The 72,089-nt window shown below is 41.7% G+C and overlaps 2 protein-coding genes and 1 long non-coding RNA gene across 8 annotated transcripts; 1 reads left to right on the top strand and 2 right to left on the bottom strand.

Moving 5' to 3' along the window:
* Positions 1–3,625: 3,625 nt before the first annotated feature.
* Positions 3,626–14,593, bottom strand: LOC124273257. Of its 2 annotated transcripts, none has more exons than XM_046708471.1 (6): positions 13,522–14,593; positions 12,933–13,020; positions 5,878–5,917; positions 5,304–5,437; positions 4,209–4,372; positions 3,626–3,711 (listed from the first exon to the last, which is right to left on the bottom strand). In XM_046708471.1, the coding sequence occupies exons 1-5, from the start codon at positions 14,583–14,585 to the stop codon at positions 4,265–4,267; spliced, it is 1,434 nt and encodes a 477-aa protein (XP_046564427.1). In that variant the 5' UTR covers positions 14,586–14,593; the 3' UTR covers positions 3,626–3,711; positions 4,209–4,264. The 2 variants fall into 2 exon arrangements, with proteins under 2 accessions (XP_046564427.1, XP_046564425.1); XM_046708469.1 differs by having other exon boundaries at positions 3,627–3,714.
* A 4,472-nt stretch (positions 14,594–19,065) lies between these two features.
* On the bottom strand, positions 19,066–59,671 carry LOC124273280. Its single transcript, XM_046708517.1, has 12 exons — positions 59,591–59,671; positions 58,777–58,811; positions 57,496–57,556; positions 56,814–56,958; positions 56,224–56,327; positions 50,896–50,933; positions 24,550–24,632; positions 23,594–23,633; positions 22,188–22,285; positions 21,273–21,285; positions 20,246–20,484; positions 19,066–19,725 (listed from the first exon to the last, which is right to left on the bottom strand). The coding sequence occupies exons 4-12, from the start codon at positions 56,946–56,948 to the stop codon at positions 19,066–19,068; spliced, it is 1,410 nt and encodes a 469-aa protein (XP_046564473.1). The 5' UTR covers positions 56,949–56,958; positions 57,496–57,556; positions 58,777–58,811; positions 59,591–59,671.
* On the top strand, positions 31,633–46,952 carry LOC124273256. Of its 5 annotated transcripts, none has more exons than XR_006897594.1 (2): positions 31,633–31,752; positions 43,322–46,952. It is a non-coding gene; the product is annotated as an uncharacterized LOC124273256 (long non-coding RNA). The 5 variants fall into 5 exon arrangements; XR_006897597.1 differs by having other exon boundaries at positions 31,732–31,849; XR_006897598.1 differs by lacking the exon at positions 31,633–31,752 and adding an exon at positions 31,759–31,943.
* Positions 59,672–72,089: the final 12,418 nt, after the last annotated feature.

Genomic DNA, 72,089 nt, shown 5'->3' with positions numbered 1-72,089 from the left:
ATCCAATTTGTATAGATTCATGGTCATGATGTCAATCACTGGATCGTCAAGTTCATAGTAGATTATTCAAACACTAACATCATAAGGAAGGATAACAATATATAGATGAACAGCTTCTTTGTTACAATGATAGTGATGTTTTGGTGTAGGTGAGGTGAGGTGAGGTGAAATTGGGTTTAACGTCATGCTGGAGAATATTTCGCTCATATGACGACGTGCATGCATGTGTATGTGTATGTGCGGCTGTTTGTACTAGCCCAGACTTAAGCTGGTTTTATAGTGCTAGCCCACTGAGATACCATGTCGCAGTGAAGCATGAATACCCCACTCAGACACATTATACTGACTCCGAGCCGACCAGTCCTTGTTGTACCCATTAATGCCGAGCGCCAGACAGGGACCAACAAGTACCATATTTTAACGTCTTTTGGTATGACGCAGTCGCGGATTTTTGGTGTAGGATTTAACACTGTTATCAAGCAAGTGATCAAGCAAGTCAATGTGCAGTCATCACTTGTATAATAACGGTGTTAGAACCTACACTCACATCTCACTGTAATAAAGACGTTGTTCATCCATATATTGTTATCCTTCCTTGCTACTCTAACTTATAAATGCCTCTCAAAGAAGTTGCTGACATCATAAGGCTGGAATATTGAAGGGATAAACAAACAGATAAATGTTACGGACAGCTGATACTGGGGACAATTCTATCCCTGAATTATCAAAGAGCCTATTTATCAGTCCCTGCAATATCTGTCCCCTCTGAATCACTCACCTGCCCCTCCTCGGAGAGAGAGCGGCCACACCCCAACAACAGCCAGCACAGGCTCCACGTAGCTCAGATAGCCGTTGGTCAGCAGCTTGAAGATGAAGACTCTCACCTGCTCAAGGTCTCCTGAAGGTGGACATACATTGTAGCATTTTTCAGAAAAAAATCTTGCTTGACAATGACATCAGAATCTATGTCAAAACGTCGCCTATACAGAATAAAAGTTGTATATCCATAAAAATAGTCGTCATTCTCTAAAAATCTAGTAATCTGATTAGCCAGTCGGCTTGTCAGTGTGTATAGACATTGTTGCATCATAGTTTTCACATGGAGTTGGAGGTGAGGTGAAATTGGATTTAACGTCGTACTTGAGAATATTTTGCTCATATGACGACGTACATGCATGCATGTGTATGTGTATGTGCGGCTGCTTGTACTAGCCCAGTCTTAAGCTGGTTTTATAGTGCTAGCCCACTCAGATACCATGCCACAGTGAAGCATGAATACCCCACTCAGACACAGTATACTGACTCTGAGCCTACCAGTCCTTGCTGTACCCATTAATGCCGAGCGCCAGGCAGGGACCAACAAGTACCATATTTTAACGTCTCTTGGTATGAGACGCGGATTGAACCCGCAACCTTCCGCTCTCTGGGCGGACACGAGTTGGATCATCATTGCTGTCACCAGTGTGCAAGCATCCAATAATGTTGTAAACATTCACTCAAACCCTAAATATGATGACATTAAAGTTTGCCCTTGTGTTTCCGGAAAGCCATTTACTTCGGAAATGTTTAGGTTTATGGATATTGTTACATCAGATTACATCAAGAATGGGTGAGTACCGGAAAATCACCAAACTTCACCCAGCATTTTCACAACACTAATTTACATATCTGAACTGAAATGGAAATTTAAAAACAGAATGGTCAGTCTGTTGTGATTTCAACTCCATGCAGGGCTGTGGCCACTTTGTCCAGTCGGGACCTGTGACTGTTGCCATCAATAGCTAAGAGAGTTCTGTGAATAGGCTATCACTGAGAGGAGCTTGCAATTCAATATATTTTTTTTTAAAAATCAAAGGATTATCTCTCCTTGATCAGGCTGATTGTGAGTGAGTGAGTATGGTCTTACATCGCTTTTAGCAATATTCCAGCAATATCCTGGCCAAAGAAACCAAAAATGGACTTCACACATTGTACCCAGGTCGAAAATCAAAACCAGGTTTATGGCATGACCAGCAAACGCTCTCACCACTAGGCCACCCTACTGCCCCTGAGCAGGTTGACATTGCACCTGTCTTGCAGGACACAGCTGTTCTTTGTTTCCTGTTAACTCGACAACTCAATAATTGTTGAGTCAGCTTATTTTGGTTTGGCCACTTTGACTGATACAACCTGACTGTTTATAGGTGGATGAAAGCCAAAAGTGATGCATTTCACATTGATTAAAATCAAAGAATTATAACCAGACAAAAACCAATTTTGAATCCAGAACCTGGATGGTGCGCAGGTAAGGGATATGAGTTACCGGGTCAAAATTTCTAGAATATGGCCTGCAAAAAGTTAATAAATATAATACTTTCAAATTGTGAGCCCATTTTTTTACGAGAGTGAACATGCCAAGGCTATTATGATGAACATCAGGTGTAAATGTTCTAAGTTATGTTCCTACCTTCATATCGGCAGAGAGCTGTGAACATCCGACTGAAACAGAGAGATCACATTCATAGGTAATCTTATTAAAACAGATCATATATTCACTATTTATACCTCCCTCCATTAAGACTTAACCACATATGTACCTTGAGAATACTGAGCTAACGCTGAGAGTAATGGATGCATGTGCTCTTGATCCAAGTTTCACTGTCAACTTCACTGTCAACTGTCAGCCTTGGACAATACTCTTTGGGCAGTTTTACAGATGTTTGGTTTGGAGAAATATTATGTCAGATGTTGGAGAAGGCACAGAAGTTGACTCAGTGAGACTGAAACAGGTTGTTTAATGCCATACTTAGCAATATTCCAGCTATATGGTGGTGGTCTATAAATAATCAAATCTGGACCAGACAATCCAGTGACTGACATCATGAGCATCAATCTGCGCAACTGGGATACGATGACATACATCAACCAAGCCAGTGCGTCTGACCACCCTGGCAACTAAACATATAAAATACAACCAAGCCAGTGCGGCTGACCACCCTGGCAACTAAACATATAAAATACAACCAAGCCAGTGCGGCTGACCACCCTGGCAACTAAACATATAAAATACAACCAAGCCAGTGCGGCTGACCACCCTGGCAACTAAACATATAAAATACAACCAAGCCAGTGCGCGCTGACCACCCTGGCAACTAAACATATAAAATACAACCAAGCCAGTGCGGCTGACCACCCTGGCAACTAAACATATAAAATACAACCAAGCCAGTGCGTCTGACCACCCTGGCAACTAAACATATAAAATACAACCAAGCCAGTGCGGCTGACCACCCTGGCAACTAAACATATAAAATACAACCAAGCCAGTGCGTCTGACCACCCTGGCAACTAAACATATAAAATACAACCAAGCCAGTGCGGCTGACCACCCTGGCAACTAAACATATAAAATACAACCAAGATCAGTTCTCACACCTAACGACTGATCTAACAATGGCCGGATGTTGCCTACAACATTTAACTGCAGATTCTGGTCCTGGACTATCAAAATAAACATATCTAGTGGTGAACATATAACAAAATACGATATCTACAGATAAGCCTAGGTTTCATTTCAGTAAGAGATCTTAGTGCTGTGGTTCTTCTACTTCAAACCCGACTTTGAGGAAGTACATAGAGGACTGACCAGAGAGCCAGACGTCCGGGGAGTGTGACACACGGCAGGAAGATGGAGTTCCACAGCAGCTCCATCAGCTGGTAGCGTGGGCACTCCTGCTGCAGGGAGAGACATCATCATCATCATCATCATCATCATCAATAATCCCTAAGTTTAGACACATAGTTTCTTTGAGTGGCATTATTTAGAAGATGGAGAGTAATATACAGACAAACTTTATGGATAAACAACTTCTTTATTCGGTAGATGCAACGGTTCGATACAGATTCTTGTATCGTGGTCAGCAACTTGCTGGACAATGATACAAGAATCTGTATCGAAATGTCGCATCTACTGAATAAAGAAGTTGTTTATCCATAAAGTTTGTCTGTATATTTAGACACATAGACTACACACCTAAAGCAGTCCAACTAGGGCAGTAGAATGTTATTGTGACTGTGATACCTTTCAACAGTTACCAATTGCACTGATAAGCATGTAGAGATCAATCAGGGAAAACTTCATGTAAGGATTTTGTCTGACAGATTCATCTCAGCATCATGAATTGCTGCAAAACACAAACAAACAAGCAAAAATAATGAACACAAGTTACCGTATACTTCTCCAGTACAGCTGTGATGAGCTCAAGTATGCGTGTCTCTGTGTCTGTCATGAACGGCCCCTGTACGTCAGAGCCTGCGATGCATGCTGCGTACACCAGAGGGAGCTGGTCACTCGCCTGCAGCTCGTCTGAGCAGACATAACTATTAACCAGGTCTAGATTTTGAAGCTCTCTTAGCTAAGACAGTCGTGAAGTTAATGTTATTGTATGGACATAACGAAAATCTAACCAGAAGTATATGTACATATCCAGTAGGGGTGACTATTGAGGGAGAAACAACTGTTGCGATAGCGATAGCCTATTGCGACCAGCTATTGCAATACAATTGCAATAGTTTTTTCTCTCCTTCAATTGTCTCATTTGAAGTCATTTTCCAAATGAATGTATAGTTTATATGAAATACTAACAAGTTGAAGTAGTTTCAGTCTCTTTTAATAACTAAGATCCAAGAAACCAAGATCCAGTTTGTTTAGGAGGTAACAGGGGCAGATGACTCTAAATCAAAGTGAACGAATCTGGTACTTCCTGTATTTTGCGCTGCGCATTTATCAATGGAAGTCAATTACTAAACTATCGTTAGTCACACATACTATCGATGCATCGATAGTTTTTCGTTTCTACCATCGATTAATTGCTATCAGAGACTCAACAATTACAATCCATCGATAGTTCGATGCACTGTTACGGCCCTAATAACCACTCCACTCCGCCTAATGGTTAAAGCATTCACTCGTCACAAGACCCAAGTTCATTCCCCACATGGATTCTATGTGCAAGGCCCACCTTTTAGCTTTTAGCTTCATATTCCTGGGTACACCAGAAATGAGTTTCACATATTGTATCCATGTGGGGAATCAAACCTGGGCCTTTGGCATGACAAGTAAACCACTATGCTATCCCAGCAACCCCTGAACCAATAAAGATCAAGTCTGGCAATAAATGGCAAGAAGAGACCCATCCAAACATAGCATGTCAACAACACACCAACAGATACAGAATTCAGGTGCAAAAATAACTAAAGCTAAAATATAATAATTAAAATTATTACATGTTAACGTAAAATATTTTTTTCCAATTTGAACTCACCTTGACAACAGCCCTGAAGATCTCCATGGCAACATCTGTCGTGAACTGTTTGCCGATGACACTTTCGCAGAAGGAAGCTGGTGTGGCATCTGTTGACTGGAGATAGTTCTCTAGGGCCCTTTCTGCCCCTGTAACTGTGGTAACAAGCCAATGTTACAGCAAGAATAACATGGTACACAATGAAATAAAATAAAATAAATTAAGAAAAATAATTAAAATAAATAAATAAATAAATAAATAAATAAATAAATAAATAAATAAATAAATAAAAAAAAAATAAAAAAAAATAAATAATAATAAATAAATAATCACTTATTCAATCAATCAATAAACATAATTTATTCTCAATGTCAAAATACACATGAATTATTAATAATGAATTTAAGACAAGTGGTACACCCACATCTCTCATGATAAAGTCATCTTCCCAGGTGACACCATATCTCATGCCTGTTGGCACGGTGCTGACTAACTAAACACCATTACAGTTTGTGTGGTATCTGTCTGATGGTTAACAATGTTGTAGCAATAGAATTAATGCAGCATGAATCTAAAGTGTTGAATATGAACTCACCTGAAGCTGGTGGAAGGTTCTGGGTCTGGGTCTTCATTACCTGGAACCAACATAACTAACATGTAATTTAAATTACTTGTGGAAAACAATCAGTCTATATTCTCAGCAAATCAGGATTACCATGGTTACTGGAAGAAATAATTTTCCTCAGATTGAACCAACTAGGGGCATGCTCAAAGCATATAATACACAGTCAATGGATTTTTTAAAAAACATTTTGGTAGAATACAATCCCATCTCATCCTACCAGGTACCCAGTTACTGCTGGGTGAACATTTTGATCAAAGCCAGCAACAATTGTGACTGCTCAATCTGATTTCCCCCAAAATGAAATTTTTAGAGTAAAATCAATATTTTATACTTATCCTGACTCATGCTTATTGCTTGTCTTCTTCTTCTTGCGAACATAGTGGAACACGTGTATCTCCCAATTGAAGTTCCCTTCAATAAAAAATCGCTAATTAGTACTCACCACGAGTTACCTCCCTTCCACAAGCGCGTGAACGAGGGCGCCACCTCAACCCATGTGCCTCACTCTCTCCTTTTGTTTCGAGCCCGACACTTTATTTTTCCGAAGAAATCCAAAGTGTTAAGTGGGGAGGACGGAGGGAGATTCACCTCATGAGTCAGGATAAGTATAAAATATTAATTTTACTCTAAAAATTTCATATTTTTCCTTATCCTGACTCATGCTTATTGCTTGTAGAATCCGACGGAAAAGGAGGTGGGAATATATATACTTTGGATTTTAATAATTAGTGATTTGAACTGTGATGATTGTAATAACCCTATGGGAACTTCATAAAGGCACTGAACTGATGAATTCCTGCTGCTTAACTTATCAGCTGCCATATAAAGGTTATTACAATTTACTGAATATGATAAAAGTATATACAACATTAATGTAAGCTGAAGCTATTAATGTGATAGTATAAACTTCTGTGAGTTTATAGTGGATACTTTTATAAATGAACCCAAAGTATTAAGCTTAAGATATGCATATATTTAAGCTATAATAGTATAGTACTGTGCTTAAGATATAATTATAACTTAAGCTGTATAATAGTAAACAACTCCTTAGAGTTTGTTAGCTAATACATTTATGAATATGACCATATGACTGAGCTTAAGGATTGATGAAACTTAAGCTGAACATATATATAATAGCAAAACTCCTAGGAGTTGTAAGCTTATATATATAGTATGATATAAAAAACCATAGTACTGAGCTTAAGATAATAAATTAAACTTAAGCAAAATATATAGATAGCATGTAGCTATTAGTACTGTTATCAGATAAGTATAAAATCTGTAAGATAGACTTATCTTCTCCATGGAACTGTCAACTGTTGAGCGAGGACCATTGGACCGAAATGGTGGATACCTGAGACGTCCTCGGTGGTGATATCTCTCAGATAGTGGTTGGCAAACACCATATCGGATCTCCAGAAACATCCCTCCATTATGGTATTCAACGAGCAATTCCCATGTAGAGCGAGAGTTGAGGCTAGCGCTCTAATTTCGTGAGGATTAGAAGCTCTTGGGGGTCGAGTCCTGCAGCCTTGTAGGCACGTAGTATGACAGTTCTGATCCAGATAGAGATAGTAGTACGTGAGACTTCTGTCTGCGTAGCTGTAGATATAGGGATAAATAATCTCTTGAATTTCCACCGTGTTCTCTCGTAATCCAGTGCGTGAATCTCTGACATCATGGCGGCCGTAGCTAGTGCTAACAGGAACAAGGTTTTGTGGGTCAGTGATTCAAACGATGTAGATAGCAATGGTTCATAAGCCTCACTAGTGAGGTGTTGGAGCACTATATTTAGATTCCAGGCTGGAGCGTGAAACTTCCGTTTCTGATCCTCCAATCGGAACGCTCGTAACAAAGCGAGTAACTCTGGTGTTTTTGTTAACTTGACGCCCGTTCTCATAGTTATGACAGAACTTATAGCTGCAAGATAAGTGGACAAGGTTGAGCCTTTTAGATTCTTAGTTTGACGTAGATAACATAAGAAATCTGCCACTTGAGGATGTGTAGCATATCTGGCTGTAAATCCTTTCTTAGCAGCGTAATTGACAAAACTGTGCCATTTGTCATCGTATAAGTTACGAGTTGAGTTACGTAGTGCAAGCGTGACCGCTTTAGCCGCTCTGGCAGAATAACCTCTCTTATTCAGACATGCCTTGATACAATCCATACGTGAAGTTGGAATGCTTCTGGTGTTTCGTGCACTTGTTTGGTGTGCGGATGTATCAATAGATTGGCGCGTTGTGGGAGCTGAAGAATTGGTTTTCCGATTTCTTGAATGAGATCTGGAAACCAAGTTCTTGCTGGCCAGTAGGGCGCGACCAAAATCAGATGGAGGCTCTGCGTTTGACTGATTTTCTGTAAGACTTGTGGGATTAACGCTGGAGGCGGGAAAGCGTACGCGTTGAGTCCCTCCCACGATATGCTTAGTGCGTCCGTTGCCCATGCTAGTGGGTCTGGAACTGGCGATACGAATGTTGTCAGTTGCTTGTTGAATCGAGTGGCGAATAGGTCTATTAGAGGAGATCCTATTTCCATGATTATTTGATTGAATATCTCTGTGTGGAGCATCCATTCTGTCGGCGACGGTTGGTGTGGCGGAGAGAGAGCGTCTGCTTTTACATTCTTTGCTCCTGGAATGTGGCAAGCTCTGACGTGTATGTTTAGATTGTCGATTAGATCGAACAGTCTGAAACATCGAGTCAGTAGGTTCTGTGACCTTGTTGAACCTTGTTTGTTCACATAAAACGCCACTGTTGAATTGTCTGTGTGAACCATCAACTGAGCCGCTCTGTAGTAGGTTGCTCCAGTGACTTATATGGCGTTTATGACTGCTTGCATCTCTAGCAGATTTATGTGACATTTGCTCTCTTGATTGCTCCATAGGCCTGACGCTGTCCTGCCGCAAGGTGGGCTCCCCAACCTTGTAGTGACGCCGCCTACGAGAGATGTGTTTTCGATTCGCTCTACTAAGGAGACGCCTCAGCAAACATTCAATCTCTTGGTCCACCAGAGTAGATGTGGTTTGACATAATCTGGTAGACTGAATGGTAGAGGGTCCTCGGAGATGAGCATTGACGAGGACTTGTAATGGACGAATTGAAGCCTGCCTCTGACTGTCAAGTCTTGAGCTGATGTGAGTAGTCCCAATAGGCTCTGCCACTGTCGTGAGTGGTAACGGAGAGAGTAGGGCTTGAGGAATAGGTTGTTGGATCTTGATCCATCTGTCCTCCGACTCGGCAATAACGATTCTTAGCTGTTAGAAATCGTGACACCTAGAAATTGCAGATCCTGTTGGTTCTAGGTCCGACTTGAGTAGATTTACTAACCATCCTAATTGAGTTAGTAGCTTGATTATAAAGTTCAGCTGTAGTCTGAGACGCTGTGGATCTGGATCCACTTGTATACCGTAAAGCGCTGCGAAGACCTTGACGATGTAGGTATGAGACAATAGGCTTGGTCACTCTTGTGAATACCCAAGGGGTCGATGTGTTTTCTCAAGGGAAGAACCTTCCATTGGTAATGTTTCCCGCCTAGGATAAATCTTAGATATTTCCTTGAGTTGGGATGAATCGGAATGTGTAGATATGCGCCTTGCAAATCTATGCTGGCCATGTAATCTGTGGGACCTTAATTAAATGCCGGTTGCGTGTAAGTGTATCATGCTAAACGCTGGTGGTTTGCATAGATATTCTCTGTTGCAGATGCTCATGTTGTATATGAGACCTAAACTTCTCCTTGGAATTTTTCTTCGGCACTAGGAAAACTAGTAGAAACCCTGTTTGTTTAGCAGAGTAGCTACTGCTCTTTAATACAGGTAGCTTTGATCCAGAACTTCTAAGGCCTGTTTGTTTAGCAGAGTAGCTACTGTTTCTCTTAACATAGGTAGTTGAGCCGGTTGAACGTTGAACCCTGTGGGGGGTGACTGTTAACGGAGGCTTGGCCTTGAGTTGTATTAGATATCTGTGCTGTAGGATGTTGGATACATATGGATCTTGTAGTATTCCCCAGTTTTCCCAGTGCAGCTGAAGGCGTCCACCCACTTGAGAAGGTTGTACTGGAACGGCTGGGGGTGGAAGACTCCAGTCGTTCCGAACCTGAATTTCATCGTCTAAATCCACGGCCACCTCTGGATGATCTGCCTCTAGCTGATCCTCCCCTAAATTTGCTGTATGGGCGACGATAAGAATCTTTGGGATCTTTAGCTGCAGCTAATTTCTTGTCCCGTGCTTTCTGTAGCCCCGAAAACTTAGACTTGCCCGAGTATCTCTGTGCTGACTGTTTAATGACGTTCGCTAAGGTATCCATGGATCTGATCATAAGTACCTCTCTCGAGTCTTTAGATACTTCTTTGGAGACCTTGTCTATGTTGCCACCAAACAGTAAGGGCGATGACCATGGAGCTGTGTATAGAGATTCTGTGAATTGCTTATCCCAAGAGCAGGAGGCTAGTAAGCCTTGCCCGCCGAGCCATGGTAGTAGTTTCAGTAAGCGCTGACAGGTGCTCTGTAAGAAATTGGTGGTCTCTTTTCTGCATGAGTAGAGCTGAGTAGATCATTCTATCTTCCTCCTCTGTAGAATTCTTGAACTTGGTGATGAGAGTTTCATTAATAGTTCTAGATCTATTCAATCCAAAGAACATTCTCCTGGAGATGGTATCTAATTGGGCCAATTTTGCATCGTCTAATCTGTAACTTCTGGACTTGGCATCACTGATTAATTTAAAGTTGTCATCAATATCCTGGGCCATGAAAAAGGGGTCCATATTGTGTCCAGCAAATCTCTTGGCATTGAAGACCGGGAAATGTGTAGATTGGACTTTCGAAGATTTGGAACAGGCTGTATCCAGATTAGCTGGTACCGCTGCAATCGGGTCAATAGGAGGTAAGGTGATATTGTCTACATCATCATCCTTCATCAGGTAAGTCTGAGTTGAATTTTCGTTCTTCGATGGGGAAGCAAGTTGTAACTCATTCACCATCCAGTATCTAATCTAAGCATCTGAGAAAATGATACCTTCTTCCTCTTCTGACGTAGGGTCGCATGTCGGAGTCCTAGATCTGTAGGAAGATCTATGAGAGGACTGTGGTGAACGGACTGACGAGTGGCTAGTGTAAGGAGACCTTGGAGGAGACATCCTCGGCGAACGCTGGGGACTTCGCGAAGCTCTTCTAGATCTTCTGGGCGAGGTAGATTTGAGCCACTTAGCCTTCGCGACCTTCGCTCGAATGTATCGAAGTCAGTGTCCCAATCGACATATGAGCTTTGCTTCGCGAATCCACCTCTGTGTTCTACAGGGTGTGGGCTCGGCTAAGTGCGCCTTCTCCGCCGATGTCCTCGCAACTGGAGAGGCTCTAGCTCTTGCTGAGAGGCTGCCTGGGACTTCCTTTGCTAAGTGATCGCTACGGGCTGGGTTGTTCTTCGCGGAGGCTGGGGCTTGTGGGCTCTGGGGCCCTACGCTGGCCAAGGGCGGGCTCTGTGGCCCTGTATGACTTATTATGGGTTGGGCTCTGGGGCCCGTGGCTCTGGGGGCCTCTGTAAACCATAACGGTCCTCCATCAGTCAATGATTTGGTTGACCAGGTCGCCTGGGGACGGTCTCGCGCTGGACGCTGAGGGTGGCCTCTGTGAAAGTGGACGGACCCTCAATCATAAACTCCAGGCGTCAGCGAGGCATCTCTGGTTGTGTGTTGATCTGTGCTGTAGTGACGGGTAGCAGATACTGGACGCTTCTTATGACGTACATCTGGAATGATAATCGGAATGTCATCATCATATAAACATAATTCTGAGACAGGTAGAATATCGGAGGCAAAATTATTTGTAGCTTTGTAGATTTCCCTTTGACGGCTGTGGACCTGGGGGTTTGAAGCGACGCGTTGAGATGATGTGGACGCTTTCTTAGTCTTAGACTGTGAAGACGGAATGTCTTGAGATGCAGGTCGCTTGATATAGCGGACTGGGCGCCCGACGCATTTATCCCCCGAGGGAAAACTCAGGCAGGCCACCAGCCGGGTGGCGGGTTGCCAGTCAACAGTTGATAGGGTATATTAGCTTCCGATCTATTAGCCATGACTGAAGATTGTTTTGCGAGATTTATCTGCCTTCCGCCTCAAAAACGGAACATAAATATTTATCAAAGGCAGAATTTGGCAAATTAATACATAATTTTTACAACGAGAAACAATAGAACATGGAGTAATGCAACTAGGGCATTTTAAATGTGGATCGGTAAAGGAATAACGTGAAGTTTACAACCTGTGCAGATTCTCATTAACGTAAACTGCTGAACAAACACGCGAACCGCAGGAATAAAACAGCAGAAACACACTAATAATCAATGCAAGTTGAATTAGGATACTAGTTACACCTCTATAACTGAATATAAGAGGTACTAAACTAAATATAAATAAAGGATATAGTGTGTCGGGAGACACAGGCGCTCTCACGTCCAGCTCACTGGGTGAAGAAGGAGAGAGTGAGGCACATGGGTTGAGGTGGCGCCCTCGTTCCCGCGCTTGTGGAAGGGAGGTAACTCGTGGTGAGTACTAATTAGTGATTTTTTATTGAAGGGAACTTCAATTGGGAGATACATGTGTTCCACTATGTTCGCAAGAAGAAGAAGACAAGCAATAAGCATGAGTCAGGATAAGGAAAAATTATTACTCATATCAAGGTCATACTATTCATGTTATATATTTATGCTATAACAAGGTGGTTGCAATCCATGAAGGTATGGGTTAGAATTGGTCTTCAGTATCCCATGCTTGAGGTGACTAACAGGATCGGGTGGTCAGACTTGATGACTTTTTCCACATAATCGTACCCCAGTTGCATAGATCGATGGTGTTGCTGTTGATCACTGGTTTGTCTGGTCCAGACTCGACTATTTACAGACACTGCTGAGTGCTGCGACAAACAACAAATAAACAAATCCTGACCCGTGTAGTCACCTCCCCCTACAGGTCCAGGATAGGCTACAGGTGAAACAGGTCAACACACACATCTCATGACCTTACTCACACCTACCTGTTTTTTCTCAGGAGCAGCATCCGATTCCAGACTTTTCCGTTTTCTTGTTTTCTTCTCTTGCTCCTTCTTCTCCTTGTTTTCCTGCCTGTAAGAGTGAGTGAGTGAGTGAGTTTGTGTGTTTAGTCCATTCTACAAGGTTTTCATTTACAGGTAATTGCCAGCAATTTACTGTAATTACCTATGTTCCAGGAAAATTTACCATACTGGTATAAACTTTTGAATGTATTGGATGTTTAAGGTGCTGCATGCATGTGAACTGGTACAGATATAAGTGAACGGAAACTTTGTGTTACCTTGAATGGTTATAGTGGGTAAGAACCAAATGTGTGGCAGGAGGTTCGATATGAAACATGGTGCTTGCCATCATGAGAGACAGAGACATTGAGAGAGAGAGAGAGAGAGAGAGAGAGAGAGAGAGAGAGAGAGAGAGAGAGAGAGAGAGAGAGAGAGAGAGAGAGAGAGAGAGAGAGAGAGAGAGAGAGAGAGAGAGAGAGAGAGAGAGAGAGAGAGAAGGGGGAAATGAGTGTCTGAGTGAGACCAATTCTGACTTTATTAATATCTAAAAAGAACTCAAGCGTACACTCACCTTTTGGCCAATTGCTGTTTAGCTAAAGATATCTCTGCAGATCTCACTGCTGGGAAGAAAGAGGCATCGACCTGACCAGCAGTTCCAGGCTTGGAGTACACAGCCTTTGGCCTCACAGTTGTCGAAGATAGATCAGCACCGAAGTTTGGCAAGTCTGCTTGAGGCCGAGCTAGCCGTGCTACCCGTCTATGCGTCCCTGAAGTCATGGAAGACACTGCTTCATCCAATGGCGTTATTTTGGTAAACCTGGCACCATCAGGAGTAGGTGGGGTCTCAGGTCTATTTTTGGTTTTCCTTAAAGTCTTTCTTTTTGATTTTCCTATTTTAACAGGAGGGGGGTCGTCCAGAAGCCCTGTTGGGGATGGAGGTAGCGGTGAAACAGGATCCCGAATACGCAGAAAGTTCATTGGCGATGGTGGAGGTGTTGCGGTGGATACAGACGCCAAAGAGAACTCACTTCGTAGTAAGGCACTAATGGAGGAAAAACTTCCCTGCGTAAGCGCAACAATTTCAGGGGAGGCGACTCTTTCAGGAGTCTGTGAACCAGGCCCTGTCATGATGGACTTGGGCTCCTTCACGTCCTCAGCAAATGTGTCCTCATCCAGTTCCTGCAGTTCTGGGATCAGACTCAAGGCATCCAGGAGACCAGGACCTTCTGTGGAGATGGTGGTCTCAGTATTGCTGACGGTAAAACCAAATGAATTTTGGGACTCAACACGTTTCCTCTTGCTTCCATCATCAGAATCTTCCTCAGAATCAAACATCTGGTCAGTATCTTGGGTCTTTTCACACCGATCTCTTGTGTCAACTTCTTCCTGTACACTCTCCTGACTGACAACCGACACCTCTTTCAAAGTCACAGATTCTTCATTTTGGTCCATTTGCTCAACATTATGTCCAACGTCAGATGAAATTTCTCCTTGTTCAACTTTTCCTTTAGCAGTTTCCTCAACCTGTTTGTTCATAACAACAGAATCATCTTCAGCATTCACTTCCTCTTGAGATGCCTTCATCATAGTGTCCCCACTTTTTTCTGCCACTCCAGCTTCTTTAACCTGCTCCATCCCAACTTTCCCAACTCGTTCTTGTTTCTTCGTCTTTCAGTCCCTTCCTAAAACTGTCAAGTTCTTTTGATTCCTTCTTGGTCTTCTTCTCTGCAGTTGAAGGGTCCTCCTCATCTACTGTCTTAGCCTCCTCCTGATCAAAACTCATCTGCCTCTTCATGTTGGCTCTCTTCAACTGATTTGCCCTGGTGGTTCTCCTGGTGTCCTCAGTGCCAGCACACTCAGGCTGAGGTACCTGCTCATCACTAGCGCTCACCCTCTGCAGCTTCCTCCGAGTCTTCCTGTGGATGCCCTGACCTTCACCATCCTTGTACCTTTTGTTGTCCTCACTGGCCACATCTGCTTTGCTGGCCTCATTGTCCTTGCTGATAACACCCTTTAACAGGGTAACATCCTTGTCCTTTGTAACATCAACAGTCATATCCTTGATGATGACACCCTTATCATTTGTCACATCCTGATGTTCACTCATTACATCCTCTTCTGCTGTCATACCCTTGACCTTGGTCAGATTCCTGTCCTTGAAGATGAAAGTACCCTCCTTGGCCACGTTGTTACCTACTTCCTCACCCACATCTTTGCTAGTGACATCCTTAGTCACATCCTTGTCCTTATTCACATCCTTGTCCTTAGTCAGATCTTTGTCTTTGCTAGTCACATCCTTGTCTTCAGCTAAATGTTTTTCCTTGCTAGTCACAGCATTCTCTTTAATTAAATCTTTATCCCTGCTTGTCAAATCTGTCTCTTTAGTTAAATGTATGTCCTTTGTCATCCCGTCCTTGTCCCTGATCACACCCGTGGCTACTTCCTCCACTACATCACTCACATCATTGTCCTTGGACATATCTTTGACCTCACTAGTCATTCCCAAGGCTACATCTTTGATCACATCCTTTGCCTTGCATATCACACCCTTGGGTACATCCTTGGCTACACTTTGGCTGGTCACATCCTTACCATTGGATACAGCACTTTTGACAATGCTGGTTTCAATGTTGTTCTTGCTGGCTACACCTGTCCTTAGTAACCTTTTACTTCTGACACTTTGTCCTTCATCCTTTTCAGGTTTTGGTGATGTCTGACCAGTAATGGCTGACGGAGCTTGACCTTTGTCTTGGACCTTTCCAATCACTATATGGACATTTTCATTCATTTCTAGATGCCCCTTGTCTGTATCATTTGAGACTGAGGCAGTATCAGGAGACAGTTGCCTCTCCTCTGCCTCTTGTGTAACCTCCTCTTGCAGAGTAGAATCTGACCCTGGGGCTGGGTGCAACCCTGTTTCTGACGTGACCAATGTCTCAGGTTTTTCAATACTGGACGATTCTGACCCACATATACTTTCCTTTACAGAGTTTTCCTGTTCTGTTGCTACAACCTCAACAGCCCTGCTAGAGTTCATTGTTGGTGGTCGATGTACAACACCATCCATATCACTGCTTGTGTGCACCCTTGAGCTGTCTGGGGCAGTGGGCAGAAACTGGGTAATGACTGGTTCCTTCACAGATGTTGACTGAATTGAGTCTGTCTGTGGAGCAGATTCAGTCCTAATGTCTTTAGCACACTTATCCTGATCTTTCTCTTCCACATCAGCACTGTTTGAGATCACAGATTCAGAAGAAACACATTCCGGTCTTGACAGAATTGTCTTAGCACTATTATGTTTTGGGGAGTTTGTCTTCACAGAGACATTGTCTTTGTCCACCTTTTCTTCAACATTTGTCACACCTGATACATATTTCAATGGACTTTTTGTGCTACCTTTGTGGTCTTTGTCCTGAGGAAGATCTAGAGATTTCACAGATTTAACCGGACTACTAAAAACACTGTCTGAAGCTGATGACTGTAGGTTGTCCTGATATACCACCACTTTGATTGTGTCCATGTCACTGTCTGTCACAGAACCTGATATTCCAACACTGCACGCTCCTTCCATTTCAGAAGCAGACGACATATCTGGTCCAGCCAGAGTTGTCTTTCCTTTACTTTTAACATCATCAGATGTATTCCCAGAATCAGTTCCAGACTTCCTCTTCAAAACACTGAGCCTATCTTTTTCCAAGTTTGTTAAATATTTCTTTTTCTCATGTGCAGATTTCAGTTTTTCTACAATCAAATCTGTTTTTCGTTGAGCTTCTGCCTTTTTGACAACCTCTAGAGGCTCACTGTCTTCAGATTGTTTGGCCTCACTGCCAGATTTGTCTGACACACTCCTAGTAATGCGCCTTCTTTCCAAAATTATGTCTGCAAAGTCCTTTTCTGTCTCCAAGGGCTGGTAACGATGTCTCGAAAGTCGAACTTGTCGCTTTGGTGTGAAACGGCCAGGTCTTGAACCCATTTCTCCCTTTGATTGAGAATTCTTTTTATCTTCTTCTAACAATGCATTCGACTCAGGTGCTGCAGTAACACCCTCTGCTTCATCATCTCTTGACTTAGAGCAAGAACCTGGCGGTACTCTATCTGAGGGGAAAGTACCTCTTGAAGCATTATTTTGGCTCTGTTGAGAACTTGGCTTTGAATTTTTATCTTGAAAGATCTTACCAGATTTTCCTCGTTCTCTTTTAGCAGAAGTTAAAGATTTAGTTTCCATGACCAAATCCATTCTGTCCATATTATGTTCAGAGAGAAAGGATTTGCTTGCATTATTCACAGATGGAATATCATCAAGTATCTTATCAGCTTTCTTGGGCTGTATGCTCTCACTCCCATCACTGTCTGATTCAGTAGAAATAAATTCTTTAGATGTGAAAACTTTCTGTTGGTTCCTGGTAGCCTTGTAAGAGGTCTTCTTCCCACTGCCCCTGAGTTTGGTGTTGAATGTTTTCCTCAGTTTCCTCGCAGGTGGTCCTGGTACAGATCCTTTAGTGTGATCTACCTCAGAGTCAGAGGATGACAAGGATACAACAGCCTTGACTGCCACTTTCTCCTGCGTAGACGTCCTGGTTCCAGGTGAAGTCTGGACTGTGTCAGACTCAGCCTCCAACCCTGGTGAAGAATCTGACCCAAGGTGACCTCCAGAATCTTTAGCATTTGTGCTCTCATCCTCATCAGTCTCAGATTCTGAGGATGTGTCAATCACAGGTATCTTTGGACTCTTCCCCTTCTGTGTGCTCTGTTTTCTCTTCTTCTGGTTTTCTTCCTCTAAAGAAGTATCACATGAATCAGAAGACATTACCTGTTTGTGAAAATCAGATTTTGAAGAAAACATATTCTTTGATGGTAATGACACTGCTTTTGCCTTTTTGATGAAATTTGAACCACTGCTGCCTGTCTTTTGAGTTTTTTGCTATGAAATTTGAACCACTGCTGCCTGTCATTGTTCCTGGAGTTGATTTCGGTTTGGAACATTTCACTGGTGTTCTCAAAGACCCAGAACTATCACTGACAGATTCTGATGTAACTGTTTTAGAACTGGACACTGATCCTTTCAAAGTTTCATCCAGATTGTGCTTATTGTGACCTTTCTCTGAAAAAATATCACTTTCAGAAGATGAATGCTTCTTTTCAGCAGCCTGGTTGGATGTTTTCAGAGAGTCAGGGCTGGAGTCTATCTTGATGTCCATTCCTGATGTGTCGCCTGTATTACCTGCAGCCTTCACAGTTTCCGAACACTCCACAGTATCTGATCCACCCTCAACAATTGTCCTGTCTGCTTCCTCCGTGTCTATTTGTCCTGAATCCATGGCCTCCATGTCCATCACATCATCAGTGATGGATGATTTCATCCCAAGCACAATATCACTCTCTGTTTGTTCTTTTGCAAATGCAGGACCCTGTTTCAGTTCTGGGGTAGCACATTTTGCATTTTCATGTCCCTTTGCATCAGACTTTCCAATATTATTCAATGTTTCAGAATTTTGCACTTTAATGTCAAGAACCAGCTTTAATTCCTCTTCTTTTGCAGCCTTCTTTTTCACAAATGGATCTTTTTTCTGTTTCACAGAACCTGTTTGACTGACTTTACTATCGGATGAATCTGAAGAAATGTCTCTTGACCTTGACCTTAGAACTCTCACAGGACTTTCTGCATCTTTATGATGCAACATTTCAACTGATTGTGACCGTAATGATTTCTTCAACTGTAAACTGTCAGTACTGCTAAGTGTTTCTGACCTTGACCTTGGTGACTTTCTTACTGTTGAACTTTCAAGATCTGACAAATCTGATGGTAAGCTTGTTGTTCGTGTGCGAGTCTGTTTCTTTGGTGACTGCTCAGCTCCAGTTTTTGGCGAAGTTGGCTGCATTTTCTTTGACTTTGGAGGTGTAGGTGTTAAGAAACCATCTTCCATCTTCGCCATGGCAGACTTTGGTCGAGGAGCCAAATGTTCATTCTGCTTTGTCTTTTCGTCAGCTGGCTGACTCATAGATCTTGTAACTCGATCAGTCTGACTGCTCACTTCACTCCTCACATGCTCATCAGATTTTGATAATGTTCCTGAAACCCTTTTTGGCGTCATTGGTCTGTTTTGTAGATTTCCAGTTACATTTTCTTTTTCATCTGTACTACAAGACTTAGCTGAGGACAATGGACTCCTTGTACCAGTGCGAGGTCTGCGAGAGGGCTCAGCTGCAGGGACGCCTTGGTGTTCCTGGGTCTCAGTTTCAGCATCACAGATTCTTCCTGCTCCTCATCAACAGACATTGTACGCTGAGCTACCTCTTTTAGCCTCTTCATGTCTTCGATCAAGTTCTGCACTGGAAACGGAGAAGAACCTTTCCTGTTTCCATCATAAACTGTCCCCTCCTCCACCTCCTCGTCGGAATCTGAAATAGCTGGCAGACTGGTCTCCAGATCATATCCTTCAGATTCACCGAAGTCTAGCCTATTCTGTAGCCTGGAACTAGGCTCAATGGCCGTCTTATCAGCTCCTTTATCTTGCTGTTCAGCTTTACTCTCTTGTAGCTTCTGCGTCTTGACTCTATTTGTCCTGAAGCTTTCAGCTGGTTCATCAGAAGAGGAAACAAGGGCCCTATCTTTTCCTCTATTTAATCTTGGAGATCGCCGCAGAGATTTTGCTTTGGAAGCAGTTAAATCTTCAAGAAGTTGAGACTGAAGGCTTTCAGCCATGATGTCCATCGAATCCTCATTCTCATATGCTATTGACGAGGAGGGGGTTGCTGAGGAACTTGCCTTCATTTGCTGAAAGAAAAATAAAACATGTGACACTTTGATGAGCTTTTACTTTTCAAAATAAAAACAATGACGCCATTAAGGTGTATGCTTTTGGAACAAAGTTCAATTTGATTAATGCACCATCTCGTGTAACAGTTGCTTTTATTGTCTCTCATTCAGGTGATGCAAATGCCTGTGTGTAAAATTATTGTCTAAATATCAGGAACTAAACACATGGATTAAAACTGCTGACCAGTAATCCCCAATTCAAAAGCTACTGTGAATAGTAGGAACTACTTACTGAGTTTGCTGTTACTTTCTATTGTTTGTCATGCTAGGGTGAAGGCCGTGCAAAGAAATTATCAATTTTCAGGTTTGGGTTTTAATAAATGCTCTCAAAATCAAACTCATAGGACAACCCATTCAGTTTCGATATAAATACACAGGTGTTTATTTATGTTTGAAATAGCCAACTGAAGAGATGGCAGGTTTTTCTCTGAATGAATTTTGTACATATAATATGTCGAAGGCTGTAGAAGCTGACTACCTTGGCCGGCACTGGTGACGGTGGCAGCGGGGACACTGGTGCACAGATTGGGCTGAACGTGAAGCGGAAATCTATGGATGGGTAGTCATCATCTTCTGTATCATCATCAACGTCTCCACCACCAACATCCATGAAGTCAACATCATCATCCACTGCATTATCTCCATGTACGTCATTGTCGTTGTTATCTGATTGATCAGCTTCTTCCAGATGGTAACAGACTTCACCAATCAGGGATCCTGGAGATTAGACATTAGACTGTTTATTGGAATGCAGTCGTATAGCTGATTGTAACCCATGACAGAAGACTTAAGGGACAAATATACAAAACTGGTAGGTGGGCAAAGATGGTATCTTTTGCCTTCACATACCCATATAGCTCCTAACATGCTTGAATCTGCAACATCCTCTATAACCTCCATCCCATTTCCTCCCCCCCCCACCATCTGTTTCCTCCCCAGCCTTCTTCATGTATATATATATTTCTAAACGTTCTCCCACCCCAAACACACACATATACCCACCCACCCCACCTACTGGTTTCCTCCATTTGCAATGTCCCCTGCTCTTCAATAGACCCTACCCCATCCCCAATCACAACCCTACCTACCTGTATCTCCATCTGCAATGTCCCCTGCTCTTCATACAGACCCCTACCCCATCCCAACCCACAACCCTACTCTACCTGTATCTCCATCTGCAATGTCCCCTGCTCTTCATACAGACCCCTACCCCATCCCCACCCCAATCCCACCCCCTACCTACCTGTATCTCTATCTGCAATGTCCCCTGCTCTTCATACAGACCCTACCCCATCCCATCCTAATCCACCCTACCTACCTGTATCTCCATCTGCAATGTCCCCTGCTCTTCATACAGACCCCTACCCCATCCCCTACCCCATCCCTGTATCTCCATCCTATGTCCCCTGCTACCTGTATCTCCTACCTCTGCAATGCAATGTCCCCTGCTCTTCATACAGACCCCCCTCCCATCCCATTCTCCCCATCACACTCTACCTATCTACCTGCAATCTGCATCTGCAATGTCCCCTGCATCTTCATACTCTACAGTATCTCCATCCCTATGTCCCCATCCCCCTACCCCATCCCAACCCTACCTACCTGTATCTCCATCTGCAATGTCCCCTGCTCTTCATACAGACAGATCCCAGTCACACCCCTACCTACCCTCCATCTGCAATCCCACTCTTCATACAGACCCCTACCCCAACCCTACTCTACCTGTATCTCCATCTGCAATGTCCCCTGCTCTTTTCATACAGACCCCTACCCCATCCCTCCCAATCACAACCCTACCTACCTGTATCTCTATCTGCAATGTCCCCTGCTCTTCATACAGACCCCTACCCCATCATCCCTAATCCTACCCTACCTACCTGTATCTCTATCTGCAATGTCCCCTGCTCTTCATACAGACCCCCTACCCCATCCCCACCCCACCCCTACCTACCTGTATCTCCATCTGCAATGTCCCCTGCTCTTCATATACAGACCCTACCCCATCCCTCATCCTACTCCTCTCTGCAATGTCCCCTGCTCTTCATACAGACTGTATCTCCATCTGCAATGTCCCCTGCTCTTCATTCATACAGACCCCTATCCCATCTGCAATCCCCACCCTACCCATCCCCACCCTCACTGTATCTCTATCTCTGCAATGTCCCCTGCTCCCTCATAACCCAGATCCCCCTACTCTACCCCATCCCATGTCCCCAATCACAACCCTCATCCCCACCCTACCTGTATCTCCATCTGCAATGTCCCCTGCTCTTCATACAGACCCCTATCCCCTCCCACCCCAATCACAACCCTTCCTACCTGTATCTCCATGTTTCCATTCCTCATACACCCCTGATCCCCTGGCTCCACCCTAGTTCCCATCCCCTAGATCCCATCCCCACCCTAGATCCCCACCCTACCTGTGTATCCTCCACCTCCTCCTCCTGTGAAGTCTCCCACAAGGACTCATCAAGGACCTTGGATTTGTTTGGCTTCCGCTCCCCCTTTGGTAATAAATCTGAAAACGACAAAATAATGTCATCCACAACTGTGAAGTTGCAACTCCTGACAACAATTACAGAAACCATCACAGAAAACACACATGTGGAACGATCTTGCCAACCTTCTCCAAAGAATATTTATCATCCAAAACTGGATTCCACTTCATATATTGCTTGGGGATAAATTTTTATCACATTGCTTTGCAAACCATTGTGATGTCATCAGTTACCATGACATCACAATCAAATGACATCACAAATCTCTCAACCACTCAACTGTGCTGTGCTATTTACATTGAAGACACTGCTAGTAGTGCTTACAAATAAGAAAGGTTGGAAGAAGGATTTGGACAATAAATTCCCGAGTGTCTTCCAATACACAATATATCCCAATATTTAAGAAAACAGCTTCTTCTCTTTCAATGTCATAGTGTATGAAACACATTTTGCCCTGAACTATTATAGCGCCTCTGCTTTAACTATAATAGTTCAGGGCAAAGTGTGTTTTATTACACTATACATGGTGGTAGGGCTTAACTGTATTTCTTTCTAAGATGCCAAATTTAATACTTTCTAAAGATAATTACGACATTAATTTAAGGCAGAAAACAAAGGACGGTGTCGGTGACCTAAATTAAGAATCCTCGCACAGGGCTAACTGGCGCGCTGTTCTATTGATGTGTCTGCCCCTACGCTAAGACATCTAACGCTACCAGAAAAACAAATGATAACAGTTTGATAACGGTTTACGCTCGATTAAATATCTTCTCTGAATTATTTCAATTACATCTGTCATTAACGAAACCATATGGGGCAATATGAACGTTTGCATTTCTACTACCAGCGTAAGTTTAGATCAGTACATCCAGAGGAAGTTGAGTAGTCAAGTTTACATTCCACGATTGCATTGTGGAATGTAAACATTACTTAACGCTACCGTGTCGCTGAAAACTTGTGAGTCTAAATGACACATTTTAACCGGCCGGAAAACATAAACGTAATGTTTCCACCAGTGATGTTAGCTGCGGAAGCAACAGCAAACCAAGAAACTGGATGCAACGGTGTAGTTTACTGTAGGAGGTCGCATTTAGGCGCATGACAACTGACATGCATCGTGACGTCGCTTACATTGTGACGTAATGTAAAATGGTTCGATTACGAGGGGGCACACTAGAATGGCGCAGTGACGGGATAACGTCATTCAATTGTTATGTCATCAAAAAACTATACCTTTATTGTCTGATAATGTATTTTTTTTTCCATTGTTCTAACCGCTAGGCATCTTAGAAAACTCTATATAACAAACTGACTCAAAGCACACTTACCATTGTCCTTCAGAAGTTTCCAATATTTTTCCAGTTTTGTCTGAAACAAGAACAAATCAAAATCAGTGATTATTCTGTTAGGCATGTAGAGACTCAAACTAATGTAAGCATCAATTCCAAACTCTTCATCTTATGTACAAAACTATTTGTTACTGAAAATAACAATAGTGCACGTTTCTTGCTGGCTGTGATATCTAACACATGAGTAAAAGAAAAACACATTTTGTGATAGCTTAGGATTGAAAGGCTCATTCTGTAAATAAGCTCACAGCATCTTAGATCTCTGATTCCTGAGAAAACATGTGAATGTGTATTGCTAGGCTGATCATTTGCTTTTGGGATGTTAAAGAATATTGCATACAGATAGTGACTTGTATGTGAGTGGGCTGGTGCTTATATAGCTTGTGTAGATGTGCATGCATGTTTGTACGCAAACTGGTGTGGCTGCTTGGATTTGTTCGGACTACTATGGTTTTACAGTGCCAGCCCACCAAGAGGCCATGCCTAAATTTAACGTGGATACCCAACAAAGTACACAGAATGCAGGCCAACCAGCCCCTAATGCAGAGGTCCAGGAAGGGTAACAAAAAGTACCATTTTTTAATGATGTATGGAGAGACGATCTGATGTCTGAGCAGGTTCTCCATCCACTAGACCAGGTACTGACGACCTTCAGCTCTAAATTAGACTGTGGAGGACTGACTGACTGAGTTTGGTTTTACGCCGCTTTTAGCAATATTCCAGCTACATCATGGCGGGGGAACACCAGAAATGGGCTTCACCCATTGTACCCATGTGGGGAATCAAACCCAGGTCTTCGGCCTGACGAGCCACACTTAACCATTAGGCTACCCCACCACCCCCAGACTGTGGAGGAGGTCTGCTTTCTTGAAGAAAACTTTTCATTAGTATCAACATTTATTAAATACAAATCTTTTACTGAATAAAACACTCACCAGTGATTTACTTAGTTTTATTTCCACATCTCTTCCATGTTTTGAAGATCTTGAAAGCTCTGACTTCAAGGATTTTAGCTCATCTGAAACATGAGGTGTACATGTAAAACAAAAAAACCCACAAACAATGTGTGTTTACACACTCAGCTCATATGAACCAGGAGGTGTACATTTAAAACCAGAACACAAACAATGTCTGTTTACATGAAACCAGAGCACCCTCATCTGGAGCCCTGAACCTGAGCCATTGAACTTATTTATCTCGAGACAAACCATAGCTGTCACTACCATTCTGGGTTTGTATGTCCAGAAATCATTCTCAGATTCCAAACAAGTGCGTTTGGAAGGCAATTAGAATTTCTTTTATTTTGATTAAAATTTTCACTTTCTTACAAATTTCAAAACTTCCTAAAGTATTCATCAATAAAATAGAATGATGTTTTGGTAGATATCGTGGACATAATCGATTGAAAAAATAGACATCTGTATATATCAGCATAAAAATAAAAACACTATCTACTTGTGCCATAGATGAGTACCTAAATGACATAAATGGGTTATTGTACAGGAGAAACCTACTGAAATGAAAACTTTTCTAAGTTTATTATGCGTTTATTGAAAAAACTATAACATCCATGCTTGTCAAGTCCTCACTCACATGCTGTCAACATGGGTAGAGGAACAACAATGCCCCGTATCAGTTGTGAAGGTAATATAGAGGGTATATTCTTTCTTTTCGTGGGAAAGAAATTGGGGAAGAATATGATAAATTTGAATCGGTATTGCCAAGAACAGCCCGAGCTGTGGGACTACCTGTGAGTCAAGTCTCAGGTATCATCAATAAACAGGCAATTTTAAAGGTAGTGGAGGACCGTCTCAAAAAGCGAGAGAGGTAGAAAGAAAGTGGTTGACAGTTTTGATAGGGTATAATCAAGTAGCGCAGTTCAAAAGCTTTATAAACGCGATCCCTCCCACTGTCAAACGTATCCAACTTGAAATCAGGGATACTATTTATGTTTCAAGCAGCACTTTAACATGTGTTTTGAAGGACATTGGGTTCCAATATACCAAACAAGGAGAAAATAGACATTTGTTCAGAGAAGACAAGACAATGGTCAATCAGAGATGTGTCTACCTGAGACAGATATCGTGCGAGTACAGAGAACTGGGGTTTGACATTGTGTATACTGATGAAAGCGTGGGTGAACAAAAATCATCCGACAGATAGAATGTGGCTGCCATGTGACATGTCCTCTGCACCTAAGATGCCGTCAGGTAAAGGGAAAAGACTCATCATATTACACGCTTGGTAGGAGAGAGACTGTGGACTGATTCCAGGATGTGATCTTGTTTTCGAGGCTAACAGCAGTGAGGGTGACTATCACAAGGAAATGAATTCCCAAGTCTTCATGGAATGGCTGGAACATCAACTGTTACCAGAGTTACATAACCCAAAGCGTTATTGTTTTAGATAACGCTTCTTACCATAATGTGAAGGTGGAATCAACAGTTGCCCCAACCATGGCCAGCAAAAAGTGTGTGATGTAATCCTGGTTGAAAAATCATGATGTTTCTTTTGATGCCAAAGACACAAAGCCAAAACTTCTTGAACAAATAAAGGTAAAACAAACCTAAACCACAGTACCATACCCGATGCTCTAGCTGGATCTCAGGGACATGTTGTTCTGAGAACTCCAGTGAGACACTGTGAACTCAACCCCATTGAACTAATATGGGCTTAATTGCAAGAACTTTGTGGCGAAAAAGAACAGCACTTTCAAACTGTCAGATGTGAAGCGATTGGTACAAAGCAGCAAGCTTTTGAAAGGATTGACAGTGAAACATGGACAAATGCGAAAACCATGTAATCAAGATTGAAAATGAATACTGTAGGTTGATGGGGTTGCTCAGAGTGCTGTCCAACCAGTGATTGTCCATCTTGATGACAGTATCTCAAACGAAGTTATGAGACAAACCCTCCACTTAAAGCATGTGCATTTAATTCACGTTTTGATTGACAGGACGCTATAGCCTGTTCCATACTGTTTGCTGCATCAGGTATTTTTGCTTCAATGTACAACACATATTTATCGGTAAAGTCCTAATTTTATATGACACAGTAAAGATTTAGAGCCCAATTAAGATAGTTTTTTTATTGTTAAATTTCATATTTCATGAATTCAACTACGAAGATGATAATGTTATTGATTTATTAAAGATAATCATCCATCTAATATTTTGATTTCTACTTTAACTTCAGAAGTAGTTTAAAACTGAATTCAAGGCAATAATAAACAAAACTTCATTAAGCATTTTGAGTCTGTAATGGTCTTATAACAGCATGAATGAAGACATGTTTAATTCCACGTTGGAAATTTATATTGGCGCCTGCTGTAGTTTTAGAACTGAATATCGCCCTCTAAGCAGGTTCGGCCATTTTATTTGCATGAAGTGTAAATCTGTAGTAACAGTCTCACTAGTATAAAACAATCTACTGCAACTTTACAAAGAAAGAAAGAAGTTTTAAACAAAACAAACAAATCCACGAACAACCAAGTTTAGGATTAGCTGATACAAATACATGTACAAGCAATACACAGGATTTTGTTTGGAGCCTAAGCAAGATCCACTGCCACACATGCTGTCCAATGGAGTGCAACAAGTCCACAAGCAGGTAACTGGGTGTTCCAGTGTGGGAGAGTGTTGATGAACTGCCACTGGACGATGACAGAACACATCAGCCTTGACATCAACCTTGACATCAGCCTTGACATCAGCCATGACCAACAAGCACCTGCATATATACATCTTACATTTGTTAGTGTAAGTGGTCTGGGGGTCCAAAAGAACAGGCTTTGGTATAAAAAATGTGAATACAAGCTTATTGTTATTTATCAGTGGCATCAATAATGGCGAGTAGTAAATGAAGAAACACAAAGGATTTCCAGCCATCCAACACACTTCAGCCGTCAAACACCCTTCAGCCATCCAATATTCCTCTAATCTCACCCAACCTGGTACCCACTCACTGCTGAGTGAACAGAGACATTTTTTTACAACCAAGTCACTTGCTGAAGGAGGTTGGTTGGTTGTTTAACGCCGCACAAAGCAATATCACAGCGATATGGAGGAAGTCTGTACAGAACCAAGCCTGGATCAGACAATCCTGTGATTAACAGCATGAACATCAATCTACACAATTGGGATACTATGACATGTGTCAGCCAAGTCTGGCCATCCGATCCCGTTAGTTGCCTCTTACGGGTTACTGGAGACCAATTCTAACCCCAATCTTCACAGGCCTGCTGAAAGAGTGAGTGAGTGAGTTCAGTTTTATGCTGCACTCAGCAATATTCCAGCTATATGGCGGCGGTCTGTAAATAATCAAGTCTGGACCAGACAATCCAGTGATCCACTGCATGAGCATAGATCTGCGCAATTGGGCCTGCTGAAGGAGGCATCACACAGGAGGGACTGAGGCCCAGAACACAGTCATCCATCCAACCAATCTCTGCAACCACCGATGCTTGACCTGACCCATTTCGTGACCTATACCCTGTTTAGAGGACCATGAGCCCTGATAAGCTGGTCTGCCCTGAAACCTGGCCCTTGGTGTGGGTGTATGTGTGTGGTAGAGAGATAATTATTCAAGTTTACTGTGAACATATACACCATCTTCCCAATAAGACAAGCACACACACTTTGAACCTGTCCTAGGGTTAAGTGTACATACTTGGTCTATAGCCTGGCAGGCTGATCGTCATGACCCATAATTCCCTCTGTATAGATGTCTGTCACAGCTCAATAACATCTTTATGGTACAATACTCATCTTAGCCTACTAAACATGCATTGAATTGATAATGTCAAAAGTCTATCCCTGACACGGGTTTGATATTGATTATTGCTGAGTCAGTACGTTGCAAAACGTAAAGAAATGAACTGTTTATTGAGACATTAGCGAGCTGTGGAAGACATTAAAATCTAACATTAAACTTATTTGATTAAAAATTTCAAAGTATTTATCCTTGAGACTCTGAAATCATGATGTTCAAAAATACTTATTTAACAGACTATCAATGACACTGTGGTTGCATACTGGCATCTCATTAGCATATATATTATATTTATAATGGATTTTTGATACCACAAATGGTAATTCATCTCCCGACTTTCTCTACACAAACTATAACCAGCATCTAGTGAGACATGCTTTTGGTTTTCTGTTCTGAAATAATGATTCCAGTCTTTTGACTTCTATGGGGATTTTTTTCTGAGTGAATGGGTGAGTATTTTTTCACAGTATTCCAGCAACAACACGACGGGGGGACATAAAAAATTGGCTTCACGGATTGTACCAATGTGGGGAATTGAACCCAGGTATTCGTCGTGATGAGTGAACACTTTAACCATTTGACTACTCTATCGCCCTCTAAGCTCTGAAATAGTATTGCTTATCACATGGACCTTAGGATACAAATTGTCTCTGGAAACATGTATTCTCAGGCACAACTAAATTCACCTTCATTTTGTTTCCGCTTAAACAAAACCGAAGATTAAACCATACAAATCATACTGAAAAACTTTTTCTACACAGTAAAACCACAGTAGTTGTCCATCTGCTTAAAATATTACAAAATTTTCATGAATACATTTATAATTGGTCTTCAGCAATCAAGCTTTTTTTAAGAGGAGATGGATGGATGACTAAAAGGATCCAGCAGTCCGACTTGCCAACCTGTTTATGCATGCAACTGTATCACAACAACAAGTCAGGTATCAATTATGTCTGATCTCCTACAATGACATTCGGTGGCACTCACAAAGTCATGCTATTGTAATATAATAGAATCAGGTTGTTCTTAATTGTCCTTAATGAGTATAATGTCCAACTTGGGACTTAAGGGATCAAAGCAGCATGTATGGTTTTGTGTTAATTATTTAAAGCTGCACTCAAACCATGAATGAGTGAGTGAGTGAGTGAGTGAGTGGGTGGGTGGGTGGGTGAGTGAGTGAGTGAGTGAGTGAGTGATGAGTGAGTGAGGTTTATGAGGTTTTATAACGCAATATTCAACAATATCAAGGCTCTGGACACTAGTTGTGACGACTTAATGCTTAAACCACTAGGCTACATGAAGCGATGGTTGCATGTGACCAAGTTTGAGGATTTACAGAAAGAGATATGGCTAGAGCAGGATGAGGTTAACGTCACGTTCAAGATTACAGCACTTATATATCAGTGTGCATATGTATACCTGTGCACGTGCATACTTGCACACAGTTTTGAATATGTTAATCTTGTATTTGTAGACTGCTGAGATAACATGTGACAATTACAACATGAATATACAACTCCAATACATTACACTGACTGCCAGCTGACCACTAGTGACGATCTCATTTAGAATTGGTCTTCAGTAACCCATGCTTGTCGTAAGAGGCGACAAATGGAATCAGGTGGTCAGGGTCGCTGATTTGGTTGACAATTGTCATTGCATCCCAATCGCGTAGATTGATGCTCATGCTGTTGATCACTGGATTGTCTGATCCAGACTCGACCCGTCCATGTTAAACAACAAACCGACCGACCGACCAACCAACCAACCAATCCAGCTGACCTGCCCATGCCATATCCCCCTCAATGCATGGTACCTGCCAGGGTAACAACAAGTTCCATCTTTTAACCTTACTTGGTATGATGCTGCCAAGAATCAACCACAAACCTTCGGCTCTCCAGAAAAATGCTTTATCCACTGGACCAAGTCAATCTGAGACAACTGTGTTACTAAAATCAGTAACATAACAAGCTCACCCAAATGGACATCGAAGGATGAACAGCTGCATGTTATCTGATTGTTTGCTATCAGTTGAACAGGATCACCTTTGTCCATGTTATCAGGCTGCACAAGCGTTTTGTAATCAATAGGTTTGCTTACTTTTTTCCTCAGTGCTTGTTGTGACAATTAAAACCAATGGTTGAATATGATGAGTTGCTAGGAAGAGGAAATGTTAAAGTTTCCTTTCCTTGTTAAATCTTAAATGTGATTCAGTCTTCAAATAGAAATGAACCCGAGTAACTGTGTTAAGCCCATTTCTGGTTTCCCCTGCCAGCAATATTTCTAAAAGCAGATTAAAACCTCACTCACTCACTCACTCGCCAAATGGGCCACTGGACCTTTGAGTAGTATTCCGGTCTGATGATTAAATCCATGTGGTCAATGACTAACAATGTGAAAAAATGCAATTCCTCCCATGGGTACAATGTGTGAAGCCCATTAAAAAATAGGGGGTGGTGGGTTAGCCTAGTGGTTAACGCGTCCCGGCTAGGTTCGCCACCGGGTGTGATTCCTAAAAATAGGGCGGTGGGTACAATGTGTGAAGCCAATCTCTGTTGTCCCCTGTCGTGATATTGCTGGAATATTACTAAAAGCGGCATAAAACCATACTCATTCACTCACTCAAACTTAAGGTGGACTCAAAATACAAGATGGGGTCTGTGTATTCTGTCTTTATTATTTTGGGTGTGTTGAACCATGGGTAACTCAACGTATTTGCGTATTTCCCTAAGCCACAACGGGTGCATGACAGCACAAACTGTTCTCACCTCTGTGGCCGGATCATGATTATTCCTGCTTAATTTACCATGAATGTAGACATTTATCACCAAGCCAATTATACACGACTTTCTTGGTTATCAGATAGCTCAGAAACTACATAAAAATATCAATATAACTCAAAGTTACGAAACAAAATATGTAACAGAACTCTCGGAATGAAAGCAAAACACGACCAGCTAGCTCAGTCTCCAGATATTATTTTTAGGGAGTAGAAATGGACCTATATAAAATACTCAATAAAAGGTATAGAACAAGAATCTTTTGCATTAACATATGAAAGGGTTGTGTGATCTTGTGGTTGTTTAAGTAGTATACACTATCTTCGTCATTAGGTACAAATATGTGATATTAAAGTTAAATGAGCTTGACAACCTCCAACAATGTGAAGAGAGCACTGTGACGCCGTTGTTGTGTGGACTTTTCACGAGTAAATCATTGTAAGTAGCACACAACGGACACATCTCATGATCAGCTGACAAGGCTGGTGATAAATATAGACATACACCATACCTGGGCCTCAGTCACTATCAAACACTGGAGTATGTACCTGTCAGTTTGAATTGAATACCTGGTCTTGACGAGCACAGGTAAGTAACACCTTTGAGAATCAGTGTGGACGACAATCTACCTGTCTATCTGCATTATCAACTGATCAAAGTAGCAACTGCAGCAGGCGTTGCACAGGTAAGGGTAGACACAATTCAGGTAAAAAGTTGTGGATTCATTTACCTGGGAGGGACACCTGTCTGAACTAAGCTGATGTTAATGTTGATTACAGGTAACTGAACAGGTAGGTTACAAATGCATTGTTATAGTGATACTGGAGATGATGATTGTTAACTTATGGTTTCTAATCTACACAGAGTTTCAGTGGTATTGTTATATTGCCTGTATTAGGGTGTGAGTGACACCATATTTCAGTCTCATGACTGATGGAACAGAACCAGGTAACTTTGGCAAGAGGGCTGCAGCTTTAACTTTTCAACTAACATCAGATGATGATAGAGTTGACAACTTATACCAGGACACGACATGATTAACGGAAGCAATTCACCCATATCAGGTCTTAGTAATGATTTGCAATGTGTAATCAATATCTGAGCACGTGAATCAGTGATTGATTTCCTGACATGAGTAGTGTGAAGTCCATTTCAAACTAGGCTAGCTCAAACGAATGCGATCCAAGACCACTTTTAGCAGTATTTCCACTACAGCCAGCTTAAGGGAAGGCTGAAGATGCAGGTCATTGACCCCTATTGTATAAGCCACATGCACAGGGAGGATATTGGCAGGACAACCCATGCTATGTTTTTGATGTGTGTGTGTGTGTGCCCCCGTGCGTGCATGCGTGCACGTTTGAGAGGTGTATGTGTGTGTTTGAGAAGTGTGTGTGTGTTTGAGTTGTTTGTGTGGATGTTTGAAGTGTGTGTGTGTGTTTTTAAGTGTATGCGTGTGTTTGAGGTGTGTGTGTTGTTGTTTTGAGAAGCGTGTGTGTGTGTATGTGTATATTTGAGATGTGTGTGTGTGTGTGTGTGTGTGTTTGAGGTGTATGTGTGTGTGAGAGAGAGGTGCATGTGTGTATAATTGAGGTGTTTGTGTTTGAGGTGTGTGTATATTTGGGTGGGTGGGGTGGGGTTGCATGTGTGCATGCGTGCGTGCGTGTGTCGTCTTGTGAAAGTCCCACACGTAATACTGACGTGACCTGTCTCAGCACTAGGCAGGGCAACAACTACAGGGCCAAACCATTGACCCCCACCCTCCAGACATCGGGAGGCACTGTAATAGAACATTTCTTTTCTTCTTGTTTTATATGTGCCAAAGTTTGACAGAAACAAAAGACCCCATTGAAAATGCAATAAAACACAAATTGAAAAGGAGCCCCACTGAGGTGGGAGATTCAGAACCTGAGACAAATCTAGACTTGATGCACTTAGGGCTTTGGTATTACATAACAGGTTGGGTGGAAGGGGAAGTAATAAGGTTCTAGGGCTGCGAGACTGGCCATACAGGTTAATGCTAGGAAGAACAACTAGAGGATTAAGTCCCCATTTAAAATAGGATACCTGTGGGGGTTAGGATGTTGTTTGATAGCAACCTATGCATGTTTTAAGAGGCAAGTACATGGATTGAGTTGTCAGATTGATCTCTTGAATGATCGTCAGACTTTGTATCCCAAGTGTCAGATCGTCATTAGGTACTGCTCGTGTTATCAATTACTAGATTTACAGGTTACTGAGTGAAAGTGCGACTGTATTGTTACAACTGGTTGTGTTCATGTCCAACAGCAATGTCATGATGAGATAGCACAATATATGACACCTTGACACGTGACATGCCGAGGGAAAAGGATGGCATCAACAATAACACCTTTTGTGGGTTGAGTAAAAATTTAACCCCCAGGCATGCAAGTGGACAAACAATATTTTACAATTTATGTTATTACCACTTTATATGCGGCTCTCATATATATTGGTTTGTGATACATGACAAACTGAAGCCACACCCATGTCATGGCAAAAGAACATGCAACACGCATGTTACACAAGGGTTTGTTTTCTAATTTGTAGGATCACTAATATTATCTTCAAAACTGGAAAAAATACAACCCGAACTTACATCTGTTTCCATACCATTAATAATTCAAGATTCAAGATTTTTATTTGTAGAAAGGCCATATGACCCAAAGTACAAATGTACAATATAACATAAGATTCTACAGAGTTACTTTCTTTAGTTTTATACATTCAAACACATGTTTAAGAAATTTAGCAAGATTTAACAGAAAGATGTTATTATTTGATTGGCACAGGTTTGAAACATTATTATGGTTACCACTACTACAATTTTGGATGGAACGCTTTATTCTCTGTTACAAAATATACACAATCATACAGTACATGTTTTTTATTCAGCATTACATTACAGTGTTTACAAATGTAGGAGTTCTTACTAAAGACATTTTTCTTACTCAGGTATCCACTTCTAAATAAAGTTAATACACGTCTATGCTCATGGGAACTAATGTTTAACAAATATTTTTCACAATTAAGCAAAATGCGAGAGAATCACTCTGAAGAGAATAGTGCCAGTTCTGATGAATCTTGAATCCATTAATAATTCTTCCCATCAACGATATTTCCATTTATTGATCATTTCATCAGTTTACTCTTGTTTGCCGCTGTCAGATCATACCCTCAAGATCATTTTGAGATTATTCTGTGTTTTGAAAGACGTCAATTATAAAACTTACTTTTTCTCAGTTTGACATTTAATATTTCAACATTAGTGACCAACAATCCACATCGCTAGTCAATACCACATAAACAACACCCAGTCATACCAGGTCCAACCTATCTCCTTATAAACAGCACTGGTTCATGGGGACCAATTCGAACCCAGAATTTCTACAGGTGGTATCAATTAATAAGCATCAAGACCTGGTGTATGATGCAGTATTTTGTTTGCTCTGTCGTAGATTCTCCTAAATTCTTCAGAAGGGTGAAGGAATGGCTCCATGCAGGAGACAATTTGTTTTAGCAAAAAACAGAAGCAAGTTAAGTTTTCCCAGTGCCCTCTGGAAAAAATTATTTTACAATTTTTTAAATAAGATACTCCTCCCATCTTTGAATATGTTGACTGATCAGCTTCCCAGTGCCCTCTGGAAAAAATTATTTTACAATTTTGTAGATAAGACCCTGCTCCCATCTTTGAATATATTGACTGATCAGCTTCCCAGTGCCCCCTGGAAAAATTATTTTACAATTTTGTAAATAAGACCCTGCTCCCATCTTTAAATATATTGACTGATCAGCTTCTCAATGCCCCCCTTATCTCCAGCATCAACACAAACCCGTTATGTGTGGCTGGCAATGGGCGTCACATCCAGTGACATTTGTGTAGTCGAGTGTACTATGGTGTTCCGCTTCAAGAAGCAGGTCATTGAGCAGGGGGTGTACCTTGAAGCCTCGTCATACTGGGACAGAGGCATTGAACGACTGGAACATGTGGCATACAAAACATACACTGTATATACAACAACATTCCGTCCAGGCTGGGATACCAGGTATTGTTTGTTTTAAGTCTCTGTTATAGTTGCTCTCTCTTAAAGTTACACACTGCATCAAAGATAGGGGTTAGTCTCACTACACTTGCCGTCCATGTTGAGATATCAGGTAAGGCTGTATCATGTATTGTCTCTTCTGATGTGTACGTACCAAGGTGAGTGTTGTACCTGTCCTTAACCGATTTGACACTGCATCAAAGACAGGAGGTTACTATCACTGGGGCTATTCTCCTTCCATGCTTTGATATCAGGTAAGTCTGTTTCAGGTATTGTCTCTTCTGATGTCAGTTAACATATCAAGGTGAGTGTTGTACCTGTCCTTGACAGATCTGACACTGCATCAAAGACAGGTGTTTAGTTTCACAGGGAGGGCATTCTCTGTCCATACAGAGATATTAGTTAAGTCTGTACCAGACATAATATCTTCTGTTGTCTGTCAGTCACAATGGGAGATTCTACCTATCCTTGCCAGCCTTGACACTGCACCAGAGAGATATCAGGTAAGTCTGTATCAGGTAGTGTCAGTCACAATGGGAGGTTCTACCTGTCCTTGCCAGCCTTGACACTGCACCAGAGAGATATCAGGTAAGTCCGTATCAGGTAGTGTCAGTCACAATGGGAGGTTCTACCTGTCCTTGAGAAACTTGACACTGCACCAGAGAGATATCAGGTAAATCTATATCAGGTAGTGTCAGTCAGTGTCAGTCACAATGGGAGGTTCTACCTATCCTTACCAGCCTTGACACTGCACCAGAGAGATATCAGGTAAGTCTGTATCAGGTAGTGTCAGTCACAATGGGAGGTTCTACCTGTCCTTGCCAGCCTTGACACTGCACCAGAGAGATATCAGGTAAGTCTGTATCAGGTAGTGTCAGTCACAATGGGAGATTCTACCTATCCTTGCCAGCCTTGACACTGCACCAGAGAGATATCAGGTAAGTCTGTATCAGGTAGTGTCAGTCACAATGGGAGGTTCTACCTGTCCTTGAGAAACTTGACACTGCACCAGAGAGATATCAGGTAAGTCTGTATCAGGTAGTGTCAGTCACAATGGGAGGTTCTACCTATCCTTGCCAGCCTTGACACTGCACCAGAGAGATATCAGGTAAGTCTATATCAGGTAGTGTCAGTCACAATGGGAGGTTCTACCTATCCTTGCCAGCCTTGACACTGCACCAGAGAGATATCAGGTAAGTCTGTATCAGGTAGTGTCAGTCACAATGGGAGGTTCTACCTGTCCTTGAGAAACCTGACACTGCAGGGATCAGGGGAGAAGAATAGCTTGTAAATTACACGCCATGATGCTGGACAAGAAGAGCCTCTCCTGACTGTCTGTTCACGTAAGAGTACCAGAAGAGCCTCTCCTGACTGTCTGTTCACGTAAGAGTACCACCTGTCTATAACCTATCACACTCATTACTCATGCTGTCAGATATGAGGTCAGGGAATTGCATTGTGTGGCCTAGACTAAAGCGTTACTGATAGACACAACACCTAGAAGGGCAGGCCATTCATATGGATCATCAAGATCAATCATAGCTACCTAGATATTAATCGATTATCGCTAAAAATCACAGTAGTAAATTGAAATAAAAAGAAAAAAAAGTGAAAAATATCAACATACGATTCATATCAATAATTCTTCGATGATATTTCCAATATCGATCCTTTTAGCCAGCCCCAACATCCAGCATGTCAAGTGAACAATTTAAAAAAAAAGAAGTAAAACCAGAGAAAAAATTATATATTTTTATCTTAACAAATTAGTCCTTTCTAAAACAATCCCTAAAGACAACCCTCCCCTACCCTCAGAATACCATATGACGGGTTCCTCAAATACAATACATCAGATGGAATCTTGGGTGGTGTATACCATTGTTTAGCGAAACATTTCATTGGGTGCAGGTCCATGCTAGCGGGATATATGACGGACTGACTGGTTGATACCAGTCAGTAGTCACTGTCACATGCACAGTAAGTCACCATAACCCCATTAGGTTTCGAGATGACTTGGGTACAAATATGCCTTCAGGCTTGTGAAATTCCATAGCCCCACAGTATAACAATGTGTTGTTACCAAGTGTAGGTTTTAAGCTTGCGTACACATACATGTCTTTACAGGTATTTTTGTTTTGACGGAAGTCATGCAGCAAGTGTACACAAAGGTGACGACAGTGAATGATGAACCCTTGTGCTGCACCCAGAGTTTTACACAGACTTTTAAATATCGGAGTCATGGTGACTCACAATATTTATTTTTGGGAGTCATTTCAATATTTGGGAGTCATGAGAATTTTAATATTTCTTTGCGTTAATCATTCTCAGTATGTAACTGTGAATGTCACACCACCAAATGAAACTACAGCATTGTTCAGTTCAAACAGCCAGGATTACTGTCTCCTCTGAGTTCTCTGGAACAATCTGACAGCTCTGTAAAAGTCAAACTATCATTGAACAATATCATTTTTTGCTTATCAAATCGATTTTATTGAACTGAATTGTGGGGGCCACCCATAAAACTTGCCTCAAGCTTGACTCGTATGATAATATTTTGAGAGTCGTTTACAAAATTGTTGCGTCAAATACGCAGGAATCATGCATCATGTAAAACCCTGGTTGCACCTTGCTTATTGTAACTTAAAAATGCAGGGCCGATTTAAACATTTAGAACTTGCACTGGTGCAGCCTGAAACCTCAAAATGCAGCCTTATATATATATATATATATACTGCGATTAAGTGGTGTTCCCTTATTTGTTTCTCTCAGTATATTTGGATGTTCAAAGAACACAGATTGACTTTAGTATTTACTAGGGCTGTTCCAATTAACTCACTTATTTGGTAAATTGAACAGTATTTGTTCCTGAATTCAATTCGCAATCAATTTATCGGAATCGCTAGAATCGAATGGTTCTGATTTTACTTGAATTTGTTATTGATATGAGATATGCAAAACGGAATATATCCAGACGAGGCAGGATAATCGTCAATGCTCTTACATATTTGATTTGACAATATAGTGGTCACTGGTGATTGTCAGGACCAATAACACTGTCACCATGGTTGAAACATGGCAGATCATTTATTTTGTCATCATTTGACTGTCTTCTTTGAGTGGCATTTTAGAACTTGGGATGTACAATATTGAACAAACTTCTTTTATTTTGTGACTGCAATGTTTCGATACAGATTCATGTACGATTGTCAAGCAGGAATGCTGTACAAGAATCTGTACATATCGAAACATCGCACTCACGAAATAAAAGAAGTTGTATTTATAAAGTTTGTTTAATATCATTTGACTGAATATGAAGAATAAATCATCATCTGGTGACCTGTTATGGTATTTGGGAAAATATTCGTAATCATGACCCTGTGATCGTGATATATATGTTGTATTCACCGCATAGTGGATTCGTTGCAGCCCTCGTATTTACTAAATATTAGCTAGTATTTACTACACAAGCAGTGAACCTGATCTACCACTACAACCAGTCAAGCATTGTAAGGAATGCTACACTGAAAGATCTAAGAATACAAGCAGTGGTAGGCCTCATGGATTAACCTGATTTGTAAGCAGGCAAGCTGCACTATTTGCATGACTGCCAAATGAAAACAAGCCAAGCAGGTTTTATGTCATATACAGTGGGTGTCATAAAAACAGTTCACTGTGTACCGGGTAAACAACCACTGATGGCGATGCACTGGTGGATGGCTGAAATAATATATGGTCTACTCGGTGTGTGCTTGGGGGGGATTTTGTGTGTGAGTGAGTGGATATTACATCAATGGTGAGAACAGTATGAAAGGGTCACTAAGTCAATATGTGTCTCCCCCAGAGAGACCCGTGAAGATCTGGGGTAGAATAGGTCTTCAGCAACCAATGCTTGCCACAAAAGGCGTCTATGCTTGTCGTAAGAGGCGAATAATCGGATCAGGTGGTCAGGCTCGCTGACTTGGTTGACCCACATGTCATCGGTTCCCACTTGCGCAGATCAATGTTCATAATGTTGATCACTGGATTGTCTGGTCAGACTTCGATTATTTACAGACGCTGCCATATAGCTGGAATACTGCTGAGAGAGAGAGAGAGAAAGAGAGAAGAGAGAGAGAGAGAGAGAGAGAGAGAGAGAGAGAGAGAGAGAGAGAGAGAGAGAGAGAGAGAGAGAGAGAGAGAGAGAGAGAGAGAGAAAAGAGAGAGAGACACACTGTTTTGGACAGGTGGGTGGAAGAGTAATTGTTTTCTCTGCCTTAACCAATATTCCTACTAATGAGTTAAAAAAATTGGGTTCAAATACACAGGCCAAGCACTGCTGTGTGGCGGTGAATGCTGATGATGGCAGAGACCCAGTACATATTACCCTTTGCTGAGACAAGATACAACATGGACTTTACCTCTACAGCTGTAAGGACTTGACTGCACATGTTTACACCACAGTGTTACACACCATATATCCCCCCTGTACTTGGTGACAGCACAGAGTCTGTAAGAGGAACCTGATATGTCACCATAGTACACATTTAACCTTGAACTAACCTCTAAAAATTCCCTTCAGGCATATCAAACAGGGGCACTGTTTCACAAAGGTGCTAGAAGGTTAACAATCACATAACATTTCTGCATGTGCTTCATGTATTTCTGGGCCCCGTTTCACAAAGCTATCAAAGCGCTACAACTGTCGTAAGTCTATGTTAGAGTATACAAGGTATGACAGTTGTAGGGCTACCACCGGATCCTGTTAGTCGCCTCTTACGACAAGCTTGGGTTACTGAAAATCAATTCTAACCCGGACCTTCACGGGTCCTTGGATTGTATATTCCCGGGAGCTGTGAATGGATCGTACCCACAATTTGCCATTTCTTCTGGTGGAGATTGTGTCTTGGAGGTAGTATGTTATTGTGCTGGGCTGCACTGCATCAATGACGGCGAATTCACCAACAGGTGCACACACTGCAGCCTCATCATTTGGTGGTGGTTAAAGTGTTCGCTCATCACCCCAAAGAGGCGGTTCAATTGCCTACATGGGTACAACATGAGAGGCCTATTTCTGGGGTCGCCTGCCTTCATAATGCTGGAATATTGCTAAAAGAGTCGTAAAATGAAACTCACTCACTCGTCGTGTCCTGTTCATGCATGATGGGAACATGCACTGAAACGTACACCACCACAATAGTTACATTCAAATCATACTCTCCTTATAATGTAACCAAACATTAGATAAGTGGAATATATCTAAACAGCCGACTCTGCTTGACTCTCTCTGTAACAGAATGGCTTGTGTAACTGCCTGTGTAACTGAGACCAACACCGAAATAGAATCATCTTTACTTCGCAGTAAAGAGTCGAGAGATGAAGTTGTGTAGAAAGAAAAGCAGGAAAATTAACAAACATCTCGTATTACACTTTAACATAGCTAGGAACTAAAAACTAATGACAATAACTAAAACCAACATCTTCATCACTGACATTTGATGTGGGTTAGTAATAGCAGACTGGTGAATTCATCAAATAAATTTGAAACAAATTCTCCATGATGATCAAACAATATTTAGCCAATCTCAAATATGGGTTAAAGATTTCTCCACAGTTAATTAGATCAAGTTACAGTGAGATGTACTAATTATGGACGAAAGCTAAGCAGATGTGGGCAAAGGGGAACCAGCTTCTGCAACACATGGCTGCGCAGTAAACTGTGCGTAACTAATTATGTAATGACGCATAACTTTGTGGTGAAGGTAGATTAAAAGTATATGCTTTGGTTGATTCAGACGATGCAAACGGTTGGAGATGCACATTTACATGTTCTACAACGTATTATCTGATGCTGACTGACTGAGGTCACACAGAAGGTAGGTATCTAAGATGTAACTGATAAACCTCAGTTGGACTTGGTTGGGAAGCTGCTGCCTTGAGTGGATGACTTGACACAGTTTGTTCAAAGTAGATTTCGACTGGTTTGTGACTAGACCCCTTAATTGACAGGTGTGTTGTAATCAAGCAGTCTGCCCGATCTGATGATGTTCAGGTGAGTACAGAGAATACTTATCTGAATATAATTTAGAGACAATTATAGATATTGTGATGCCAACAACCTACAAATTCATTTTCAAATTTCATTGTGCATGAGTGAGAAAGTAGGTTTTTAGGGAGAAGCATGTACAATGTGAATGTACCCCCCCCCCCTCTAAAATTTATGTACAAAGTAAGTGACCCCACCCTGCATGTCATGTACAAAATCAATGACCCCCCCTCCCTTCCCATAATTTTTTAGCATATTATAAAAATAATTTTATGTACAAAATTGATGACCCCCCTAGCACATGTGTACAAAATTGATGACCCCCAAAACAAAATGGGTGACACCTCCTTAAAATCATGATCACCCCCCTAGCCATAAATTATGAACTGTCCCTAAGCAGGGTTTAACTTGACAAGCTGAGGTTTCAACCCCCAGTAAATATTAATAGCTTTAACTTGGAAAAATTTCTTACCAAAAGCAATCTGGTCTGAGAATAGGATCTTTTAAGGAAAGAACTTTAAACCTTAAGAGCTTAAACCGAAAAAATACTGTGTACCATTAAAGGACTTTCCAAGGTCAGTGATTTGCTATAGTCTTTACGGTCATAAGATATGTTATCCATATTTTGAGGAGTGCAAATATAATCAAGCAATGTGGGGATGCAATGTGGGATGCCGAATGGGGATGCCATGTGGGGATGCCGTGTGGAGATGCCCTGTGGGATGCCGTGTGGGGATGCCGTGTTGGGATGCCGTGTGGGGATGCCGTGTGGGATGTCATGTGGGATGCAGTGGGGGATGCCATGTGGGGATGCCATGTGGGATGCCGTGTGGGGATGCCATGTGGAAATGCCGTGTGGGATGCCATGTGGGATGCCGTGTGGGGATGCCGTGTTGGGATGCCGTGTGGGGATGCCAGGTGGGATGTCATGTGGGATGCAGTGGGGGATGCCATGTGGGGATGCCATGTGGGATGCCGTGTGGGGATGACATGTGGGATGCCATGTGGGATGCAGTGGGGGATGCCATGTAGGATGCCATGTGGGATGCCGTGTGGAGATGCCATGTGGGATGCCATGTGGGATGCCGTGTGGGATGCCATGTAGGATGCCAGTGGGATGTGGAGATGCCATGTGGGATGCCATGTGGGATGCCATGTGGGATGCCGTGTGGGATGCCATGTGGGATGCCGTGTGGGATGCCATGTAGGATGCAGTGGGGATGCCATGTGGGATGCCGTGTGGAGATGCCATGTGGGATGCCATGTGGGATGCCGTGTGGGGATGCCGTGTGGGATGCCGTGTGGGATGCCATGTAGGATGCAATGGGGGATGCCATGTGGGATGCCATGTGGGATGCCGTGTGGGGATGCCGTGTTGGGATGCCGTGTTGGGATGCCGTGTGGGATCCCGTGTGGGATGCCGTGTGGGATGCCATGTGGGATGCCGTGTGGGATGCCATGTAGGATGCAGTGGGGGATGCCATGTGGGATGCCGTGTGGAGATGCCGTGTGGGGATGCCTCGTGGGGATGCCTCGTGGGGATGCCATGTGGGATGTCATGTGGGGATGCCGTGTGGGGATGCCATATGGGGATGCCATGTGGGGATGCTGTGTAGGGCTGCCATATGGGCTGCCGTGTGGGGATGCCATATGGGCGATGCCGTGTGGGGATGCCATGTGGGGATGCCATGTAAGGGATGTGATGTGGGGGATGCCATGTGGGGATGCCATGAGGAGATGCCATGTGGGATGCCGTGTGGGGATGCCATGTGAGGATGCTGTGTGGGGATGCCGTGTGGGGATGCCATGTGAGACACTGTACCTGACAAACAACCAGTTTAGTTGCTCTCACAAACACCAAAGGTTGCTGGGCATCTACACAAACTGGTAAATAGGAAGGGAGGTAACTCACTCGGGACAAAAATACAGTACATGATGCAGTGCATCAAAACCTTATCTCAAAGTTTGTATGACAAATTACAGCTGTTACCACCTGCACAATTAATGCTGCTCATTCTCAATACTCATATTTTTCATAAACAAGCAGATTCACTTGATATTTTTATCTTTTCAGAATGTAACAGACTCAACGCTCAAGAAAATTCCCCCACAAAATTGAGAATTCCAAATCAGAACTGTTCAGAAGATGGAGCTGCTAAAGCTAGTTGTCACCTTAGTAGTATGTGCATTCTGTGCTCTCATCCCTTCTGCTGTTGGGCAGCATGAGACTGAAGGTCTCATCATCGGCCCGCGTCCAGATCAATCAATCAAAGTCAATGGAAATGCTGCATTTTCATGTTCAATGGTAAACAGAACAATCGAATGGACATACGAAAATGGCACGAAAATATCGATGCTCAATACCTCCAGGATATATTTCAATGGTGGTGATCTCTACATCAACTCGGTCAACTTGAACGATACAGGAAATTATGTATGTTGGACAACTGATCATGCTTTGAACAAAACAGTGGAATTCAGGGCTTACATTATGCCAACGTACTTCACGGAAGGGATGATAATTGTCGGTGTCAACTGTGGACTTATACTTCTGTTTATTGGCTGCGGGATTAACTCACTCATTCAATCAAAACGCCAGAGTAGGAAACGTAAAGAAGAGACCTACAGAAAACCAGCTCCAATTTAAAAAACATCACACAAATTAAAATATAAGGATATTCTATTCCAATCTCAAAGAGTGTTGATTTTCAAATATACTCTGGTCAGTAATTCAGCAATGAGCTACAGTTTCTACAGCTGCACACATGCCCCCATTTCATATGAAATACCTAAAGTTCACAGTCACATGACCATCGCATCCCATCAGGTACCCATTCACTGCTGGCTGACATTTTGACCAAGGAGACAACAGATGTGTTATATGTGCTTCAGTGTTGGGCAGGATCGATTTCCTAGAAATTGTCAGGAGTCAAGCTTCCTGGCTCACCTCTGAACAAGCTCTAAGATCAAGCTGAAAAATATCACACATATCAAAATCTAAGAATATCCAATTCCTATCTCATAGTTTTTTTGAAAATAATCAGGTCAGTAATTTGGAAAGGTGAGCTACAGTGTCAATTTGATACGAAATACCTGAAGTTGATTACACTACTACACTTGTATGAAGATCCTGCCAGTAATTAAGGCCAGATCCTGGTCCCGGTCTCCAGTGATCTCAGTGCTTCTACTATCATAAGTATGTGCTAAAGTTCGGTAATTAAAACTGCCTTAACACTAAACAAGTTACAAGGATTTACATTTTTCAGTCTCAAGTGAATAAATGGTATTAATCCCAAACCATTTCCTCACAAGGGAAAGAAACTTTCAAGGTCATACATATATATTACCAGAGTATGAAATAAGGCCTGTCCGACAGCCCGAAACAGGGGTAGATTTCGGACGGGTGGTCTAAATTTACAGCTAGCCAGCCCGATGTTCTGGCAAAATATTTAGATAACATGTTCCATACATCCGAGAAAATGAGCGTAACATTTAGACTTGACAATTTGTTTAAACATTAAACTATCGTATCGCAACTCAATGCACTGTGTTGACATATATCATCACTAAAACAGCTACATATCTCAGGTTCATTAATTATTCATTGTAACGAAAAATTGAGTTATTTTTTGGGATTATTTGGTCTGGTTAAATCCATTTTGGGCTGGTAACATTGAAGTTTTCAGCCCTAATGTCTGGCTGGGTTTTTGGCTTATTTCATACACTGATATTACTTGTTATTTCAACATGTTTGAGAGAAACAATGTAGAAAAACGGTCAACCCTATACACTTCACTGATGGCAGACTACTGTTCGGATGACGTCATGTCATAACTTTGTGATGACATGAACAAACGCATGACGTTTCATTGTATTTTTCGACAGCGAAGCCATAAGAAGCCATGTTTTATTGTTTTTATGTTTTCTCCTTTAGTATTGTAGCAGGCATTAGTATGAGCAGGTATTAGTACCTGGATGTAGCGCTATATAAATACCCACATTATTATTATTATTATTAGACCGTGTAATTGGCAAATCAGTAATGTGAATCGCTGAAAACAATTTGAATGTGCAAATACCAAGTGTGAGTGAGTTTAGTTTTATGCTGCTTTTAGCAATATTCCAGCAATATCACAGTGTGTAACACTAGAAATGGGCTTTACACATTGTACCCATGTGAGGAATTGAACCCGGATCTTCGGGGTGAAGAGCGAACTCTGTAAGTGTAACCGCTAGGCTACCCCACCGCCCTGCAAGTACCGGAAAGTCATTACAGGCAATCATTCTACCCTTATTGTTACCATTCTACCCTTATTGGTACCATTCTACCCTTATTGGTACCATAATGTTTCCTTCTGCTTGTGTTGTGGTTAAGGATCTGTTACTGTAACACCTAATGATCATTACAGGCAATCATTCTACCCTTATTGGTACCAGTCTACCCTTATTGGTACCATTCTACCCTTATTGGTACCATTCTACCCTTATTGGTACCTAGTGTTTCCTTCTGCTTCTGTTGTGGTTAAGGATCTGTTACTGTAACACCTAATAATCAGTATTCAATGTGTTGTGAACAGATATTCAGGATGTGTACTGTGATATATTGAGAGATGGAGAGTTTGCATGTGATTGACACATTTGCACATGCAGATGCTATTTTCTATATACTAATGTAAATATTACATCATTGTTATTTGTCGCCATTTTAAAGTAACAGGGCAAAAAACAACATCAGAGAGAAAGAAATCTTTGATGTTTAATTAGTTTTGTCAATTTGACGGTAAATAGCATTTGTCGATGATTCTGTGAAATGATAATATAAGCTATTGCGATATATGTCATTTGGAAAGCATATTGCTGTATTCGGTTATACAGGTAGTATTGTGCTGTCATAGTAGATATAGTTTTATATTTAACCTCATGCTTAATGAAGTCACACATGGCAATCAATAAATGTTTATATTGACTGCACATTCAATGCACACAAAAATAGAATAAAATGAAAAATAAGAAAAGGCAAAGGTTTAGCAGTAGTAGAAACTGTAGACATTATTACATTAGTTTGAGTTTTGGCAGTGAAACAATTCCAACAGCTGTTGGGACAAAGTCAGAGTTTAAACATAGACAATATATATATACATGTATATTCTAGGTGTCCCACTTTGGCTAGGCATCCCACTTTGACTAAGCGTCTGACTTTGTGTGCTGGCGATTAGGTGCCTGACTCTGAGGGTGTGGGTTCGAATCCCGGAAGGGACTCAACCCCAAAAAAGTACTAGAATCTGTACTTTACTGAGATATGATGTAATCCCAAATATAATATATGTTACATTTGACCACTTTCTAAAATGGCATTGTGTATTTCATGTTTATTCTAAATAGTACACAAGGCACTTGTAAGTTGATAAAAATTGCCTATGCCAAATTATGTTGAAAAATGGTTTTCAAGGTATGGCACGGAATGGATGTGAAGACCAATGAAAGGGAACCAAGCCCAACACTATATGTCTGCCTTTTTCCTTTGTACATTGAAATGCACAATTCTCATGCGTCCATATAGAGCAGGGAAGACTATGTATACCGCCATGTGTATATTCTGTAATGCTGTGATTACAAATCTAATGATATTCATGCATGACATTATTTCAGATAAATACTCGGCATCATTTCAGAATTTAAATAAAGATATTTTTATACATTTTAAAGCCTGTTTGTGTTGTTTGTAAAAATAACAGTTGCTAAGAAACAAGCAAAGTGTGTTTATTTGCCTAAGAAGGACTGACTGACTGAGTTTAGTTTTGCTTTTGCAATATTCCAGCAATATCATGCATGGGGACACCAGAAATGGGCTTAACACATTGTGCCCAAAGGAATCGAAGATCCTTACGCGAATAGCGCTAACCACTAGGCTACCCACCGCCCCCATAATGAAAGGAAGAAGATCTTGGCTCCGGCTCTGAGTTGAATATTTTTGTTTGCTTGTTTGTTGTTTAACGCCACAGTCAACAATATTTCAACTATAGGGCGGCTGTCTGTAAATAATGGGAGTCCAGATCAGACAATGCAGTGATCAACAGCATGAGTATCAATCTATGCAATTGGTATGTGATGACATGTGTCAACCAAGTCAGTCAACTACATGAGTGAGCCTGACCATCTGATCCCGTTCCTCTGAGTGAGTGAGTGAGTGAGTGAGTGAGTTAGTGAGTGAGTGAGGTGAGTGAGTGAGGTGAGGTGAAAGGTGAAACTGGGTTTTACGTCGTGCTTGAGAATATTTCGCTCATATGACGACGTGCATGCATGTGTATGTGTATGTGCGGCTGCTTGTACTAGCCCAGACTTAAGCTGGTTTTATAGTGCTAGCCCACTGAGATACCATGCTGCAGTGAAGCATGAATACCCCACTCAGACACATTATACTGACTCCGAGCCGACCAGTCCCTTGTTGTACCCATTAATGCCGACCGCCAGGCAGAGACCAACAAGTACCATATTTTAACGTCTTTTGGTATGACGCGGTCAGGGATCGAACCGGCGACCTTCGACACCGGTGGACGCTCTAACCACTACACCACAGAGTGAGTGAGTGAGTGAGTGGGGATGGGTATGTGGGTTTGTTGGTGAGTGAGTAAATTGAAACACATGACGCATTGTACACGAATACAAATTTCAACCTCATATTTTGTTATTATTCTAGATTATGCATATCACATCAGTTGATTTTGTTTGAGGGAAAACTTGCTTCACTATTTAAAATGCAATGTGCAATGACCCTCTGCCTTCTAATAAACGCTGGCAATATACATAAGCCTACCTATATTAATAGTCCATAGATTGCATTATACACTGGACTGACACCCTAAACGATGCACAAAGGCAGCCAAAACACCCGATTATTTCCCCATGGATCAGGGTGTAATAAATTTATCATCCTCGGCAGGGTATATAACCAGAGCTGCCCATCAGGTTAACAGTCACATGACCATCTCATCCTACCGGGTACCCATTCACTGCTGGGTGAACAGAGACATTTTGATCCAAGTCCCTTGCCAAAGGGAACAACACATGTGCTATATGTGCTCCAGTGTGGGGCAGGACCGATTCCATAGAAAGTCTTAGGAGCTAATCTTCCATGCACACCTGTGGACAAGCTCTGATATCACTGACCTTCACAGAGTTTGTACGAGAACAACCACTGGTGGATATTGTCAAATCCTGAGAAAACCTTACAACTGTGCCATTTTCTATCACATGTCGATAAGAGTGATCATGGTGGAACCATCTGATTACATCTGGAAAGGATCTTGTAACCATGGTAACAACCACTGGCATCATCTTAGATGGTATCTCAAAAAGCATCTCTGGTCCTGACTTACGCCTAAATGCTAGTTACATATCAGGTATTGACAATCGCCATACATCAATACATTGATCAATAGTTTAACTAAAGTTATACCCAATTATCGGTAGTTATAACCAATTATCTGAAGTCATAACAATGCAATTGTTAAAACTGACCCTTTGGATTTATCTCCACCAGCTCAAGGCTGAGTGAGTGAGTGAGTGAGTTGAGTTTACACCACACTCAGCAATATTACAGCTATATGGCAGCGGTCTGTAAATAATCGAGTCTGGACCAGACAATCCAGTGATCAACAGCATGAGCATCGATCTGCGCAATTGGGAACTGATGTCAACCAAGTCAGCGAGCCTGACCACCCGATCCCGTTAGTTGCCTCTTACGACAAGCATAGTTGCCTTTTGTGGCAAGCATGGGTTGCTGAAGACCTATTCTACCTCGGATCTTCACGGGTCTGATATTCAAAGACAAGGTGGAGGCAAATGACATATTTTAAAACTGGAATTCAAACTTTCCAAATTCATGTTGAAATAACCTTGTTTTTCATTTAAGTCTGTCCACTTTCAGGATAATGTGCACCATGACTATAACAAATAGATATTTTATGTCTTTGCAGAAATACTTGCATTTCACTGATAACAGAATAACCGCACAAGGGTTGTATTTCCCAGTTACATAATGCATACAATGCAATCTCAAAATACAATGTTGAAATAGCTACACATGTAGGAAATAGAGCTATGAAAAGTCCCTATTTAGAACATAATAATAGTTATTTCTGAATATTCCTGCCAGGCTCCCTCAGTTTACAATCCTCGTTAATAAATGTCGTGACATGCATGGCCTGGGGCAAGGAAACAATTCCAAATTAGACACATTAACAATCAGGTGTTACTTGCCTGTGGTCATGTCCCTATTATGAGAAAAATAGCCCTGATAAACAGTGTTCATGAATAGTGTCTGACCCTCTGACAAATCTGGCAGATTCCGATACGGTCCGATAGAAATCTACAACCCCAGTGTCTGACTGTATGTTTCACGATGACTTTGACTGAAGTTGTTATATGCCACATGTCACATGTGACACTTGTTTGCTGTTTATAAATCTTATGTTTGTTAGTAATTTTTAATGCCAATTATAAGAAATTTTAAATCTGAAATGTGTGTTTAATTTTATTCTATGGGTCTTGTGAAGTTTCTATGGGTCAGAACAGACATCTGAAACTTACAGGACACTGGCTTTGAAACACCATTTGTGAACACTGGATAAAGAATGATGAAAATGTTCCAGGTCATATGGATTTTGAGTGTTAGGTCAGTTGCCACACTCAGCAATATTCCACACTCAGCAATATATGGCGGCAATCTGTAAATAATCGAGTCTGAACCAGACAATCCAGTCATTAACAGCATGAGCATCAATCTACGCAAATTGGATATGATGACATGTGTCAACAAAGTCAGCGAGCCTGACCACCCGATCCTGTTAGTCGCCTCATATGCCAAGCATAGGTTGCTGAGGACCAATTCTTACCTGGATCTGACAGTATGATGGAAACCCCAGATAAAAGTTTCAGACATTAACTACTTTCCTGAAACCTGCAACCATGACTATGGTGCTGACAAATCTAGAAACAATTGGAGGGATCTGGAACTGAAACCAAGTCTACAGGGTTCTGGTGTGCCCAAGAGACGTAACTCCACACAGCACATGTTAAACATGCTGAGAAAATAGGAACTAAATTAATCCCATCCAGATTCTGATTTAGCTCAAGGTGGTTCAAATGACATCATTCTGCACATGCTCAGACAGCACTTGCCATGTCAGGGGTGGAAATAACTTTAAAATTGCTAGTGTACTCCGGAACAGTAGCACATGTAAAATCACTTGCCCTGATCATTTTTCCACTATACCGGCCATTTTCTTGTTGAATTTTTACAATAAACAACATATTTAACATTGGAAAGTCAACTGGACACCGGTACAGTGTGATATACAAATTTGCTTGCCCGACAGAAAAAACCGCTGGACTCGGACGTCGGGCAATGAGTTACTTCGGCCCCTGCATGTCATACTTCGGTGTACTCCACAAACAATTCCTGTTCAATCTGTCCGCTCCTGCTATCTGTTCAGACTTATAATGTCTTTATTCAAGTCAGCAAGGTTTCAACTGTATCACAACTTACCCAGTCGGAACCAGTCTGGCCCAGACAAACCAGGGATCAATACCGTCAGGAACGATCCATGTCACACAGGGGGAACAAAGAAGGAATAAAAGGTTTCTTACCTTTAGCAGATTTCACTTGGTTTACATATCGGGAATTGCTGCAAAGAGAAAAGATAATAATTATCATTATAATTTTCATTTGGTCTTGTGCAACAAAACCATCAATGAATTATGCTCATCTAAACGTCCTAATTTCTAAACACTACAGACTCACAAGCTTGCTTGTACCACTTTTTCAAATGGATCCCTATTTCTTCTCTGATGGGCATTTGAGAAGTTGAGTTGATGAAGAATAATGACAATTATTATGGATATACAACTTCTTTTATTCTGTGGAGGCCACACGTTTTTTCGACATAGGTTCTAATGTCGTTGTCAAGCAAGTGATACATGAGTAACAAATTGAGAGAATATATACAGTTGTTGTTGTTACAGGAGTCACCGCAGTTACATTCTATGTGGTAAACCACACCTGAGGGGTCTTGCTTCTGGGATGACCCAGGTCTTCCTGTGGCCTGCAAGAGGTTCTGGATGCTGTTGCCTCTTTGGAAGGTGACGTCTATGTCAGCTTCCCCTTTATCAACCAGACCATCAACAACACCCTCGACCTAACAACCAAGTCCCCCTCGACAACAAACAGCCCCCTTCACCATCAGTCTCCCATACATAGGATCAACTAGTCATCACATCCGACGACTCTTGAAGCACTAAGCTGACAGACGTCACCTTCCAAAAAGGCAACAGCATCCAGAACCTCTTGCAGGCCACAGGAAGGCCTGGGTCATCCCAGAAGCAAGACCCCTCAGGTGTGGTTTACCACATAGAATGTGACTGCTGTGACTCCTATGTCGGAGAAACATCAAGATCACTAACCCCCAGGATCAAGGAACACCAGGCTTCATTTAGGAAAAATGATTCTAAATCAGCCATTGCCGACCACGGCAAAGCCCATCTTAACCACACCATCAACTGGGACAAGACCAAAACCATAGTGAAGAACCAGTCAGACTACAAAATTCGTAAACTTTTGGAAGCAGTGCACATCAAGAAGATAGGACCCGCCCTCAACAGAGATAAAGGATACTACATTCCCAATGCCTACCATCACTTGATAAAGTAATCAATAATATTTCTTGTGTACATTACCTGTTTCATTCCAACCATGTACATCAACCCCATCCATTGTATAAACATCCACCTGGCTTCCTATCAGTTGTATAAGCTCTAATTCAGTCCATGTATGTCACCCTACTGGCTTCCTATCAACTTACTCAATCTCTCATACAAGCGTTGTACATCAACCTCATCTATTGTATAAACAACTCATTCCTATCTACTGTAACTGCTGTATATATTCTCACAATTTGTTACTCATGTATCACTTGCTTGACAATGACATCAGAACCTATGTCGAAACGTCGCCTCCACAGAATAAAAGATGTTGTATACAGTCAGACCTCGTTAATACGAACACTTTGGTTTTTTAAAAAAACCGTTCAGATAGTGAAACGTTCGTACTGCTGAAACCACAGTATATGCACCGAGTTACTTCCCCTTGATACAACTACAACTTAAATAAAATTATTTTTGAATGAAAATGCAAGCTTACATTTATAATGTCCACATAAACCACGAAAGAAGCAAAAACTATGGCGATTTTTTTTCCATTTGTGACATGTCATCAGAAAATAATTATAAAAAGATTTCTTAAATAATATGTATGGTCGCCTATTTCCCGATATCTGTGGCTTTCCGCTCGGTAACATGACATAACGGAAAATACCTGCGTTTTCGAAGCATCGTATGAATAACATGGGAGGCGAATCGTTTGATGTCGGGTATCGTTCGAAAGCTCTGAACATCAACAACATCACTGAACCCTTGTCGAAAGTATTTTTCACAGTTGTAAGAAGCGATTTTTATTGGATACAAATTGGTTTCTAATAGCGATTTTCGCTACAGTCTGCTATAAAGGGTCGTGATTGGTCAAAATCAGACACCGCGTGACCTAAGGCAGCCAATCATATTCACGGCAATGGATACCGGCCTCGTGAAATCTTGAAAACTTTTAGATTTAGGCGAAGTTTTGGGTAAAATAATGCTATTTTGAACATATTAAGCAAGAAATGCGCTACCTATCGTAAATTATGGAACTTATTGGACGATATCTTGCTAGGTTATGACCTGTGACAAAATGCTTCATGTATATATTTTTTGATTTTATTCATTAGTTTATTCAATTTATTTAATGAATTCCTCGAAACATCGTTACTTTGCTCTTTGACAATGTTATTGTGGACCCGCTGCGGGGCATGTCCGGAGAATCGTTGTTTTCAATAACATTGCGAAAAATAGTTTATAATTTTAATTCGTGTTGAAATGGTACCGAGCATATATTTCTGGATTGAAGTCTTTCCCAAAACAGCGTGATCGTCGAAATTTCCCTATCACTTATGATAAAGGGATCAAAGGGATGAGTCGCTAAACAAACAACGTGTCACTTTGGGTGGACCAGTCAGCAGCGCGGTCAACTTCAATCGTTCGGATTAACGCAGCTGTTTACAACGTAATTAGTCCAATCCGTTCCGACTGACCAGCGTCCGGAGGCGGAAACTGAATCATCGGACTAACGAGGTGTCAATTATATACAATATATAGGGAGATGATTTGGTGCCCAGTGAGTAGCGTTCGGAAGTCGGTGGATTCGGATTAACGAGGACCGGATTACTGCGGCCTGACTGTATCCATAATAATTGTCATTATTCTTCTGGATCCCTATTCATGGTAAAAGCTACCTTTGACAAAAATGCAGCTCTAAAGCTTTTGTTTAACATGGCAATTACTGGAGGCCAATGAAAGATGGTAAAAAAGATGGTTCACCATCCTTGAATGCTTACAACTGGAAACATAATTATAATCTTAGACATCTGTGGCAATAGCATCACTCCTGACTCTCATATGGAGAAATACTGAAAGCCTTGGCAACAGAAACCAAACTTGCATCTAGAAGTTTTTAATTAAAATCTGTTCAATTTCAGGGTATGGTGTGCCATGTTTAAAACAATAAAGTAAGTGACTTGTGTTCTGCTAACAGCATGCTTTGATATACATGACTCATTCTGCTCCAAAGATGATGCCATTTCAGCATTTCTAACATCACAGCAGCCAATAACATATAACATCCAGCAGGACCACCCGGTGCAACATCTCATTGGGGTCACCAACCTTGACAACCTGGTGCAACATCCCATTGGGGTCACCAACCTTGACAACCTGGTGCAACATCCCATTGGGGTCACCAACCTTGACAACCCGGTGCAACATCTCATTGGGGTCACCAACCTTGACAACCTGGTGCAACATCCCATTGGGGTCACCAACCATGACAACCCAGTGCAACATCCCATTGGGGTCACTAACCATGACAACCCGTTGCAACATCCCATTGGGGTCACCAACCTTGACAACCTGGTGCAACATCCCATTGGGGTCACCAACCTTGACAACCTGGTGCAACATCCCATTGGGGTCAACCTTGACAACCCGGTGCAACATCTCATTGGGGTCACCAACCTTGACAACCTGGTGCAACATCCCATTGGGGTCACCAACCATGACAACCTAGTGCAAAATCCCATTGGGGTCACCAACCATGACAACCCAGTGCAAAATCCCATTGGGGTCACTAAGCATGACAACCAAGTGCAAAATCCCATTGGGGTCACCAACCATGACAACCTAGTGCAAAATCCAATTGGGGTCACTAAGCATGACAACCAAGTGCAAAATCCCATTGGGGTCACCAACCATGACAACCTAGTGCAAAATCCAATTGGGGTCACTAAGCATGACAACCAAGTGCAAAATCCCATTGGGGTCACCAACCATGACAACCCGGTGCAACATCCCATTGGGGTCACCAACCATGACAACCTAGTGCAAAATCCCATTGGGGTCACCAACCATGACAACCTAGTGCAAAATCCCATTGGGGTCACCAACCATGACAACCAAGTGCAAAATCCCATTGGGGTCACCAACCACGACAACCTAGTGCAAAATCCCATTGGGGTCACCAACCATGACAACCTAGTGCAACATCTCATTGGGGTCACCAACCATGACAACCCGTTGCAACATCCCATTGGGGTCACCAACCATGACAACCCGTTGCAACATCCCATTGGGGTCACCAACCATGACAACCCGTTGCAACATCCCATTGGGGTCACCAACCATGACAACCCAGTGCAACATCCCATTGGGGTCACTAACCATGACAACCCAGTGCAACATCCCATTGGGGTCACCAGCCATGACAACCCAGTACAACATCCCATTGGGGTCACCAACCATGACAACCCAGTGCAGCATCCCATTGGGGTCACCAACCATGACAACCCAGTGCAACATCCCATTGGGGTCACTAACCATGACAACCCAGTGCAACATCCCATTGGGGTCACCAGCCATGACAACCCAGTACAACATCCCATTGGGGTCACCAACCATGACAACCCAGTGCAACATCCCATTGGGGTCACCAACCATGACAACCCGTTGCAACATCCCATTGGGGTCACCAACCATGACAACCCAGTGCAACATCTCATTGGGGTCACCAACTTTGACAACCTGTTGCAGCATCTCATTGGGGTCACCAAGCAGGACCATCCAGTGCAACATCCCATTGGAGTCACCAACCATGACAACCTAGTACAACATCCCATCGGGGTCACCAACCATGACAACCCAGTACAACACCCATTCGGGGTCACCAACCATGACAACCCAGTACAACATCCCATTGAGGTCACCAACCATGACAACCCAGTGCAACATCCCATCGGGGTCACCAACCATGACAACCCAGAACAACATCCCATCAGGGTCACCAACCATGACAACCCAGTACAACACCCATTCGGGGTCACCAACCATGACAACCCAGTACAACATCCCATCGGGGTCACCAACCATAACAACCCAGCACAACACCCAATCCAGGTCACCAACCATGACAACCCAGTACAACACCCATTCGGGGTCACCAACCATGACAACCCAGTACAACATCCCATCGGGGTCACCAACCATAACAACCCAGCACAACACCCAATCCGGGTCACCAACCATGACAACCCAGTACAACACCCATTCGGGGTCACCAACCATGACAACCCAGTACAACATCCCATCGGGGTCACCAACCATAACAACCCAGCACAACACCCAATCCGGGTCACCAACCATGACAACCCAGTACAACACCCAATCGGGGTCACCAACCATGACAACCCAGTCCAACACCCAGTCATTCTAGGACCAGTACTGCACCTATATTTCACTGTGATATACTCAAGCCAACAGACACAGGAGACTGTTTACCTGGATTCAAGGGACTGTATCTTCTTCTCCCTCTGTTTCTTGTCCTCCTCGTTAGACAGAATATCGTTAGATGCAATCAGGGCCTCGAACTGCCTCCTCATCATCTGTAGACAGGAGTGAGTGAGTGAGTGAATGAGTTAGTGAATGAATGAGTGACTGGACGTGTGAACGAACAAATGAGTGTAAGTCACAGAGACGATGTCCAAAAATAAATATAGATATAACTAAATAACAGTCTCCATTCTACAATGAAAATACAATACAAAGTCTCTTTGGTTATAGTATAGATGTTTAGAGATGTGGAACAGTATGGATTTAATAAGCTCTTCATTTTGTCACCTATTCAACATGTTCAAGCTGTTTTGTCAAGGCGATGATGGTCAGGTTTTTTTTGTTATTATTTCTTTGTCAGAGAGGGGGAGTCAATCGATTGTCAAACACATTCTGAGGTCAAATTATTCAGTTTTTAGCCTTTTCTCTTACAAAATACTGTAACAAATGGTTGGTCCCAGGGGACATAACTGCACAGCAACCACAAACCCAAGTTCCCCCTGTTCTTCTAGAAAACTTAATTCTCAAAATGGTCATACTTCTGCTCCTTCCAGACTGTTCTTCAGGTTGAGGATCTCTCTGTCCTTGACCTTCAGCTTGGCCTCGAGGTCAACACGGGTCTGTTTGAGTGGCTCTGTGCTCTGCAGCGACGACTTCAACTGCGTCTCCAGCATCTCACAGTCTCTGCAGAAACAACATCCACAACACATGAGACAGCGTACAAGTCTCTCTGAAGGCAATATTTTGAAAATATTCACCTGTAATTACATTTTCCATTCCTGGTATTTGCATCTCATTTCAGTGGTTGATAGAGTGTGTTAAGATCCATGACTTCACAGGTGAACAGTTCAGCCACTGAGGCCATCAATTCACTGATTCAGTCTTTGAAGGCTAGCTCTGTACCTAGGTTCCATTGCATGCACAGTGAGGATTTGCTGGTGCTCAAATTTGTTATTTCAGCAATACCTCATCTATACGACAGCTGTCTGTAAATAACCCAGTATGGACAAGATAATTCGGTGATTACCGATAACATGAGCATTGATGGAAGAAAAATCTTCAATAACATGTATGATTGTATCAATCAAGTCTGCAAGCATAACAACCACATCCCACTGGTTGCATCTTACATGAAGCAGAAGTTGCTGACGACCAATTCTAACAAGGATCTTCGGAAGATGTGCTTAGACATATTTAGAAAAATACTACTTTCCTACTCACAACTGAGATCGATCCAGCTTCCTTGATAAGTCTTCCAGTCGCTTGTTCTGGACATCATATTGTGGGATGGTTAAAGAAAAAATCATAGAACATTAATGATGCCACATACCAAACTTAAATTTTACAAAAGGTGAGAAACCCAGAACCATACATGTATAAAAATTGAAAATGGACACACACAAAATACAGAGTGCATCCACTAGGACACAGAGAACGCATATTCATGTTCAGGAGTAAATGCTGTCATCTTACACTTTGGGATGCATGTTATCAGTGTTTCCGCTGATTTAATTATTTATCGGACACTGTGTCTGGCGACCTACAATTTTACCGGACATGAATGAAATTTGCTGGTCATATCCTATTACCTTACTGTAAGTACTCATTTTAAAGTTATTTTTAGCCTGGGTATTTCCAAACATAACAATTTTTGTGACCATGAAAGCACAGCCAAGACTGTGTCATTTCGGTTACCCATGATGTTTTTATTTTAATACATGATTATTTTCACAGTGTCCGGCTGGCTTTCAATTTACCGGTCCCTAATGAATTTTTCCAGCGTTTTTCAGGTATATACCGGAGAACGGAAACACTGATGTAATGTCTCAGAGTGAGGGGACAGTGTGGTAGATAGAGTGTCCGCCCGGAGAGCGGGTTCAATCCACGGCCGCGTCATACCAAAAGACGTTAAAATATGGTACTTGTTGGTCCTTGCCTGGCGCTCGGCATTAATGGGTACAACAAGGAGAAAAACTCTGAAAACTAGCCGGGGGTTTAGCATCTATCAGATTTAGACGACCCTTGGCCTTATGAAATCCCTGGAATTCCAAGGATCCGCGGAAAATTCTCATCCCTGTTAGTAATATTCCTGCAATATCACAGTGGGGGACACCAGATATTGGCCTCACATATTGTACCTAAGTGGGGGATCAAACTCAAGTCTTCGGCGTGATGAGTGGATGCTTTAACCACAAGGCAACCTCACCGCCCCTCAATGAATAGGAAGGATTACTTGTGTGTTTGTTTCTTTGTTGTGTCTGTCTGTAATACCAATCTGGACCAAACTATCCAGTGATCACTACTGTGACCAGCAATCCATGCTCTCGGGGTACAATATAATACAAAATAATACAATCAACCAAGTCATAAACTCAATTGGCCATCTGATCTATTTGGCTTATGACCAGCATATTCTAACCTAGAATTCATAGTACATGTATTTGATCATTTTCATAATGAATTCCTATTTTGCAGTTATCACAATGACCTTCAAAAGGATATCTTCACATTTGGTTCTGTACTTTCTGATCAGCAAACTGAAAACAAAACAGATCAAGGTCAGTAATATTTGATAGAATTATCAATATATGCGACATGGAACTGCATGTAATCAAATGATGTCCACAGAGATTTAACATGTTTAACACTTGTATGGATACATTACGATTTCAGGATATAACTATTTCATATCTAACATCTGCCTTAAAATATCACAACAGTAAATGAGTGACTTTAAACTATTTATACTACCACTGATTACGATGTGTGTGTGTGTGTGTGCGCGTGCGTGCGTGCGTGCGTGTACGTGTGGGTGCAACATGCATTTGCTTGCGTATCTGAGTGTGTGTGGGTGAGTGAGTGCATGCATATACTTTTTTGTGTGTGTTTGTGCATGTGTGCATGCATGCATGTTTGTCTGCAAGGCTCGATCTAAGAGATGTTATCCTACTTGCACCAGGTGCAACCTAAGATAAAAACCTAGTTGCAACAGCCAAATTCCAGTTGCACTGCTTTTATTGCAATATGTAGATGCAGTTATTTAGATGTCTTACTCATAAGCATACCCAATCAAAAGTTATACTAATAGGTTGCACTTTGTAATATTGGGTTGCACCAGTGCAGGCATCCTCGATGATCTCCAGGGTATACGTTATTATAAATCTCCACTATACCCTGGATGCATCTACGGCTCGGCCTGATGATTTTATCATAACGTATACCCTGGAGATTATCGCGGAAGCAGTGCAAGTAACAAAGCACCAAAGGGAGCCCTGGTCTGTCTGGCTGTGTAGCGCCGGTCAAGGTAACAACTCACTCGGTGGAGATGATCTTCTGCTTCAGAGTCTGGTAGTTGATGGCGTGCTTCTCCTGCAGGCGCGTCACCTCCTGGATACAGAAGGACATGGGATCATCAGTATGGACAAATACATGTGTGAAAAGTACTGTAGCTCACCTGTATATATGTCGTCAAGACTTAGACTCAACAATACCTTACTATCACCAATGATGTTCAAACGTTGAAATGGTGAGGACTGAACCCTAAAACTGAAATGATTTTTAAAACGTTTATCATCATAAGAACAAAAATGCATGCTCCCTCTGAGCAAATTATGATAGCATGGTCAAATGATACACTATTAAGGAAACAAACAAACCCAAAATGTTTTGAAAATATTTAATCCAACAGTTAACTGATGTATGGCTATAAACAGTATTGTTTTCAATTCTGCAGCTGTGAGAGTGTAATTTTGAAAAGTAATAATAATACTCTCTTTTTCACTATTTGAGAGACACATTGCAGCCCCAAAGTTAAAAAAGGACAATCTCACGACACACTGTGTTTATGGCAGTGTGAGAAATTTCTGCTGGCCCACTGGCTGGCAGCTTTTGATTTGTTCGTTGTTATGTACATCTCAGTCAACCTCAATCTCAGTAATTTAACACTGGCTAGTAACTTTCAAGGTCAGCTAGCTACTCTGTCCAGTAAAATTTTCAAATTATTTTGCATACTGGTTCATGGTGATGTTAAACGACTATTAGTGGCTGTATGAAGTCCTTGCTTAAGTGTGACAAGAGAGTGAATCAAGGCTCTTTCAGACCAGACATGTGTCTATCCTCTTGCCAGGTGCAGTATGGATGTTTATTTCACCGACATACGTTTTGGATCCAAGGAGACGATCCAGTGTCAAGACAACAGTAACCAACTCCTGGATACTACTGAATGCTCTGAGACCACCTCCGTGGTGTAGTGGTTAGAGCGTCCGCCCGGAGAGCAGAAGATCGCGGGTTCGATCCCCGACCGCATCATACCAAAAGACGTTAAAATATGGTACTTGTTGGTCCCTGCCTGGCGCTCGGCATTAATGGGTACAACAAGGACTGGTCGGCTCGGAGTCAGTATAATGTGTCTGAGTGGGGTATTCATGCTTCACTGCGTCATGGTATCTCAGTGGGATAGCACTATAAAACCAGCTTCAGTCTGGGCTAGTACAAGCAGCCGCACATACACATACACATGCATGCACGTAGTCATATGAGCGAAATATTCTCAAGCATGACGTTAAACCCAATTTCACCTCACCTCACTTAAGTGTGACAAGAGAGTGAATCAAGGCTCTTTCAGACCAGACATGTGTCTATCCTTTTGCCAGGTGCAGTATGGATGTTTATTTCACCGACACACGTTTTAGATCCAAGGAGACGATCCAGTGTCAAGACAACAGTAACCAACTCCTGGAAAGTGGTGGTCCGATTAATTGAAATAATCGAAGATTGGTCATAGTGACTAAACGACCAAGCAATCGATCATGTTTTCTCATAATCGAACACGACCAATCTTGGAACACTTGTTTGCATTAACAATATTTTTCACAAGGCTGGTTTTGTCTGTGTCATTAAATTTACATTTCATAAGCACTACAAGTCATGATTAAATTTATCTTAAAGAATCCAGGAAATATGTGTTCCTAACATACTAATCATCATTTAAATATGCAAAATTTGCAAATGGACTTTATGCAATTTGCAAAAAACCCAAATTACTACTTGTTTTTTCTTTATTATTTTGTGTGCATTAACAAAAATAACAGGAACATTTGATAAATGACGCTAACCAATTATTTTCGATGATTGATCGGTTGTAATAGACCAATCATCAATTATTAGATTTTAACCAATTCCCAACACTACTCCTGGATACTACTGAATGCTCTGACATTAATTCTTGGGCTGCTTATTTGGTCCACTGTATTATTTCTTTGACTGTGAACCTAACACAGCCTGTTTCAATATCCCGTATTGATTTTGCTTGTTTGTAGTTTAAAGCCACACTCTACAATATTCCACCTATAAGGCGGTGGTCTGTAAATGCACGTAATCTTGAGTGGAAATAACTTTAAACTTGCTAGTGTACTCAGGTACTGTGGCACATGTAAAATCACTTGCCCTGATTATTTTTCCACTATACCGGCCGGTTTTCTTGTTCATTTTTTACATAAGCAACATAATTAACATTGTAAAGTCAACTAGTGAGTGAGTGAGTGAGTTCATATTTAACGTCACATAAAGTCAACTAGACACCGGTACAGCGTGATATACAAATTTGCTTGCTTGACTTGGATTTTTTAACCCCACTGGACTGGGACGTCAGGCAATGGGTTATTTCCACCCCTGGTAATCAAGTCTGGACCAGACAATCCAGTGATCAACATGGTGACATCATGAGCATCGTTCTACGCAACTGGGATATAATGACCTGTGTCAACCAAGACAGCAAACCTGACCACTCAGTCTCATTAGTCGCCTTTTACCGTTTACGACTAGCATGGGTTGCTGAAGACCAATTCTAACACAGATCTTCAGCGGTCCCTTCATTGAAATCAATAACCTGAGGTCATCTGCTGAAATATGAATGACTTCTTTGCGTCCAAATGTATACTTTGTTTGAAATGTTTTAATTCAACATATTGAATATATCTCCTCTAATTCAGGATGCACCAGTTTCTCTGCCTTGGCGCTTCAATTAGGAATTTACCTTCTCATGCAAGCACACACGCAAACAAAAAAACGAAAGAAACCAAAAACAAACACTGGTAACATCACCTTGTCGACATTTCCAACAATGACAATTGATTTAGCGAGATGGCTACATATTGTCTGTAACAGTCTGTGTGTGAGATGACAGTTGATAATTCGGAAATAGAATAAACGGTCCCGATTGATCCAGTTTTGTTTTGCCGAACCTATTAACACGAAGCGGTTATATGACAGGTGTAACAATAACCAGTGACAATGTGGAGGCGGCACTGACTGCTGCAAGTATTGATTCATCTCTAATTGCATTACCTGAGAGGTGAGAATATCTAACAAGCTACCAGGAATTATGGTTTATGTTTCCCAAAGGATCTATGACATTAATTAACGAGGGAAAGATTATATATAACTCGGTTAACTAACTATTCTCAAGTTATTCTAAGTCATCTCTAGATGTCATCTCGGAACACTTTCCAAATTCTTATTGCTGTAACTATGGTAACTCCAAACCATCGGTATCCCTACACACCAGTAACCTAGCAACCTTTTCACAGCTCACTAGGTTGTTAAAAAGAGCTCACTTTTACCATTCAGACTAAGCATATCTGTGTTGCTTACACCATGTGACACCAGTAAGACTTAAGAAAAATGATGCTGCATTTAATTCCTTGGCATTAACTGCTGCGACAAATGCCAGTCATTGATGTAACATTACAGCTGCTCGGTCATGCAATGTTAAAGGTTTAAACATGAACACTCCTGGACAAGTTGATGCCAAAAACCACCAGTGAGTGAATGGGTTAAAATATAATGCCTGCCAAATACATGATACAGTGACAATTCTGTTATAACAGGGGTCAGCAATTTTGTGAAACAAACACACACACATGCACACACACACCATCCCCAGCCATATATTATGATCGGTCCTTAAGGGACAGTAAAAATCACTTGCATGGTATCCCAAATTTCTATGCCTAAACACTAACCATTTCCTAGATTGTACAATCTTTCTGTGCATCAATATTTCATTTATTACTATCAAAATACCAGCTATAGGCCACTAGCAACCAACGCAAGACCACCTCACTGGGGATCATGACACCATGATGGATGGATGATAGATAGATAGATGGGTGGGTGGACAGACAGATGATAGATGGATGATGGGTAGATGAACAGACGGATGGCTGTGGAATCTTTATTAAATTGCAGTTATTCATTCACAATCAGAATTACAGAATAGGGTAAAAATAATTAGGGTAATAAGACTTTAAGAACAAATGAATGAAAAGTACTGCAGGCAAACACATAATAAAGATCATAGAAAAATTGTACTTCGAAAAGAGTGAATGAGTGAGTATGGTTTTACGCCGCTTTTAGCAATATTCCAGCAATATCACGGCAGGGGACACCAGAAATGGACTTCACACATCGTGCCCATGTGGGGATTCGAACCCGGGTCACCAGCGTAACGAGCCGACGCCTTAACCATTAGGCTGCTCCACCGCCCCGTACTTCGGAAAGAGAATTTTAGACTGACTGAGTTTAGTTTTACGCCGCTTTTAGCAATATTCCAGCAATATCACGGCGGGGGACACCAGAAATGGGCTTAACACATTGTGCCCATGTGGGGAATCGAACCCGGGTCTTCGGCGTGACGAGCCAACGCTTTAACCACTAGGCTACCCCACCGCCCCAGAGAATTTTAGAACATGTAATACCCAATATACAGCACTGCTTACAGAAGACTAACTAGATAATCATAATAACACATGTACTTTGATTCATCGCTATGGTTACTGATTAACTTTGCCCAGTCCATTACTCACCCAAAACATATTGACTCTTAAGTCTTTTAGGGGAGATATGATTGATGAAAGTGTAATTTCTTAATATTCATACTTAAAACATAACACCCCTAAAATTTCCTTGTAAAAAGTACGAATCATAGTACCAGTGTATAAAACATAAGCTCTGGAGCTACAACACCGGCACTAGGTAATTAGTCAAGGTTCATAAGGCCTAAAAAAAAGAAGATGTGATTTCGATTACCCGACCGGCCCTTGAATTCTGGTGCCGACCCAAGTTTTTTTAGAAGTATTTTTTTTAATAAATAAGCTTTCAGATACCATTGTTTTTTCCTGGCACCAACGGACATTGGTCATTCTGATAAAAGGAGTCGATGGGCTGGCCTGCTTGATTGAATAAACAATCACACATTTATAAATCTGTTATTAGTTCGTACTTTACTTAAAAAAAATGTAAAGAAAAAAAAAGAATTCCTACCTACCTACCCTAAAGTTTAAAGAGGTGTAATCGGAACCACAACATTTTTTTGTTTGGTCTAAATATACGGAATACAAAAATTTAAGGATTTTCAGGAAGGACCTTAAATATTGAAGGATTTTCAACAGGCACTTTAATATTCAAAGCTTTCCAAACAGGTCTCAAAATCCTAAGCTTTCAAAGCCTGTATGAATGTTATAAATATTTCATCTTGTTTTACCAACAAAAGTGATGCTGATTCATTTCCAGACAAAAAGAGAAATAAAGACATAGCCGGTACATATTGACCTGGACAAGATGCTGATTTGTTGAATACAAAACTTGCAAACCTGTCTGCCTCTGTTCTTTGGAAATCATGATGTTTTTCAACATCAGTGAAAGGCAAAAATCAGTGATTTAAATGTGTTAATTTGAATGAGTGCCCAAGATAATGGCAGTGAATTAAGGTTTAGTGTCCTGTTCTCAAGGTGAGTGCACTCACAATAATTTCTTACAATGTACATAGCAACGTGTACAGTTTACTGTTTTCCCAGTCTTTCACTAGCACTCTGAGTGAGTGAGTGAGTGAGTGAGTTTAGTTTTAAGCCACACTCAGCAATATTCCAGCTATATGGCAGCGGTCTGTAAATAATCGAGTCTGGACCAGACAATCCAGTGATCAACAGCATGAGCATCAATCTGCGCAATTGGGAACTGATGACACGTAATAACCAAGTCAGCGAGCCTGACCACCGGATCCCGTTAGTCGCCTCTTACGACAAGCATAGTCGCCTTTTGTGTCAATCATGGGTTGCTGAAGACCTATTCAACCCCGGATCTTCACGGGTCACTAGCATTCGGAGGAAGCATGACCAGTTTAATATACTGACTGACTGACTGACTGACTGAGTTTTGGTTTTACGCCGCTTTTAGCAATATTCCAGCAACATCACGGCGGGGGACACCAGAAATGGGCTTCACACATTGTACCCATGTGGGGATTCGAACCTGGGTCTTTGGCGTGACGAGCCAACGCTTTAACCATTAGGCTTCCCCACCGTCCCTAGTTTAATATACACACCACACTCAGACATATAACGAGGCAATGAAACAACAATATGTTTTAAGTAGAACCTATAGCTAGAGTATTGATGGCATTGTACTGAAATCAAATCAATAGTTACAAGGCAATTTAAATGTTATAACACTGGAATGAGTTCCCAATGTGACACCAGAAATATAAGTCAGGATCCGACTATAAGTCGGGCCCCTTTCTCAACCCTCAAAATTCTTGCCAAAACCATGTAACTCAAGTATAAGTCGGCCCCTTTTCCCGTACGAATCGGTATCGCCGCCTCAATCTTCAAGCTTTCGGGACCACGATGTTTAATCGCGAAAATATATGCATGAATCATTTTGTCACAGGTCATAACCTAGCTCGATCGTCAAATAAATCCCATAATTTACGTAAAGGTAGCGATTTCTTGCTTAATATACTCAGAATAGCATTATTTTACCCAAAACTTTCGTCTTCATCTTAAGTTTTCGTTTACGAGGACGGTATCCATTGCAATAATATGATTGGCTGCCTTAGGTCACGTGTCTGGTTTTGACCAATCACGACCCTTATAGCAGACTGTGGCGAAAAAGCGTCATTAGAAACCAATTTTTATCCAATAAAATTGCTTCTTACAAGTGTGAAAAATACTCTCTGCAAGGGTACAGTGATATTGTTGAAGTTCGCTACTGTCCTGTTTCATTTACCGAGACTGATCGAGTGTGAAATGAAAAAATGAAAACAAACAAACGGCGGCGTTTTTTTCGATAATTTATATCAGACAGTTCACTCTTCGTGATAAAAAAACATTGAAGAAACAAATATAAAATAACAATTGCATACACATATCACCATTGGTGGAGGGATAAAATATCGCATACATGTATTATGTTGAGGGTAGGGATATCTCAAATATCATTTCAGCAGCTAATGTTCATTGTGGCTTTGTGGATTTTTTTTTTTCACAAATTCGACTTCTGTAAACCCATCGAACTCAGTGTCCGACTCCTCCCCTCGAGAGTGCTTGCCAGGCCAGCTCATCTATGTTATCGTCGTAATAGTCGTCAAGGTGTTATTAATGCGTCGCTGTGTTCTTCACTGTCAATGACATCATGGGAGGTTGATCCGATGAGGTCTGAGAAGAGTTCATCGTCTTCACTGCCGTCCATGGCGTTGGATATAGTACCGCACTTCAGGAAGCTCCGTCTGACCATATCCCCCGGAATAGCATCCCACGAGTCATGCACCCACGTAGCGACTGTAGTGAGGGGAGCACGTCTCATGGCGTTGTTCTTAGTGAACGTATGTTCCCCATTCACCATCCACTCGGACCACTGTTGCCGCACTCTCTGTTTGAAAGGCTTGTTCAGGGAGAAGTCCAGGGGCTGGAGAAGTGACGTGCACCCACTGGGGATGACTACTTGTCTTGTCCTGTTTTCCTTCAGTCTCTTCTTCACGCCCTCACACAGATGTGCTCGGAACATGTCCCATACAAGGAGAGACTGACAGCGTCTGGCACCTCCGGTCTAGCCATCCACCGTCCGACAGCCAGCGCAGAGTACCAGTGACTCGTCCATCCACCCCCTTGGGATGGACAGCGATGATGACACCGGAGGAAACTTCTCTTTGGGCATCGTCTTCCTCTTGAAAATCACCATCGGCGCCAACTTCTTTCCATCGGTGATTACGACGACAGTAATGGCGGTGAAGTGGGCTTTCTCTGCCCGGTTGTCTTCACGGTGATGGTTGGCCCTGGCATGTTGTCCTGTTCCCTGGCATGTAGGTGAGGGAGTCTCATCCATGTTGCCTATTTGTGACAGCTAAGTAGTCAATGGCCTTCCTCTCTTTCAAAACAAGCGATGGAAAAGGTCCACCTTCCGTGTCCACCTCCTGGGGTAGTTTCTGTGCGATGTGTGTCTTTGTCTGAGAGCAAGGTTGTGTCTTCTTAGGAATCGAGTACACCATGTAGAGGACGCCTTTGAAATTCTCAGGAAGGTTCAGCTCTTACCCTTCTTGCGTATGCGCCTGGAGTGCATTATGACGTATCATCATCGCGACGACATAACCCGCTACTGCCTCTGCGACATCACCCACTCTTCTACTACCTTTTCTGACCGGTGCATCCGAGAATAGGTCTTCAGCAACCCATCATAAAAAGGCTTAATTATCTTGTCGTAAGAGGCGACAAACGGATCGGTGGTCAGTTTCGCTGACTTGGTTGACATCACCCCACTTGCGCAGATTGCTCATGCTACACTTTTCTGGTCCAACTTTTTACAGACCGCCCGCCATATAGCTGGAATATTGCTGGGGTTTCACTCACTCACTCTACTACCTTTTCTGGCCTTCGGGCTTACAGTTCCTCGGCATCTGAAGAAGGCGTCCTTCATCTTCCTCCAGTCACGAACTTGCTTCTCATTGACTGAGAACTCCCTTGCAGCCGAACAGTTGCTGTTCTTCTCTGCGAAGGCGATGACTTTCAACTTGAAGGAGGCTTCGTATGCATGTAATGCGTTCGTTTGATATCCATGATGAATGGTGATGTTGAATGTAAGCGTATGTTTTATACTTTATTCCAGTGGACTGACTGTTATTCCAGTGGAAATTATTAAACTAGAAATGGGCTTATACACATTGTGCTGTGGGAATCGAACCGGTATCTGCTGAGCGCTTTAACCACTAGGCTACCCACGGATATATACGGAAATTATTAAACTAGCTATACATCCTACTGTTGCGCTGAGACGGATATAGAGATAAACATTAAGTAACTAAATGTTAAAAAAAAACACAACAAAGCGAGAATACCATTACCCGATTACGTAAATGTATCCGTGGAGTTAGATCCTTTGAAGGTAAAACAAACTGGTGAGCTTGCAGGTGTGTATTTACCTCGTGTATATTGCTATGGTTGACTTGTTCTTAGAAATCACACCATTGTAAGTAATCAATTTAAATGCATTAAAGAATTAGATAATATCTCCAAAGTGTATATTGTGTTCAAGATACCTTAAACTTGTTTATTTTGAGAGCGGATTTCTGATTGGCTAACGATATAATGAACGGCCAATCAACAGAAGCCTTACATGTCCGGTTAAGCGATCGCTTCTACGCTACTGTCCTGGTTCATTTACCGAGACACAGATATTTGACTTCGATGTAATTTCTTGATTAATATCATCTGTAGTCCCGTTTTTATTAAATCATTAACAGTATTTTTCAAAACCACCACACAAAACTGCCACGGAATACAAATAAGTTTACTTTACGTGAAACAAATTAGGTGTCAAGAATTCGTGTCACGTGGCCCAACTTTATCGATCGATAACAAAGTACTGGTAAGTACATAGCTGTGATCAATATATCTGATTAAATTAAATTTATTGTTTATACTATGAAATATACTTACAAAGAGACAAACAACAAAGTTTTATATTTTATGTTTTATTTGTCCCACGATGTCATTTATCTTTGGAAGCGTTGTTGAAATGCAGTATATGCTTCCTGCTTCGGTGTAAACATTGCCAGTCGAGTTAGCAGGGGCTGGCAGATTCACCCACCTGACCTCTGGAATTTTTGGGTAGATTAATGAACTCAAGTATAAGTCGGGTCTGATTTTTTACCTTCATTTTCTGGTATCAAATTTTAGAGCTTATAGTCGGTCATATCTGAATTAATTATTCTTGTTATCAGTTTACAATGTCAAATATAGTTGAAACTAAATTAACATGAATTAGGGGTGGGTGAGGGGGGGTAGCAATACATGAAACAACTGGATTCTCCAGCTCTTTTTCAACATTTAACTTAAGTGCAGTTGCTGGTTTCTATTAGCATTACATAATCTCAGAGACTTTGTCTCAGTATTACATAAGACTTATATCACATCCACATTTGCTGACATGACATAACTGAAGTTCCGTTCAAACCGGCATTTGACCCATCTCCATACTCTATAATCCAGTCACTCAGTAATAGGCTGGGAACACGTGCCGTTCTAACTACTGGGAGTAGTGAACCTTTTTCCGGAATTCGATAAGTGTCAGGTAGACAGGGCTCGATTTAGTGCTTTGAAACTTGCACAGGTGCAACCTAATATTACAAAGTGCAACCTTGTTATTAGTCTAACTTGCACCAGGTGCAAGTCAATTTTGAGTGGGTAAACCTCTGAATAAAACATCTAAATAATTCATAGCATATTTCTTTGATTACATATTCCAATAAAAGCAGTGCAACTGGAATTGGGCTGGTGCAAGTAGGTTTTTATCTTAGGTTGCACCCAGTGCAAGTAAGTTAACATCTCTTAAATCGAGCCCTGGGTAGAGGATTGAGCTCACTTTGCCTGCTTGAAGCTAAGCTTGACTGATCAGTTCATCTAATTAGCTATCACCTTACCCCAGACCCACAGGTGCTATCACAAACAAATAGTGCTCATTGTCCAGTAATGAGCACCCAATTATTTACATTTCTGAACATGCACAGTAGCTATTTGTAGCACAAAACATGAAATTTAATGAAAACGTACTGAGTCTTGTCAAATTGCATTGAATTTATTCATATATTATCTATACCCTATCTCGAACTAACCCAACAGAATGGTAAGTGGTGCCCAACTCCTGGAGATCCTGAAGGCATGTTTGATCTGAAAGGGGCACCAAACCCTAATGATCATCAAGGGTGCTAAGGATAGAGTTGCCCTTACCTGAACCCTAATGTAACTAGCACTGAAGAGGTCGTTGTCAGCATGGGTACTACAGATGTGTACCCCAGGTAAGTTTGGTCCAAAAGGTAAGAAGACTGAGAGGAGCTTTTAGGCAGAAGCGATAACCCAGCAGCAGTCTGGCGATCAAAGAGCATTGTTTTGGTAACAAGCGTTTCACAAAATTATGTCATAAGGTATTGTGATGTAATTTGTAAAGTCAGTGGTGCTGAATTCTAATGGTAGGCTGCCGTTTCAGTATACAGAAATGTACCCCTAGCCAAAATCAGAATACAGAAACGCACTTCTAGTACTGATTCCATTTCGCATTGTGTTGTTTTCTTGATCGAGGAACTGTCGCATGCTGTTGTATTAGATGCATTTGATTGCATCATATCATAAAACAAGCATACACAGTAACGAATATTTCGCGACATACAACACCTCTCAGTTGAATGGGAACATCTACATATGGCTTTTGTTTTGGGTTGGGGATTATGGACTTGTAGTCTGTGTAGGGATTACTCTTCAGGGTACGTTTCTGTATTTTGACTTTGTTTAAGGTACATTTCTGTATATAGTAACGTACCTTACCCACCAAATTACATATCTGTAGCACCTTGTGACAAACCTGTGCCCCTTATGCTTAATTAACAGGTAGGATCAAAGAGACTTTTGAGATTAGTATAGCGAGCGCAAGCGTCATCAGTAACAGAGGATTTGTGCTGCAGTAAGCGTCAGGTAAACTTTACTCTTGCACACAATTTGGCAACTATTTATTGAGCTAAGTCGTTGTGATATAACTTGAAGAAAACGAAAACAAACATAACATTGTTGATAAGTGGATTATTCAGATACAGAGGGGGCAGATTGCCAGTCATCACTGGCAATTTGATCAGATTTAATTGAAGTCACCCAAACCTTTTAAACATATAATTGAAAATAATGACCCTTGATCACCATTATCACGAAATGGTCGTCGCTATTTCACTCCCCGTTCAGAGACCACAGTGGCGGACCGTATTTATCGAGTGGTACACCTTCTCACATCGCGCGTGTTATTCCGTGTAACTGTTGTTTTCTATGCGCGACGCAAAATGCACGTGCGCGGTTAGCGCGTCCCTCCTCATTGAATCCAGATAAATTTATTTATGCTGAACCCAGATAAATTTATGTATGCTTAATATATCCTATTTCGTGTTTCCAGTTGCCTAATAGAATAAATTTGTAATTGTTTCATCTGTGCGTACACTCCCCTTTTCGCCCATTATCAATAACCAAACGGTAGTAAAATGTTTCCTGGGCACCTATGAAATTGAAGTACCCGTTAACTATTTTAAAGTTTTTAGTCTGTACTTTTCGGTTCAAATTGAAAATACATATTCACACTAAGCGTTAAACAAATCGAACCTTTCGCTCCACGATTCACAAATGACTATAGCAACGGTACATTATAGAAAAGAAATACATGTCGCAAAAACATATCCCATGGGGTGAGGTCACAACTTCATGTACCTTTTAGTAGTCCGTGACAAGAAAAAGTCCCCTGTTTCCAAACGTTTAACTCTGTTGTCCTAATACAACACAGTGAACAATAATGTAAATTTTACATGAACACAGTGTTACCACCACTAATTTAAACGCGCCATCATCGTTTTATACTGTATATTTGTTACATAAATTCGACGTTGTCACTCTCGTTCAGAGACCATTTCTTATCGATTGTTTACACTGACTTAGACACGAGATAGAAAGGTATTG

Source organism: Haliotis rubra, unplaced genomic scaffold (genome assembly GCF_003918875.1).
Source record: "Haliotis rubra isolate DU_JTF1 unplaced genomic scaffold, ASM391887v1 Scf179, whole genome shotgun sequence".
NCBI lineage: Eukaryota > Metazoa > Mollusca > Gastropoda > Lepetellida > Haliotidae > Haliotis > Haliotis rubra.
Note: the sequence above shows the minus strand (reverse complement) of the source record. Positions and strands in the feature narration are given on the sequence as shown.

Bases quoted from the DNA above. Each gene is read 5' to 3' on its own strand.
- LOC124273257 (XM_046708471.1), bottom strand. From the start codon at position 14,585: ATGGAGCAGGTTAAAGAAGCTGGAGTGGCAGAAAAAAGTGGGGACACT. The intron at 5,918-12,932 runs GTAGGTGTGAGT...TGTTGGTTCCAG, and splicing joins CTGCTCCTGAGAAAAAACAG to GTAATGAAGACCCAGACCCA. The intron at 4,373-5,303 runs GTGAGTTCAAAT...TTCAAAATCTAG, and splicing joins TCTTCAGGGCTGTTGTCAAG to ACCTGGTTAATAGTTATGTC.
- LOC124273280 (XM_046708517.1), bottom strand. From the start codon at position 56,948: ATGCTGGAGACGCAGTTGAAGTCGTCGCTGCAGAGCACAGAGCCACTC. The intron at 23,634-24,549 runs GTGAGTGTTTTA...TTCTTGTTTCAG, and splicing joins TAAAACTAAGTAAATCACTG to ACAAAACTGGAAAAATATTG. The intron at 22,286-23,593 runs GTAAGTGTGCTT...TGTCGTTTTCAG, and splicing joins GAAACTTCTGAAGGACAATG to ATTTATTACCAAAGGGGGAG.